At 52.6% G+C, this 70,440-nt stretch overlaps 1 protein-coding gene and 1 pseudogene across 1 annotated transcript; both read right to left on the bottom strand.

Annotated features, from left to right (window-relative positions):
• Window positions 1–10,896: 10,896 nt before the first annotated feature.
• On the bottom strand, window positions 10,897–17,336 carry LOC136303386 (class II histocompatibility antigen, B-L beta chain-like). Its single transcript, XM_066207067.1, is given in 7 exon segments — window positions 10,897–14,932; window positions 15,033–15,140; window positions 15,708–15,988; window positions 16,426–16,530; window positions 16,533–16,625; window positions 16,628–16,687; window positions 17,176–17,336. Coding segments are annotated over 7 exon segments (741 nt in total). The 5' UTR covers window positions 17,261–17,336; the 3' UTR covers window positions 10,897–14,923.
• A 1,188-nt stretch (window positions 17,337–18,524) lies between these two features.
• LOC136303327 (zinc finger protein 345-like) lies at window positions 18,525–27,933 on the bottom strand (annotated as a pseudogene).
• Window positions 27,934–70,440: the final 42,507 nt, after the last annotated feature.

Consider the following 70,440-nt stretch of genomic DNA (forward strand, 5'->3'; position numbering starts at 1 on the left):
GTAACCGTGCTTACTGCTGTCCCAAGGACAGCTTGTCTTAGCAGCACGTAGGCTGCTAGCACTTGGTGTCGGGCCATAAGGCCTCTAATGATCCGTGGCCTTGCTCTGCTAACCATTCTTCAACAATGGACCTGGGCTGTGGAGCCCATGGAGAGCGGGAGCTGCTCCCAAATCCCACCTGATCCTGCTTCATCCACCCTGTCCCAGTCCTGCTCCACCCATGCCACCTGTTCCCACTCCAGAATCCAAGCCTGATCCTGCTCCATCCATTCCACACCAATCCTGCCCCATTCATCCTGCACCAAACCTGCCTCATCTATCCATGCCCACTGATCCTGCTCCATCCAACCTGCACCAATCCTGCCTCATCCATCCCAACTGATCCCCCTCCAGCATCCAGCCCCGATCCCACTCCACAATTTCATCTGATCCTGCTCTGGACCTCTGCTCTGATTGCAATCCCCCCCTGATCCAAGTCCGTCCATCCTGCCCCAATCTCCCTCTGGAATCCCACGCTGATCCCCTTCCGTACCTAAGGTCAGGCCCTTGCTTCCCACATCTTTTCCTGCAGAAAGACAAGATCCATCAGATTCCAGCACAGATCACACACCAGGATTAATCCCAGCATCCATCCTGGGATCCACACAGAGGGGATCCAGAGCTGGATCTGCCACTGGCACTCACTGGCTGCCATGTTGTATCCATTCCTGTCCCTCTTCCCTTGGGAAACAAAGTGGGATCAGTGTCAGTGGCACAGGATTCCCGGAGCGGTGCTGGGTGGATGCCCCTTCCTGACCCCCCTGCAGTGTCTTACCAGATTGGAGCTTCCAGACTGTAAGAGACGGTCTGAAGATCCCTCATCTGCCTCACCACCATGGTCAAGGACAGAGACTGAAACCCCTCGAAGGGACTTGAAAATCTCAAGACGGGAGTTGTGGCCTGGCTGAGCTGGGATGTTGGCCAAGTGCTGCCTGCAGGTGTGTTTGATGGAAAAACCCAGCACCCACATGGGAACATCAGAACCTGAGCAGAAACAATGGGCAAGTCACGGTGAAGTGACCGCGCCTGCTGACTCGTACTGGTCGACACCGTACCTGCTGACGACCGACTTGTTCTGAGTTCTCTAAATGAACACACTGCAGTGATTTCCCCCGCCTGTTTGGCCAACTGCCTGTCGCTTCGGACAGGACTATAAAAACCCTAGAGACGCCCGCTCACTTTTGAGATCTCCCCACTGGAGAAACTCACGTCTATAGGTATCTTCAAAAGCCTCGAAGACTCCACCCTCCATGCTGGTAGCTATAATCCCCTTGCCCTCTTTTCTGTCTTTCTTGCTATTCTCTTTTCTCTCCCCACTATGGCATTTGTTGGCATGAAATCAAAGTGCATTTGTGATTGAGTAAACTGAGTTTGTCCCACGCTGTGTCTTTTGTAGTCTGAGATCCCTAAAACGAACCATCCTGAACCCCGCCTCTGGGAGCGGATCGTGACACGCTGCGGGAGCGGCTGCCCGCGGTCTCCTTCCCGCCGCTGCCTGGGCTGAGCCCATTCCCCTGCTTGCGCTGGCAGGTGCCATCAAATGCATCCCAGGATCCCATCTCCCCACCTGAAGCCTCCAGTGCCCAGCCTGTCCTGGGCTGGTGGCAGCCAGCCTGACAAAAACCAACAGCCACGGGCCACCAGCGCCCAGGGGCTCAGAAGCAGCCGAGGGACGCTTTGGTTGGCAGGAGTGGAAGGGCCGGGGCTGCTCCCCTGCCTCTCTTTGCCTTGGTTTAGGATTCAATTTTCTTGCCTCTGTCCGAGGGGATAAAGGCATGGTTTTTCTCCAACACAGGGCAGGTTTTTTCTCTAGCATGGAGCCTTCCCCATGGCCCTTCTGGCCTTCCCCAGGCCCCTTCTGCCCTCTTGCAGAACCAGTGGCATTTTCCGCCACACGCAGTTTGTAACCCAGAGTCGAGTACAGCCCAGAAGGCTCCAAGCAAGTCCTTCCAGGCTGACTCTGCAGATGCCGAGGCTGCTCTGGCCTCTGCCAGGCCTCTGCTGGGGCTCAGCTCTGGGCAAGGCTGGGCCCACTGTGGCCTCGCATTGCTCCGCGCAGCTGAGTCACAGGGGGAGAAGGATGGCACATGTCAAGGGAGTTGAGGTTGAAGGGAGTTTTTATTCCAAAAGCTGCCGTAACAAACAGGGTGTCACAACAACCAGAACAAACAGGCTGTCCTAACTACCAGAACTAACTGGCAGTGCTAACTACCAGAACTGAGTAGTTGTCCCAAGTAGAAGAGAAAGCGCTTCATGTCCTCCGCTGCTCTTTCAGTCGCTTTGCTGCAGTGATCAGAGGGGTCAGGCTGGAGAGAGGCTTGGCTGATGCTAAAAATGGGTGCTGGCCAAAGGATAAAAAAGAAAGAAGTGAAGCGTTACTTTCCAAAGTCAAGTTCCTCCCAGGCTCTGTTGCAACAGGACAAAGGGGAATGGATTTGAACTGCAGGGAGGGAAGCAGGCTCAGATTAGATGTAAGGGAGAATTTTGTTTTTTTACCAGGAGAGTGGGGAACACACTGACAGAAGGTGCCCAGAGATGTGGGAGGTGCCTCCTCCCTGGAAAGAGCCAAGCTCAGCTCAGGCAGGGCTCTGGGGCACCTGATCTGCTTGAAGATGTCTGCGCTCATTGAGGGCACCAGGTGCAGAGGACCTGGAAAGGAGCCTGCCAACCCAAACCGGGCGAGGATTCTGCTTGCTTTGCGCGTGCAAAGCAGCCAGCCTGGAGATTACGGGAGAGGGCCCCAGAAGAAAACCCCTCCCTGCCGCTGCTGTTTCCCCTGCAGCCGCTTGGCATTCACCTGCAGCAGCTCCTGGGCAGACCAGCGCCGCTCCTCGTCCCACTCCAGGCTGCACTCGAGGAAGTCCCGCAGCAGAGCCGACAGGCGCCGGGGCTCCTGCAGCCGCGGGGTCCCGTTCTGCCGGATCAGAGTGCGAGCCTGCAGGAAAAGCAAACACAGCGCTCTGCCAGCTTCCATCACACCCACAGTGCTCACATTGAGCCCAGCTTCTCAGCCCCAGCTCCAGGGGCACTTTCCTCCCTGGCAGAGATGCTGCTCATTTTTCTTTACCAACCAAAAAACCCAAAGCCTGATGCAGCCACAGCCATTGCAACATCCAAATGATCTGGCCTGGAGAGCCAATCTCATTGGCTTTCTTAGTAGGCACTTCCATCAGAAAGAGCAGATTTTGCTTCTCCAAATACCGACACCAGCGTTCCAGGCCATTTGCAAGAGTCACTGTGGTCTGACTGTTATTTCAAAGGATTCTTACATCAAACGCATCTCTGCAGGGCCACTGACACACAAGGAAATTCATTTGTGATGCCCCATCCCAGAAACTGCCAGACAAGAAACAGGTTTGTGTTGCTGAAAGCTCAGGCTTGGTGACATGGAGAAAGGAGCTTGGGCTAGGAAAGAAACGTGTTAGACTTTGGGCACGTTAAATAATCATCTTGACGTGTTAGACAACTTTCCCAGTGAGAAGAGCCGGGAGGGACTTAATCTCGCCAAACCTGTTTTACAAACTCCTTCATAGATTTCTTCTGTTTGGGGGTGGCTTTTGGGGTGCGTTTGGGGTTTTTTTGCAAGATAACATTAGCTGATACTGGCTTCACGTTTTCAGGTCATCCTCACAGATAGAAGAGCTGAACACCTTAAAGCCCAAAGCACATTGTTGCCAGAGACTGCAGAATATTGGTCTGTGTTCAGGCTCGAGTCCTCTGGGAATTCCCTTCCCCATGTCCAGAAACCTTCAGCTGCTCCTGCCAGGGCAGGGCCACGCTGTGCTCACAGGCCTCTGCAAACACTGGAGAATCTGCCTCTTACCATGGCCGCCGTTTCCTTGAAGTAAGGAGGTTCTCCTTCCACCATCTCGATGGTCACAATGCCCAAGGACCAGATGTCCACCTTGGGGCCGTAAGGAGAACTGGTGACAACTTCTGGGGCCATCCAGTGAGCAGTGCCCACCATGGAGCTGGGCTGGTCCTGCTCAGGGCTGAGCTGAGCGCAGAGGCCAAAATCAGCTGAGGACAGAAACAAACCCTGTCAAAGGCAGCTGGAATGAGGAAACCAACCCCAAAGATTCCCCACTCTCAGTGTGAGAATGCAGTCGTGAATACAACTGCAAAAGTCCTCACGGCTGGAGGCAAGGAAAGATGGAACTGGACCCTTCAAGAAACCCTCAGCTTTCATGCAGTGGCTTTTACTGATTCCCTTGAAGATTTCCATTCCAACTCCTGCCCCTCTGCAAGGGCCATAGCCAGAGCAAAGCCACTCCTGACACTCCTGCTCCTCCCCTGAGCTCTCTGCAGGGGCAGCAGGAGCGCTTGTGGCAGTGCCACCAGCAGCACTTGTGGGGCTCTGGCCGCCACTGGCAAGCAGCCCCACACCCGCAGCCCGGGAGCGCCGTGCCTGGCCAGGAACACTCACCCAGCTTGACAGAGCCGTCCATTCCCAGAAGGATGTTGGAGCTCTTCAGATCTCTGTGGATCACCTGGTTGGAATGGAGGAAATCCAGGCCCTGCAGACACTGAGAGAGAAAAAGAAACACCAGGGTAAAAATCAATGGCTGGAATATATCAGCCAAGAAAGGAGAGTTTAGAATTCTGCCAGCAGAAACTTTGCTGTGACAGGCCAGGAGTGCAGTGCACACAAGCTCCAGGCAAATGGTTCCAAGGCAAAGCTGAGAAGAGCAAATCAAACCCAAAAAAGACAGAGGACCCCAACAGCAGGAAAGGGGACAAGAACAGAAGTGCAGTGATGCTGGCAGGCCATTCATTTCAGTGGCTCTTTCCTCTCCAGCTCATAAAAACAAGACAGAAACAAAGCCCTGAGCGTGGAGCCGCTCCTCTTCTCCTGCCCTTCTGGAAGGAGCATCGTGTCCAAGCCATGGGAGGCACAAGCAGGATCCCTCACCTCCCGACTGACAGCTGCCATGTCTCCTTCAGCCATGCGTGTCTGTCTGACCACATCCTGCAAAGTTCCTCCATCCATGTATTCCATCACCAGCCAGAGATCTCCATCAACAAGGAAGCTGGAAAAGGAAAACAATGGCACAGAGATGAACGTGCAGTGCTCAATTCCCCCATGGAAAAGCCTCCAGTGGGGTTTTCTTTCCAGGTCACTTGTCAATGAGGACAGAATCCCATCTGATTTTCACAGGAGACACCTGTGAAAAAGGAGAGGCCTTAGAGGGCAAGCAAGTGAAAGATGCACTTTTAGCAACAGCCCAGATCAATGTGAAACCACACCACTTGCCCCCAGCTGCTTCAGCATCTGAACTCATCACTTCCACCATTCACTCCACAACAAGGCAACACAACTTCCGGAGCTATCCAGGGAGGGAGGCCGTGCAGCACTTGGGATAAAAGTGGTCAACTCTTTGGAAAACCTTGCAGAAAGTCTCTTCAGCAACAGGCAGGGCCATTGAAAAATGGGCAGATGAGGCCTTTCTGGAAACAAGAACCTGCTCTTCCTGGTAACTGAAGCAATGGAAAAGATTTGGGAAGAAGACACCAAGGGAAATAATTTCTGCCATGGATTATCAGCACTTGTTGTAAGACACAGAAAATAGGGTCCGCTTGAAGAGAAAACCAAAGTGGTGCAACAAAGGAACATGGAGGGAGTGAACTGCCAGGCTGTTGTTTTGGCAAGATATGGCCGGGTTAGGCTTCTCAAAACAGGCTACGGACTGCGGATGCCAGGAAAGATTAACGCAGGGCTCGTGCACGGGATGAGAGCTGAAGCACTCACCTGTCCAAAGAGTTGATAATGTTGGGGTTCTTCTTGTCCTTCAGGAGCAGGAGCTCATTCACAGCTCGTTCCCTCTTCTGCCCTCGGAGACTCATTTTCTTTATGGCCACCTGAAGGGACATTGCAGACCTTCAACTGGAGGAGTCTGTGGCAGGAGGCCACAGCAAACACGGAGCGAGTCTTTTTGGAGCGCCACAGCCAGGCTGTGCCAAACTGCCTTGGGATGGGACACCAGAGCTCAGCAAGTGCCATTCCCACAGCCCATTGCTCTGCTGGCTGGGGGCTGCTTACAGGACACATGGCCAGAGACATTTGGCCTTGTGAGCCCTGCAGAAATGGTCCCTCAGCTTCAAAGCTCTAACAACCTTCTCTGCACCTACACTCTTCTCAAATGGCCCTAGTTTACCACCACTCTTAGAATGATGATGATGATGTTCATTATCATTCAAACACATTTTGCAAGCAGGAGGTAATTCTGGTTCTGTGCAAACAGAGCAAAAGAGCTGGGAACCCTTTAGCAATTCTATGGCATTTGCTCATGATTTCAAACGCAGCTGCTCTGCTTGGGCTTGCACAACAAAGCAAACACACACATCCCATGCTCAGATGATCCCTGTCACAGGCTGGCACCCACACCAGAGCCAAAGACAACTGCAGGCTTTAGGAGAGAGCTTTGCTCTGGACATCCACCTTCTCATTGCTCTCCCTCTCTCTCTGTCAGCAGACACTCACCTCTCGTCCAGTGGCCCTGTCGAGTCCTTTACAAACGGCTCCGAAAGCCCTGCAGACAAAACAGCAGAGAGGAAAGAAGCAGTGCTTTAGACCCTGGGAGTGAAAGTCAGGCAGACAGGAGATCTTTTCTACCTGTAGCATTCAGAAAACACCTGGGCGCGTCAAGCCTTGAAAGAAGGGCGCGGCAGCCACCAGCCCTCTGCCATGCAAGGTGTGCAAGGGAAAACTGAGGCCAAACATGAAGGAAAAGTGCTGGAGCAAACCCCAAATGTCCGTGATGAATTCCTTTAGTTCAAAACCTGGGCTGGGGGCCGGCTGTCTAAAGAACTAGAAAAGAATGTATTTCATCCTTTTGCATTTCCTGCCTAAGAGCTGCAGGATCCACAAGAGCCCTGCATCAGGGCATCATGCATTTTCCCCTTGAGTGCAGCAGCTCTGTGTCTGTTACTGGATGTGTGGGGTCTACTACTTGTGCTGAAAAGAGCCCTTCTTAGTTCATCTCTGCTTTCTGTTTGGAAGCCATTCTCTTGATAATCCTGAGCGGTGAATAGTTTTGCAAGTAAAAGATTTGAAAGCAATCTTGTTGAGAACTCTTGTCTGACAGTCAGCAGATGGTGAGTTGCTCTCTTAGGCAATCCAATTGCATGGACAGAAGATCTTCCATGTCCTGCTCCTTGCTGCAGGCAGGACACTGCCAGCCTCAGGGGCTTTTGGAGGTGCCATCTGGCCACAGTTGTCAATTCTGATCAGGACTGAGAGACAGCAGCATCATCCCCCAGTGCCTGAAGGTGTCTGCAGCTCTCCTGACTTCTCACTTGATCCTGCACCAGCAAAATACCTGGGCCCTGCTTGTGTAGAAGTAACTGCCTTGCACTTACCCTTGGCCAATCTGCTCCAGTTCCAGGTATTTCTCCGCAGGCTCCCCCACGCTCACGCTGTTTCCTGAAAGAAACCACATGGAAGACACTCTCTCCCAGACAGAGACCCCACCTTGCAGCAGAGCCAGAATGCAGCCCCACTCCCTGGGGGCCCGTGTTCTCAGCTGGGGAAGGACAATCAGTCACTCTGGGACATTCAGCTGCAGAGCAACACCGGCTGCAGCTGATGCTGAGACACACACACAGCACCTGCTCTGGCACACAGGAACAGAGCAGACGTACTCAGCTGCATCAGGCACTGCTCCCCTCTTTCCTCTGCCTGCAGGGCTGTGCTGCTGCCAGAACCTTCAGCCCAGGATCCCGCAGCAGAGGGAGGTTCTCCGTCCTCTTCGCAAAACGCTGCAGCTTCTCCGTCCTCTTCCCAAAACGCTGTAGGTTGGCCATCGTCTTTCCAAGCCACGGGACGTTCAGCCTCCATTTCCCATGCTGGGAGACATTCACCCTCCTCTTCCCAAGCCACAGGATGTCCTCCGTCCTCATCCCACACCGGGAGATGTCCGTCATCCTCGTCCCACGCCATGGCAGCTTGGCCATTCTCGCCCTGTACCGAGTGACGTCCACCATCCTCGTCCCACGCTGGGAGATGTCCACTGTCCTTGTCCCACACGGCGGGAGCCTCGCCGTTGTATTCCCAATCGGCGGGATGTTCACCCTCATCTCCCAGAAGAGCGGGAAGTTCACTGTCGTCTCCCGGCACAGAGGGAAGTTCACCATTATCTCCCTGAAGAGTGGGAAGTTCACCGCTGCCTTCCTCCTCTTTGGCCTCCTCTTTGGAGGCAGAGGGAGCCGGAGGAGGTGCTGATGCTGCTTTTGTGCCCTGTGGACAGACGGTAGTGTGAGGGATGGGAAGTTCCATCTCAGTTATCACCTTATTTATCCTCAGCTACACATCCAGCTGCACTAAGCAGAAATAGGCTTCCCAGCTGTTCAAACAAACAAACAGTGGGCTAAAGTCGACATTGCCACTTATTGTTGGGAATTTGATACTCCACCATGGCTAAAGCCAGCAAGCAATCTTCTGCCTGCAAAACCACACCTGCAGCTCTTCAAAAGCATTTCAACAGAAAAGGAGAAAACTGCCAGGGATGCCTTTGCTGCTGCTGCTGCTGCTGCTGCAAAGACACTGACAGGAACTTTCCTTCAGCCTCCCAGGTTTGCACTCGGCTGCCACACGCTGAGCTCACAACTTGCTGCACAAATCATGTAGACTCCCTTAATAGCTTTGTTAATTTTTTGTTGAGTGCATTGGAGCAAACAAGGCATCATGATTCGCTTAAATGTGCAATCCCATTTTTAGAAATCTTTTCATCCATGATGTCAAATTCCATTCATCAAACAGGCTATCTAACCAAGTCCCATTGATAAAAACAGGGCAGGAGGCCTTTCCTCTTTTTTAACACCCTTATTGGAATCAGCTCGGGGTGGGGGCCCGACGGGTCGCACGCACACGGCCACTGCTCCCAGAAGCGACTCGGAAGAGGAGGTGTGCAGCTCTTCCCACTGGAGTGCAATGCAGGCAGAGCCGGGACTTCTGTCCTCACAGGAACACCCGGAGTCGCTGTTGGCTCGAAAGTCCAGGGGTGTCTCTCTGGGTCAGTCTCATGCTGGTCATGGCGGGGAGGGCAAAGCTGGGGGATGATGCCCCTCTTTCCCGACTGCAACATGTGCTCTTTGGTTTTCCATTTCAAGCATTGGCTCGTTGTCTGTCAGGGTTTTCTGTCAGGATGGTGTTGTGCCGGTGGCTGATTTGCATTCACGTCCTGTCACCATCCTGGGGAGCAGCAGGGCCTGACCGTGACTGGACGGAAAGGGAAACACTTACAGGGGGTTACCGGGGACACTGAACTGCCAACACAGAACACTGAACTGACAACCTGGAACACAGCAACATGGAATACTGAACCACAACTTCTGTCATTTCTGGGGTAGGGCTTATTTATCTCACCATCATTAACTCCAAATTTTGATACGCCTTCCTTAAGTTGTTGTATGCTTTTGCGGATAGATTCTGAGTGATCAGACAAATTCATACAACACATTCCCTCAAAACCTTCACATCCATGTCCCTGTGCTAATAAAAGAAAAATTGCAGCCCTTTTTTACAAAATTGCGTGCCTGTTACTTAATGCAAGAGAAGTAAAATTGAAATCCTTACTCAGCCAACGCCCCAATTTACACTGGGTGTTAACAGAGTAAGTTTTCCAATGCTACGTGGTCCACCTACAATATGTGCTGGGATAGCAGGCTAAGTTCTGTCATCACAAATAAAAATATTTGTCATGGCAATTGATAGGAAATGTTACTGATTGCAGACTGCACTAAAGCAGTATGATTACATCAAAAACTCTGATTTTTATATATATCATGATAGGGAGAAATATCTTTAACCAAAGCTTGATTTTTTTCCCGTGTAATTAAATTTGGCACAAAAGGTCATTTTCACGGAACCAAAGATTTCTAATTTTTAAGGTTCGAGAGATGCCTTGGGAAGGTTTGGAACCCACCAATCCCACTCATCTACTGGGGTCCAAGATCCTATATAGCTGTTTCTATATATATATACCTTGCATGGCTTCATCAATTTCTTTTGGAATTGGCCAGTTGTCCACTGGTATACCAACTAAACTGGTGGAAAATGGTTTTTCTGGGGTTGTGTAAGACAAACATAGTATCTAAACCTTAAGCATTAGCTAAAGCTACCCAAACATTTGTTCTAGGTTGACTAATGGGTAAATCTGTGCTACTAAAAGCAAGCAAAGCAAAAGAGCAAAAGCATACAATTGATCCCCACGCTGACCAACAGAAGGTTCTACATTACTACTGATTCCCACACTAAATCCCAAAGTTCACAGCCTCCAATGGCTGAAGCACACGACAGCAGGTGCAAGCTGGAGTCTCTGCACAGTTCACGTCTGTGTGCTCTCTTCTTTGCCTGCAGAGTGGTCAGTGTTTTTCTGTGCTTGATATGTCCTTCACATTCTTTGTTGGAATAATTCACCTGGGTTCTAAATCTGCAGAAATGGAAGCAAGCCCCTTTGCCCCAAGTTAATAGAGAAAGTGGACCTTCAATTTGTCCCGTCTCTGGATTTCTGAGCTAAAGGATTTTCTTTTAATTTTCCCTGTGTACCAATGTACAATTGGACTTAAAGATATATCCACTGACAGATGGATATTTTGTATTTCTCAAAAAATGAGTATTTGATAAGATTTGTTTACTATAATCACAAGCTCTTCAATCCTCATGAGTTGACTGCTCCTGTAGATACAGGGGGTTGCACCAGCTGACAGACTGCACATGTATTTATGTTTGCTTTAACTTGGTACCTGGAAATACAAACATTGCATAAGTGCATAGGTACTCTGAAAAAATGTATGACTCTTAAGAACTGATAGCAATCAGGAAAAATTCAGGTATAACAATTAAGAATATTTCAGATGAAAAGCGTAATTAATGGTTGTTAACGATAACACGTGTGAAATCGGATAATTATTAATTACTAAAATATTGCACTATCATCTCAGAGTCTGCAAACAGCTTATAGAATCTTTTTCCAGTGAGGACCAGGACACCCTTTCCCTGGCAAGGTGCTCAAGTGCACTCCAAAAATCGGTCCAGCTGTCTTACTTATAAGGTCAAATTGCCAAGTGAAAGTGACTTGAATTTATTTTTGATGCAAAAAACATCGGAGCTTGTTGGCAGAACATCCATCCAGACAAAGTGAAGGGTCTGGCCAGGACTCAAGCTCTTAACTGGAGTGATGTCCCTTAATACATTTTTTAAAACAAGGCTCTTAACAATCGACGTTATAAAATGCTTAAACAGTTAAAAATAAAAGGAAGGATCTTGAAGTTCACATGTCTTTTGGATAATTAGAAAAAGGATATTCAAGCATATTAAAAAAATCAGCTGTAAGTTAGGAAAATTAACAAATTTACATTATATAATTAATACATAAACACTAATCATCTTAGGAAGTTGAAATAACACCTTTCTAAACTATCATACTTATGACCTACAAAAAACCCCACTAAAACAGCTTACGACGTGGATTTGTGAAATTGTACCAAGCAATAAAACCTTTCATGAAACCAAGGATGTGGTAAACTGCATCTTCTTCCATCCCCAAACAGGTGTTTACCAATATTTCATCACAGCTGTTTCGGTCAAAGTGTCTTCTCTCTAAAAATAATTAAACTTTGCAAATAAGATGAGCATATTTTAACAGAGCTTCAGGTAATTCTAAAATCAAACAGTGCTTAATATGAATAAATTTTGACAGAGTTTTAAATTATATGAAAGAATTTTTAAATTATATGAGCTAATAAAAGTTACATGTAATAAAACCTTAAATTAATAGGATATAGACTTAATATCATCTAAATTCTATAAAAATTAAACTTGTCGAAACTTAAAAATAACCTGAATTTAACAGGGCCCAAACTTAACAGAACTTAAAACAACATAATTTAACTGACCAATACTTAGCCTATACTTAAACCAAACCACACAGAAATTAATCTTGACAGAATATTAAAATATAACTTAACTCAGACATAAATATACTAAGTGACTCCAAGTAAAATTTCACTCTACTTTACTCCCCATTGCGGTAAGTTTCTGTACAATGAAGGGGCGAATAGCTGCTTCAGGTCCTTTAACTGTAATCGTGCATCTACTTTGTAGACAACCGGTGACTCCCCCAGTTTCTGTAGGAGGATCTAAAGGTGTCACCAAAGTCCAGCCCCTCGGCCAGCACAAATGAGAAATCACTGTGACCTGCGCTCCTGAATCCAGGAGACCTGTAACTCTGATTGTTTTGTTAATATAGATCAGACTACAAGTTAGGTATTGTTCTGTTTGGTAGTGGCTACTTTCCCTACGACCGGACTGAAGGAGCCTGGAAGGGATGCTAGACAGAGGTTTGGAGTGGCACTGCTTGGCATGGTGTCTTTTCTTTTTACATCTTGGACAGCAAAAAGGTGGGTTTGAGTTTTGTGCTGGCTCTGTGCAAAACTTTGATATGTGTCCAGGCTTCCCACATCGGAAACACAGTCTCTTGTCATTCTGTGATGTCTTGTTGTTTTGCTGAAGTGCTGAGCTGAGAACTTCAAGGGCTTTTACTGATTTTTCACCCCTTGCTTCTGCTTGAGGTGTTACCTTTAGAGCAGCAATAGTTTTTGTAATATATGGTGAAATTTCTTTTTCTCTACAAACCTAGATCATTTGATGTATAGAAGGCTGTGGATCATGCAAGGCTCTAATTATTTGTTTACTTTCTTCACTAGTATTAACAAAGGCAAAATTTTGAAGCAGATAAAGACATGCCAGGTCATCCTTGCATTGTCTCTCTATTGCATCTATCAGGCAATCTACGAATGTAAGAAATGGCTCTGATCTCCTTGCTTTATTTCTGTATAAGTCCTTTCAGGGATTCCCACCAGCTGAGTCAACAGCAGAGCTTTGCAAACAGCATTTTCAATGTATTCATGATTCGGTGGTTTCCACCTTGATTGACACCCCCTCTGGCATCCGTAACTGGCAAAGCTAAAAGCGATCCTTCAGCCAAATTAAAGTCCTTGTCTTTGATTGCTTGGCGTCTGACTGCTGCCCAGTCTGTTAGAGACAGATGCTGAGTCCTTCTCGGAGGGTGCCTTGACTCAGGCAGAGCTGGGCGGTGTACCTGGTCAGGGGACAGTAAGTCTCTTTCCCAGTTTGAGTCCGCTATATCTGAGATAGATGAATCCGAATCATTGTCCGAAACAATATCACTGGTGCCTCCCCTCTGATCCATAACAGCCCTCTGGTGTCTTCCATCAATGCCTTGTCCTGGTGTCCCGTCATGTTCCCTCCTCATCCCCCTCCTTGTTGACACGTTATTGTTGTGGCCCATGTCCAGTGCTGGGAGGGTGGGAGCAGCCCAGGGGGTGTGAGGAGACACTTTGGGTGACGTGGAGGGTGATGACAGCCGCAGGCACAGTCAGCAGGATGGCATGGTGTCGGCAGGATGGCGCGGTGTCGGCAGCATGGCGCGGTGTCGGCAGGATGGCGTGGTGTCGGCCGGATGGCGCGGTGTCGGCAGGATGGCGCGGTGTCGGCAGCATGGCGCGGTGTCGGCAGCATGGCGCGGTGTCGGCAGCATGGCGCGGTGTCGGCAGCATGGCGCGGTGTCGGCAGCATGGCGTGGTGTCGGCAGGTGGTGTCAGCAGGATGTAGTGGTGTCGGCAGGATGGCGTGGTGTCAGCAGGATGGCGTGGTGTCGGCAGCATGGCGTGGTGTCGGCAGCATGGCGTGGTTCAGCGCTGGGGTGACGTGAATCGGATGTGCTGGGCCCCTTCCACGTTCAGGGGGATTCACGTGGCGCGACAACGGCGGCACTGACGCTGCTGGAGATGTTTTTGGCTCCGAGGCACGGTACGGGCTGGGTGGTGGGTCAGGGCGCACAGCAACTTCCGCACGGTCCCTTGTGTGCTGAGCATGGGCGGTGGCTTCCAGGGGTGTCCCCATTAACAGTGGATTTTATCCATAAACCATAAATGCATATTCATATCCTTATCTATAGGTTTTCCAATTAACTAAGAACACAAATCTAAAACATTCTTTCTACACCAGTCTAAAGCTAATTTTGAAAGTACATAAAACTACAAAAAACTGTGAAGGATGGTATCAATCCTTACACAAAAACCTACGCATATAGCATCTCTATTAATGTAAAAGGTTCTATCTCATTCACGCAAAAATTGTACCTGTTCTATCTAGTACTGTGAGTGATGTTTTTGTTATGTCTAAAGCCAAGTTACCAGGCCTTAGGGCTCTGGGCTACCTAGCAAATTCTTAAGGCACTTAGAGTCTGTTTACTTACAACTAAAGTCTAAACTTCTACTTCATATTTACATGGCTTAATATATTTTAATTTCTCTAAAGACTTTAATTCAACCCCTGTATCCTTCTGTCCCCCTGGGGAACCCTGTGGGGCATGCACTACATCTCCTCTCTAATCCCCAGGATGGAGCCGGGGTAGGTCGGGCTGAGGCAGCTCTGGGCTCTTGGCCTGGCCTGGGCGCCCCCCCCTGAAATTTCCCTGGTGGCTTAGAGGGGTCCCTGCACTTTTTGGGGATCGCTGGGTGCCGTGCTGGGGTTCAGGTGTCTCCCAGGGAGTCTGAGAGTGGGGTGACATAGGGGGGACACATGGGGCTCCCCATTCTCGATCCATCCCAGGACGGTTCTGCCTCCATCGCCAATCATGGTCCACCCACAGGGTGCCCCCAGGTCCCTCCCCACTGCCCCCCCATAACTGGGACTGGGTCTAACTGGGAAGCTTTACTGGGAACACTGGGAGCAGCCGGGCAGGGACAGAGTGACAGCGGGGCTGGGGGGACACACGACCCCCCAAAAATCAGCGCGGGGACAGAGTGGGGGGCCCGGCCGGGCCCGAGGCCACGGGGAGGGGCAGCGGCCGCCAGCGGCTCAGGAGCTCTGTGGGCAGAGAAAAGGGGGTGACACCGGGCTGGGGGCCCCGGGGGGAGCACACACGCTCCGGCCATGGGGGGCCACCAGCCCCGGGACCCCCCCTCACCTTCTTGCGCAGGTAGAAGCCCAGCCCCAGCGCCAGGAACACCGAGCCCAACATGAAGCCCCCGATCCCCGTCAGCACCTTGCTGCGGGCGACGTCCGGCGGCATCTCTGGAGGGGCTGTGGGGCTCAGCACCCCCCAAAACCTCTCACAGAAACCCCGAGTCCCTCCAAGTTCCCTCCTGCTTTCCCCCAGCCCACCCAGGAGCCCCTGAAACCTCCTCCCAATCCCTTCCCGGCCTCCCCACCACCCACCAAAGCCCCTCCTGTCCCTCTCGGCATCCCACAACCCCCTCCCACTTGCCTCCCAGGACCTCCAAACCCTCTCCCAGTCCCTTCCCAGCCCCTCCAGGACTCTCCCACACCCCTCCCAGTCTCTTCCCAGCACAACCAACCTCAGCCCGAGCCCCTCTTTCCCATCGCCCAGCTCCTCCCAGCCCCTCCAGCCTCACTCCGATCCCTCCCAGTTCCACCCAGCACCCCCAAACTCCCTCCCGGCGCCCACCAGCACCCCCACAACCCCATCCCATCCTCCCCAGCATCCTCCAAACTCCTGCCCAGCCCTTCCACAGCCCCCAGCCCCTCTCCCACTTCCCACCGGCCTCTCCCCAGCTCCCTCCCAGTCACTCCCAGCACATCCCAGTGCCTCTGCCAGCCCGGCCAGTGGCTCCCCCGTAGCCCAGTGCCGGCTCAGGGGCTGCTCCAGGCTGACCTGCTCCACCTGGCACGTGTAGGTGAGCCCGCGCCGGGGCGGCGTTTGCAGCAGCACCAGCAGCCGGTGGGTCCAGTCCCCGTTGGGGACCACGTCGGTGGCCACCACGTGTCCCGACAGCTCCTGCTGGCCCTGGAACCACCTCACCTGGATGTGGGCGGGGTAGAAATCCATCACGGAGCACAGCAGGCCTCTGGGGCCGGCCTGGGAGCTGAAGGGCAGCAGCGAGATGGAAACGCTGGGGGGCACTGAGAGAGAGCGGGGACACACTGGGATCAGCTGGGGGGAACTAGGAGAGAGAGGGGAGGGGCGGTGTGGGCTTGGGATGGACTGGGAAGGACGGAGAGGGACTGGGAATGAAGTGCGCGGCGCTGGGAGGCCGAGTCCAGCGCGGGGCACTCGGTCCTGAGAGTCTGCCTGGCAACTGGTGAGTCATCAGAGAGACGCGCTCTCATTGGCTGAGAGGCGTCATCTCCACGCGGGGCCGGGATGAACGCGCGGGGGAACACTGGGATGGACTGGGATGGACTGGGAGACCACGGGTTTCACTGGGATGGACAGGAGTCCCCGGGGAAGGTCCCAAGGAGGGCTGACGCCTCTGGGGTGATTCGCAGGGAGGTTTTGAGGAACTCCAGGGTCATTGCCAGGGCAGGGCCCCGGGGGACACGCTCTGCCCTACGCTCACCTTTGCGCTCCACGCTGAAAGGGGCACAAATCATGTAGTTCTGCCGGCAGCAACTGTCCCCAAAACCCCGTATTAATTCCATCCATTTCGGGTCGCTGTTCCATGCCGGGCCCACTTCTCCCCCCAGGGCATGTAGCCCACGAAGCGCCCCACGTCGCTGTCGAATATCGCGTTCTGCTCCCGGTTGTAGATGTGACGAACCTCACTTTCTCCGTGCCGTTAATGAAGTGACACTCGGTCTTATGCACCTCCTGGAACACCGCTGAGTGTGCAGGACACAGGTCAGGGGGTGCCCCCCCAGCACCCCCAGAGATCCGGGGGCCACCCCGGATCCCCACTCCGCACCCCTGTGCCCCACGGCCGCCATGGGACCCTCCTGCCCGCGCTGCGGCTTCCCCTTTCCCACCCTTCCCCCCACTTCCCCTTTCACACCCTCTCCCTTCCCCTCCCACCTCCAGCCACGCCGCAAATCTATTTTGGGGTCCCGTTCCGCTTATTTGCGCTTTTCCCGCCTTTCCCAACATTTTAAACACAATCCCCCCCATTTCCAGCCCCCTCCCGCTCAGTTTTCGTGTCCCACCCTCCCCTTTTCCCCACCCTCTCCCAGCCCTCCCTCACCTTCCCCCGACCCTCAGCCCATGACGCTCTTCCTTTCGGGGGTCCCCTACTCCTCCTCCCCCGGCTCCATTCCGGGCTCCCCCCTTTGCCCCCTTCTCCCCCCCGCCCCACCGCCTCCCGTCCCCCGCTCACCCGACAGCCCCGCGCCCGCAGCCGGGGGCGCTCCCAGCACCACCAGTGCCACCAGTCCGGCCCCAGCTGCCGCCACTCGCCCCATGGCCAGCGCCGGCCAGGGGCCGCCAGCCCCAAAGCAGCCGCGCTGCCCGGGGAGCACCGGCCCGGACACAGCGCGGGCCCAGCAGCAGCAAAGCCGCGCGCTCTGATTGGCCGAGAGCACTTTTGGGAGCCGATTTTCCCCAGGCTCTACCCGGCCAGTGATGAGGCCCAAAAACACCAACTCGCGCTCTCATTGGCTGCAGCGCGCCCCGCCCGTGTTGGGATTGGCTGAGCGGGTTCCGGGCTGCCGCAGCCCCACCCCGGGGTTTTTTGGGTGGTTTTGGGGGTTTTTGGGCACGGCGGAACCTCGGGCTGCGGAGCAGGTGGGAGCTCAGGTGTGGCCAGAAATGTGTCGGCAGGTGCGGCGCGGGATGTGGGCGGTGCCCGTGGCCAGGGCTGAGGCCGGCCCGGTGCCGGGCACCCACCAAAGCCGCTCTGTCCCTGCCCCCGCAGCCGCGCGGGGCACAGCAAATGGCACCCCGCATCACCGAGGGCCCTGACACCGCCCGTGTCACAAAGGGCCACACCCGGCCCCCAACAGCAGAGGGACAGACTGGAAGCGCCCGGAGCAGCCCCGGCCTTGTGGCCTTGTAGCCCGTGCCGTGCCCAGAGCCCCGGGAGGCTTTGGCCACGGTGCCCCCGACAGCCCCAGCCCCGCCCCGCAGAGCCCTGGGGCTGCAGCCCGGGCTGACCCTGCGGGCCCCCAGAGATGCCGCCGGACGCTGCCCACAGCAAGGTGCTGACGGGGATCGGGGCCTTCGGGTTGGGCTTGGTCTTCCCGGCACTGGGGCTGGGCTTCTACCTGTGCAAGAAGGTGAGGGGGGCTCCTTGGGGTCGTGTCCACCCTCCCCCGCAGCGTGTGTGCTCCCCCCGGGGCCCCCAGCCCGGTGTCACCCCCTTTTCTCTGCCCACAGAGCTCCTGAGCCGCCGGCGGCCGCTGCCCCTCCCCGTGGCCTCGGGCCCGGCCGGGCCCCCCTGCTCCGTCCCCGCGCTGATTTGGGGGGATCATGTGTCCCTCCAAGCCCTGCTGTCACTCTGGTCCCCACCCAGACGATCTCAGTGCTCCCAATAAAGCTTCCCAGTTCGCCGCAGTCCCAGGGAGCAGCTGGAGCAGCTGCTCCAGAACCTCCACCAGGGTCTCCCAGCGCAGCCGGAGCCGCTGGGCCTGGGGTCCCCAAAGCCCTCAGCAAGCCCCAAGGCCCTCCCAGGAACCCTCAACTCCCTCAAACCCAGCATCCCCCACAGCCCCTGCAAGTTCCCCCCATGGCACCAGCCATGGCCATGTCCCCACATGTCACTGGCCACGTCTCACTCTTGTATTTTGTGTCCAACATCCCCCTAAACAGGGTTTTTTTCCTTTTCAAAGTTCTGTGCCAGGGTTCAAAAGAAAAGCAGAACTTGCAGCTCGGCCTTAGAAGCTGTTGATTCATTTCTTACCTTAAAGTTCAGTGTGCCACCTTACACCAGGCTTAACGCGCTGAAAGACATCACTGCCAAGAACACAAGACCTGCTGTCCAAGGTCTCTTAAAGATTTCTAATCCAATTAACTCTTAAAATGTACTATATGTACAATTTTGTACCAATAATTGCTACCAATTCTAGACACGCAATTTTCTACATCACCTACATTCTACCAATGTCTTTGTGCCACCAGAACAGCAGAAGATGGAGCAGAAGAACTAAAGACACCATCCAAAATTCTCCATCTTGCTTCTATCTACTTCCATTCTAAAAACCCAAAACTACAAATTTTCACCCTGTGACAAACTAAACTACTATCTAATTTATTTTATGTTGTTTTCATTTCATCCATAAGTGTTGGCAGTTTTTCCCATGGACTAAGGTCAAAGGCAAGGGTCCCAGACACCCCAGGGCAGTTTGAGGGGTTTTCCCCGTGCCCTGGACTCCAACATCCCACCATGTCCTCACCCATGGCTGTCACCCCAACATGTTTCCATCCCTGTCATTGTCCCCCACGTCTCCATCTGTGCCTATGTCTCCTCAAGTCTCCATGAATGGCCACATCCCCACCACGTCCACGTGTCCCCATGTCGCTCTCCATGTCCATGTCCCCCCATCACCCGCCAGATGTCTTAGTTCAATATCTTTTTTACCCCAGTTGGATATTTTAAAGGGATGAAGAGAAACGAAAAGCAAATCAAGGCCAGAAGAAAAGGATTTCCCTGGTCCATGCCAGCTGAGGATCCACGTGCTTGAGTGGGAGGGAAGAACCTTTTTTGAAGGGATTTCCACCCCACTGTCTCCAAAATCTTGGTCTTGGCCCAATTCAACATTTGGCTGCAGAAGACACCCTTGGGCAATAGAAAATCAAAATTCTGGAATCCCTGAGGTTAGAAAAGACCTCCAAGACCATCCAGTATTCCTTGATGCCACCAGAAGATAGGATTGAACTTCTGGGGTTGAAAGTCAACAAATCTGCTCTCCCCAAGGAATTCCCAGTGTCGGTCTGTGTCACAATGGATGTTCCTGCCCCTGCATTCACCCAGGTACCCACAGGGAGACAGGAAGATGTGGATCCCCCGCAGCCAGGTGTCTTCCCAACAGTGATCACCAGGACCACAGGTGACCAGGGCTCTGCCCAACACGGGTCACTGGGGATCATCCAACGCCGATCCTCCCATGGGGGATGGAGCTGGAGCAGCGCACGAAGCTCTTCCCGCACTCGGGGCACTCGCAGGGCTCCCCTTCTGGTGCCTCTGTTGGTGTTTGGTCAAGTGAGAGCTCCTGGAGAATCTCTTCCCACACTCAGGACACTCGTAAAGCCTCTCCCCGGTGTGGATGCGCCGGTGGACAGTGAGGTGTGAGTTTTGCTTGAAACCCTTCCCGCAGTCGGGGCAGCGGAAGGGCCTCTCCTCCGTGTGAATCCACTGATGTACGAGGAGAGTGGAGCTGGTCTGAAACCTCTTCCCACACTCAAGACACTCGAAGGGCCTCTCTCCAATGTGGATACGTCGGTGCTTGATGAGGTGTGAGTTTTGCTTGAAGCCCTTCCCGCAGTTGGGGCAGCGGAAGGGCCTCTCCTCTCGGTGAATCCGCTGATGTACGAGGAGATCAGAGCTGGTCTGAAACCTCTTCCCACACTCAGGACACTCGTAGGGCCTCTCCCCTGTGTGGATGCGCTGGTGTTTTTTCAGGATGGACTTCCATCCAAAGCTCTTCCCACATTCCAAGCAGGTGTAGGGCCCTTCCCCAGTGTGGATCACCTGGTGCTGGATCAGGGCCGAACTTTCTCTGAAGCTCTTCCCACATTCCGCACACTTGTAGGGCTTTTCCCCAGTATGGATCATCTGGTGTTTCCTCAGGCCAGAGCTGTGCCTGAAGCTGTTCCCACACTCCCAACAGTTAAAGGTCCGTTCCCCAGTGTGGACCCTCTTGTGCCGGATCAGGCTGGAGCTGTGGCTGAAGCTCTTCCCACATTCCCCACACTCGTAGGGCCGTTCGCCAGTGTGGATCACCTGGTGCTGGATCAGGGCAGAGCTGTAGCTGAAACCCTTCCCACATTCCAGGCACTTGTGGGGCTTCTCCCCTCCATGAGGCTTCTCCACCAGCTCTGAGCTCCGGCTGGATCTCCGGCCGCCCTCCTGGCACAGGGCGGGTCTCTCCTCCTCGCAGCTCCCTGGGCTGGGTTTGCAGCCCCTCCTCCTGCGGGATCTCCGGGGCTTTTCCTCCTTCTCCATATGGACACTCCTTGGGAATGACAAATCCTGGTTTGGGGAGAAAACAAGAGGAGAGTGCTTTAGGCTGGGGGTTTCTCCTTGCCCAAGTTCATCTCAGGAAGTCATTGCTACCTCGTGTCTGTAAGAACCTCCAAAACACCAAGATTCAGCGCACAAGTCCTCCAAATGTCAAGATACAGATCAAAAACTCCACAAATACTGTACTTTACACCAAACTTTCTCCAAAATATAAAGATGCAGCCCCATGCAATAAACCAAGATACCAACATTTAGGCCCAATAATAATCAGAAAAACCAAGATTCACTCCCACGAAAATGATGAAGACCCGTAAACGGGGAACCCCCATGAAAGGAAGAAAGGAAAGTGTCTTTACAAACAGATGCTGCGAATCTGCTTGGGGATAGGGCCAGGCACTTGGACATAAGGAAGGGACAGAAGAAACCATCACTTCCACAAAATGTTACTAACTGACCACACAGACTGCTGCTCAGCCAAGGTCCTGCTAAATCCATGAACATTGAGAAGAAGAACAAGGACTTAATAGAGATATGAACATCGTTACCTATACAGAAGTGGGGTGCATATTAAGGGGGGGTATGTAGTAGGTGGATTGGGAAGTCTGTACCTCCCAATACTTCAGCCAGTGGGGAAAAGGAAAGGGAGATGCAGCCAGGAAAATTAGGATGGAAAGGAGACTGTGTGCTCCAACAGCTGGAGAGATCCCATGGGAAATGTCCCATAGCTTCTCCCTTTTTCTATAAATGAAATTACTTTTACAAGACTCCTCTGTCTACTTTGTGGACACAAACCCCTGGTGATGTCAATTTTTCCACACACCTTGGGGCTCCTCTGGAATTCCTTCCACCGTCCGGGGCGGCGGGCAGTGAGTGGAGCTGAAGGTGCCTCACCCAGTTTGGGTGATCGGCTCCCTGGGGTGGCGGCGGCACCGGGGGTTTGACTGGGGACCCGAGAGTGTCCAGGAGACAGATCAGCAGTGACACATCAGGGGGGTCTGTGAAGAGTCGGCAGGGAGAGAGCACTGAAAATCTCATCAGTGAGGACACTGGGATCTTCAGGGAGTGAACATGGCAGGGCATCCATGGAGGGTGGAAAAGGGAAAGCCAGGAAGGCGTCCTGGCAAAAGGGATGATGATCCCGAAATATCTCTGAAGGGTCCCTTTGGAGAATGTTGAGGCAGTCTGCACATTCTCATTAATTACTCCTACAGGTAATTAAGGACATGGACACCCAGCAGGGCAATAAAGGAAGTCCAGAAGGGATTTAGACAAGTGGGGATGGATGGCGTTGGTGTGCTGGGAAGGCACTGGGTGATGGGGAGTGTGCAGGAATATGGTTAATGCTAGAAGCAGCAGGAGGAATCTCTGCAGTAAAAATAAGGATGATGGAAAAGAGGAGGAAGAGAAAAATACTGAGGACTGGGACATTTTTCAGCAGGGTCTTATCCTCTAAATTTGCCAGCTGCTGCAGATCCTTTGAACCCCCGGTTTCCAGGAGAGGAAAACAAGGAGGTCAGGATCCCAGGGGGGTTCTCCGTGCTGGGGAGCGGCAGCAGTGGGCGCAGAGGTGCGGCACCGGGAGCACGGGCTGGGGGCCTGTGGGGAGCTGTGGGGCAGCCGGGGCTCAGCAGGAAGGAAGGAACAGCTGGGAAATGTGGATTACTCCGGGAAGGATCGAGATTCTCCTTTAAGGATTATGTTTGGGTCGCTGGAGAAAGGAATGACTCTGCAGAAAGCTCAGCAGCGGTCAGAGGAGGAGCACCCACAGGCACTCAGGGGGGGCTGCAGGAGTGGCACAAGAAGCCCCTGGAGCACTTGGGCACAAAGGCACAGCAGGTGAAGGCAAGAAGGGAGGAGGAAAAGGCCAAGCTGAAGGCAAAGGCCATGGCAGAGTTTCTACAGCCCCTGAGGGATGAACCCCAGCGCCCAAGGGGGCCCCAGCACCGAGGGGACGGGCTCGGCCACAAGCACCTGGCACAGGCATTGCCCTCCTCGGCGGGGGAGAGCCCACCCAAACAGCCCCTGGCAAGGAAGCAGGGTTCCATCGGCAGGCCACAAGGACACTGCAGGCACACACGGCAGCACCCTCAGCAGGAGCAAGTCCACCCCTGCATGGACATGGATTCCTGGGGCTGCCAGAGCTCCCATTCCACCAGGGACCCACCACACTGCAGCCCTTGACAACATTCAGGCTGGGGCTGCATCCACACGAGGCCTTTCCTCATACACACAGGGGCCTCTCCATCCACTCTGGATCTTAGACCTAAGGGGGGAAAATCCCAAAAATGTCTTTGATTATTCAGGAGACAAGTGGGAAAGGTGAGCAGATGTGTTTTAGTCAACCACTATCGGCAGATGTTGAGGATGGGTACGAAGTGGAGGAATTTTTATTTGCTCCTAATTGTGATTGTAATTTACTGGGAAGGCATTTGATGGCTAAACTGGAAATGCAAATTAATACTGTAAAAGGTGATACAGAGGCCAGTTCTGTGGTACCTTTGTGTCAAATGTCTGGCAAGGCCTGTGCTGAAGTGAACCCACAAGTGTGGGCAGCCCCAGGGAAAAAGGGAAAATCAGATACCCAGCCTCTCCAAACGACTCTGCAGCAACCAGGACAAGTGGTGTCTAAAAGCAATCCCCTATTCCAGGGAGGGAAGGAAGGGCGTACAGCCTGTTATCCAGCCCCTGTTCAAGGCAGGGCTTTGGGAGCCAGGCATCTCTCCCTATAATGCTCCTCCTATGCTGCCAATCAAGAAATCAGATGGAATCCATAGAATGGTGCAGGACCTAAGAAGAAGAAATGAGATGATCAAACCCAGGCACCTCACAGTCTCAGATCCTTACACCAGCTGGAACCAGGTTCCCTCCTCACACTGCTGCCATTCAGGACTTGATGTCAAAGATGATTTCTGGGGATGCCCACTGACACAGGATGCTGAACAGGATTTGGCCTTTGAGTGGGAACAAGAGGGAGAAGGGGAAATGGGAAAGACATGGACGGTCCTTCTGCAGGGATGCACAGAAGCACCAGCCTTATTTGGGCAAGACTTGCAGAAAATATCAAAAGAATTTACCTCACCCCCAGGGACTGGGGTAATGCAGGATGAGGATGACTTGCTCCAGTCAGGAGGACAAGAAGTGGCAGAAGAAGCCTCTGTGGAACAGCTCAAATTTCAGGCTAAAAAGCATCTTTGGTATTGGCAAAACAAGTGCTAATGGTGGAGAAAGAAGTTAAATATTTGGGGTCAAAGATACTTTCTGGGGATGCCAACTGAAACAGGATGCTGAACAGGATTTGGTCTTTGAGCGGGAACAAGAGGGAGAAGGGAAAATGGTAGACATGGAAGAAGTGGTAGAAGAAGCCTCTGTGAATTGGCTCAATTTTCAGGCTAAAATCATCTTGGAGTATTTGAAAAAAATAAGTGCAAATGGTGGAGAAAAAAGGTGAAATATTTGGGACATATTTTGACTGAAGGTTTGTGCTGAACTGACCCAGAGAGGGTCCAGGGAATCTCAGAAGTAACGTTTTCCAGGAATAAAAATGAGCTGCAAAAATTCTGATGATTAATGGGGAATTGCAGGACCTGGATTGAGGATTCTCTATTGTGTCCAGAACATTGTGTGACTTTTTAACACCAGACAGCCACAATGTTGCGGTATGGACATGAGAAAGAGAATAAAACATGAGAAAATGAAAAAATCCCCAAATGATTGATGCCCCAGCCATGGCTCTCCCAGACTCCCAAAAGGAATTGGAATTGTCTGTGGATGTTAAACAGGCCACGACTGACCCCGCACTGAAGGCACCGGAGCAGCAGCCAGGGCTCCACAGCGGGGGAAGCCCCTGTGCCTGCCCACAGATCCTCTGCTGGAATCGTCTGCCTGGGCACCTCCTGGGGCATCTCCACACACTGGGGGCCAAGCCTTGCTGCCACTGCTGGAGCTTCAGTGGTTTCTGTGCCTGCACTCGCCACAGGGCTGGGGAAGACAACGGGAGAATTCCACTCTGGCTCTCAATCACACTCACACACTGGGCTGGATGGGATTACATTGTGGGAAAATATACCGGCTTTAAATTTAGGGGATTTTTCTCTACTCAGGCTTGGTCTGCCTTTGCCCTGGCGAAAGGAATTTTAGAAGATTTTGTTTTAAAAGGGATGTTACACCACTCAACAGAGATGAGTTTACCATCTCAACAGACTGGGAATTGCCCAAAAGACACCCACAGAGATAACGACCAGCAACAAAACATCAACAACCATCAGCAAACAGCAACCAACATCTACCCCAGACCCTGCCCCTGGAATAGCTGGAGACACCTGGTCTGGAAAAGGCTGATAAGGAAATCCAGGAGTGCCGACCTAATTAACATCAGAGGCAAAGAAATTCGGGTTCAATAGGAAACCAAATACTGAGAACTTCCCAACTTAGGAGCAATGAACATCAAACCAATGGATTTCTATGGGTTCAGACTGTATAAAGTTTAGAAAAAATCTAATAAAACTCAGATGTGAGAGAATGATTTTCTCTGCACACCTGAGCTATGTGTGGATCAAATGATTTCTGTTGCACATCCTTGGCTATGATCAAGTAATGCCTTGACTCTCTAACCCTGAAGATATTGCTGGAGAATTTTTGTATTTCCCGCAGTTTCAGTGACAAGATTACATTATTGGAAAAATCTTCCATAATAACCATACTTTTATATTGTCAGTTAGGAATGGGCCAGGGGTGTGAGAATCAATTTTTACTCCTAGCAAAAGAAGTAGAAAAAACTTGATAGCTTTGCAATGTTTTTGTGTGTGTCTCTGTGTGACTTAATGATGGAAAAATTTTGGTAGGGGTTTTTCAATGTTCACCTTAAGGTTGCATTATGCAAAACTAGAAAAGCTTTAAAGGTGACCCTTTGATGCAGAAACCGCTAATAAAATATCGCAAAAAACAACAACAACAAAAAAACTCCAACAACAACAAAAAACACCCAAAAAACCAAAAAACCCCACCATACTGTGGAGGGGCCACATGTGAGTCATCCAAAGGCTGCTCTGGAAGAGAAGTTTCCTTCCAGGCAGCCAGGAGAGGAGCTTTAGAAATGCAAATTAACACTGCTGGGGAAAAGTGTGGACAATGCACCAGGCTCTTCTTGCCCGGGGGAGGAATTGGGCTCATTCCCTCTGTCCCTCACCCCAAGCTCTGCCTGCTGGCACAGATGGAATTGGCACAGCCAAAGGCAGAGCCCACAGTGAGATCTGACTCTGCAACACAAATTGCTTCAGCTGCAAAGGGAAACAGCAAATGGAGAATGTTGTGAAAACTTCACTAAAAGAAGTGGGGGGGAATCATCCCTCTCCCCACTCCAACATGTGCTCTCACTGTCTGTGTCACACAGGGAGCATTAGACCACTGGGGTGTTTGTGCTACCACAAGTTCAGAGAAATCACTTGGGAATCCAAGTATTCAATGATTTAATTAGAGAAAAGAGATCAATTGTTGCAGCCCTGGCTGGAGGGAGCACCCAAAAATGGGAAAAGATGAACGGCCACCAGAACAAATCCTGCAACACCACGGACCAGCCCCAGGGAACCCGAACCAATTCAGATCAGGGGCCAGAGAACCCACTGATCATTTCAATGGCAGAATTGAATTACAAGACGTCCACAAAATAATAACCAACCAGACAGATCCAGCTCCTCAGCCTGGCCCACCAATCCACTCAAACGAAGAATGCAACATTTCACCGTGGGATGGGATGAGATTATGTATTAGCAGAAGGAGGAGGACAGGGTGGAAAATTAAATGACTCAAGATGCTGTTGGCAAATAGATGACAACAGAAAAGTGGTGAAACAGATAACTAAGGAAATAAGAAAGCAGCTCATGTGCCGGTCCAAACGTGGAAAGGATGGGAATGGGACACGGTTTCGTGGTTCCCTGGCACACCATGGGTTAAACGAATGCTCCTTCTCCTCTGTTGTGCTCCAGCAACTCTCATCTTTGGACCGTGCAGGACACCTCGCTGAGGGCAGCTCATTCAGCAGCTGAGCAAGGGGATGCAGGTGGCAGCCAGGCCTCCTGATCCACACACGGCTACAAAAGGACAGGGAATGAGGGCACTGACAATAATCCCAAAGTCAAAGAGGACCCAGCAAGGAAAAACAGAGTCAACGAGTGAATCTGCTTGGACATAGGGACAGGGACTTGGAGAAAGGAAGGAATGCGAAAAACCATCAGTTTCAGAAAACGTTACTCATTGACATGGACTGATGCTCAGCCAAGATCCTGTGAAATTCCTGAACAGCAAAAAGAAGAAAAAAGACGGAACAGAGCCATGAATATCGGATGTTATACAAAAGGGGGGGCATATTAACGAGGACATGCAGGCGGCGGATCGGGAAGTCGGAACTTTCCAAGGACTTTCGCCACTGGGCAAAGGGACAGGGAGATGCACAAGGGAAAATCAGGATAAAAAGGAGGCCGCGGACGACAACAACTGGAGAGATCCCACGGCAAATGCCGCACGGCCTCTCCCTTTGTTCAGGAATAAAGTCACTTTTACAGGACTCCTCGGTCTCCTCCGGGGACACAAACCTCTGGCCACGGGAATTTTCCCGCACAGCCCCGGGGACAGGGCGGCCACCTCCGTCCTACCCGCAGGAAGCGGGACGAGGCAGCGCTGCTCCGGCACCGGCTCCTGCCGAGGCAGCGGCGGGAAGGAGACCGCGGGCAGCCGCTCCCGCAGCGCCCTCCGGCCACGGGGAACACGGCGCCGACACGGCACAAGGAACCCGCCAGAGCCCCCTGCCGCCCCCTCCGCCCGCAGCCGGCCCCGAGCCCCGGCAGAACCGAGCGCGGCTCCCACCCGCGCTGGGGCCGCCTCCGAGCTCCGCCGCCGCCTCACCGGGCTCCGGCCGCTGCCGCCGCTCCCGGGCCCGCACACACGCTCCGCCAATGGCGCCTCTGCCGGTCAACGGCAGCCCGGGGGGCGGCCCCGGGGCCGGGCTTGGCCCCGCTCGGCCCAATCAGCGCGCGAGATTCTGGAGTGACGGCACAATTCGCCAATGGAAGCGAGACAGGGGCGGGCTCTGCACACGGCCCACACCCGCCCCGCGCTCTCAGGCCCCGCCCCCGGGCTGTGTGAGGGGAAAGCCGCAGATGAGGAACAGCGCTGGGACGGGCCCGGGCCCGAGTCGGGATTGAGCTGGAAACACAAACAAACTTCTCCGCACCTCCCGGCCCGCCTTTCCCAGCCCCGCGTGTTCGCCGGTACCGGCTCCGAGGAAAGCCGTCACTTCTCCTGGCCATAATTATGAGAATGAGGTGCACGGCTTTGATTTCGCCAAAAAAAGAGGGAAAACCCCCAGGCCCTTGGGCTGAGTGGAGGAGGGGAGAGATTTCTGGCAGAAACTTCCAAAAATCTTTTTTCCTGAGGCTGGGAAGAGCAAACCAAACCCAAGCGAGGTGGGTCCCACCCCTCGGCGTCGCCCCCCTGCCGTCCCAGCTGAAGCCCTCGCCGGCTGCTCCGGGCTGGATGGGCAGACTGGGAGCGCTGGGAAGGGGCCCCGGCTCAGGGCGCAGCCCCCGGGGCAGCCCCACGGCCCCCACGGCAGCTCCAAGGCTCCGCCAGCCGGGACGGGACGTGGGAGGGGGAGCAGGGCAGGGACGGGGCTGCCGGCGCCGGGGGAACACGAGGGACACCGGGGGCACTTCGCAAGCATTTAATGCAAAAGATAAAATTGATGAGGGAGACAAAAGCAACAGCAACAGTGGCACCATAGCACGGGGGCACACAGGGACGTGTCCCATTGTAGTGGGGTGGTGCTGTCCGATGCCAGGCACCCACCAAAGCTGCTCTGTCAGTGCCCTCCACAGCAGGACAGGGGAGAGAAAATTTAACCAAGGGTTCATGAGTTAAGGAGCAAGAGAGTTCCCTCATCAAACATCGTCACGGGCAAAACAGGCTCCAAACTGGAGGTATGAATTGAATTTATTGCTAACAAACTCAGAGTAGGATAACGAGAGGAAAAAACCCTTCAAAACACCATCCCCAGCCCTCCCTCCTTCCACCTCTACCTCCTACCCCGGTAGTGCAGGGACACAGGGAATGGGGGGCTACGCTCAGTTCATGCCCCTCAGTTCAGGCTTCTTCCTCTGCTAAGGGACAGGAGCCATTCTTCTGCTGCACCCTGGGGAACTCCCACTGGACAGTTCTCCGGAACTTCTCCAACCTCAGTCCATCCCATAGGCAACAGCCCCCCTCAAACTGCTGCAGCATGGGTCCCCTGCCACGGGGTCAGTCCTTCAGAGACAGGCTGCTCCAGCGGGGGCCCCTCTGTCCACAGGGTCACAGCCTCCTGTCAGGCATCCCCCTGCTCCAGCGTTGCTCCTCCAGGGGCTGCGGGGAGATCTCTGCATCCCCATGGATCTCCAGAGGCTGCAGGGGGGTCTCTGCATCTGGCACCGCTGTCTTTGGAGGCACCAGGAATAGGCTGAGCTCCGCCTGAAGCTCATCTCACATTCCCCGTTCTTGTAGGGCCCAATCCCCAGTGTGGATGTTCTGATGTCTCCTCAGCTCGAAGCTCCACCTGGAGCCCTTTCCACATTCCAAGCACCCGTGGGGCTTCGCACTGGCCTGAGCCTTCTCCACCAGCTCCAAGATCTGGCTGTATCTCCAGCCACCTCCCCAGCACAGGGGTGGGGGTCTTTCCTCCTCACAGCTCCTTGGGCTTGGTCTGCAGCCCCTCCTTGTGTGGGTGCTCTTGGGCTTTTCCTCACCACTGGATTTCTGTGCCAGGGAGCCGCTCAAAACAGCCTCTTCCACAAGATTCCGTGGCGGGGATTTCTTCTCCCTGGTCTCTGTCTGCAGCTCAGTGCCTGGAGTAAGGAAAGACAAGGAGAGGAAGGAATGAGGGAGGAAGCAGGACAGAATGACGAGAGGAAGGAAGGAGAGGATAGGATTTGCCTCTGTCAGAGGGAAGGGGAAGGAGATCCCCCCAGCCTACCCCTGGCAGGACAGCGTCGGCAGTGGGGTTATCCTGCAGCCGGGGGTGAGGCTGGGCTGGGAGATGGAGCAGAGGAGAGGGGGAAAGGGGCAACGACTTCCTCCTCACCTGCCTCAGTATCCCAGGCATCTTCTTTTTTCCTCGCAGCCTCCTTTACCTCCATCTAGACACAGTCTGAGATTGACAAATCCTGGCTTGGGGGAAAAGGCAGGGGTGAGCACCTTGGGTTAGCTGGTCCCACTGCCCAAGTCTCGCTCAAGAAGTCACCACCTGTTCACCACGGGGTGGGCCGAGACCCTGCTCACCTCTATCCTCCCCCACCCTGCCAGGCTGCTGAGGAACCCTAGCTTCGGGATCTCCCCATGCTGCTCTCCCCACTCCTCGCGAGTCCCAAAACCGATGTCACCCCCCCACGTCCTCCGGTACTGGGCAATCACCATGTGGATCCTCCATGATTCTCCCAAGGGACATTTGTGGCTCAGCTTTCAGGTCCTGTGAGATCCAAACATCCCAGCCGTTGCAAAAGGCCCTCCAGGACACCCTCTGAGAGATGTGGGGCGAGCTTCCCCTCCCTGTTCACCTGCTGGGGCCGGGGAATCTGCGGACTCAGCAGGAGGGTGGGGGAACCACGTGGTTCTACTGCTGCTCCTTCTCTTTCTGCTCCTGTTCCTGCTCCTCCTTTTCCCCCTCCTTGTCCTCCCTCCTTCCTCTTCCTCCTGCTCCTCCTAACCACCAAACCCAGACCCCCCCTTTCCCACCCCCTTGCCCCATGGCCGCTGAAGCACTGGATGCTGTGTGGGAAACCCCCTATGAGCTCCCCAGGGATGAGCAGGGGGCTTGGGGACCCCTCCAGTGCAGATCCATCCTGCCTCCCCACCCCGAGACCCAGGGAATCACTCCAGGGATGGAATGACGGGGACAAGAAAGGACCCATATGAAACCCCTTTTCATGTCCCAGCCCCACCTTTCCCTTCCCTCCCCCATTGTTTCTCCAACCCAAAGACCCCTCCCAACTCAGTTTGGGGGTCCCACACCTCTCTCACTCTCTTTGGGGTTCCCAGACCTCTCTTTCTCCCCCTCTTCTCTGCCTTCCTCATCATCCCCCCAGTCCCCACCACCCTTCTCCCCTGTGCTTGGTTTGGGGGATTCCAGGCCCCTACTGCTCAGACTGCAGGTACCATCCCCCTTGCCCTCAATTCAGGCAGCTCCTGGCAGCTTTTTTCTGGAAGGATCCCTGAGTTTTGGGATTTTTGGGATGCAGTTTTGGAGGGGGACAGCTCTGTCTGGCTTTCCCCTTCCCTGTTGTGGCCTCTCAGCTGCCCCTGACACCCCGAGGCTGCTGGGATTTCCCTCCTGGGGACAAGGATGTTCATTCCCTCCCAGGAGCCCAATGCCCGGCTGGGGGTCCAGGTCAGGGGCTCCTTGAGCAGCTGCCCCAGAACCTCCACCAGGGTCTCCCAGTGCAGCTGGAGCTGCTCGGTCTGGGGTCCCCAAAGCCCTCAGCAAGCCCCAAGGCCCTCCCAGGAACCCTCAGCTCCCTCAAACCCAGCATCCCCCACAGCCCCTGCAAGTTCCCCCCATGGCACCGGCCATGGCCATGTCCCCACATGCCACTGGCCATGTCCCACCATGTCCTCACCCATTGGCTGTTTCCCCACCACATTCCCATCCCTGTCATTGTCCCCCATACCTCTGTCCATGCTCGTGTCCTCTCACATCCCCCCGAACGGCCATGTCCCCATCCATGTCCACGTGTCCCCATGTCACTCTCCATGTCAGTGTTCCACCATGTCTATATCCTTCCATGTCCCCACCCCCGTCTCAGTTCAATGTCTTTATTTTTACTCCCATTTCAGATGTTTTGAAAGAATGAAAAGAAATGAAAAGCAAATCAAGGCCAAAAGAAAAGGATTTCCATGTCTGCTGGGTGAGGATCCATGTGCTTCAGTGGAAGGCAAGAAGCTTTTTCAGAAGGGTTTCCACCCCGCTGTCTCCAAAATCTTGGTCTTTGCCCAATCCATCACCATTTGGCTGCAGAAGAAGCCTTTGGGCCATAGAAAATCAGAATGGAATCACTGAGGTTGGAAAAGACCTCAAGACCTCAAGTGTTGTTGATGCCACCAGAAGATATGACTGAACTCAAAAGATTTTTTGGGGGTTGAAAGACAACAAATCCACTCTCCCCAGTGAATTCCTGATGTTGGTTTGCATCCCTATGGATCTTGCTGCCCCTGCATTCACCCAGGTTACCACGGGGAGCCAGGAACCGGTGGAGCCCCCCAGCCAGGTGTCTTCCCAACACGGATCACCAGGACCATAAATCACCAGGGCTCTGCCCAACGCGGGTCACTGGGGATCATCCAACGCCGATCCTCCCCTGGGGGACGGAGCTGGAGCAGCGCACGTAGCTCTTCCCACACTCGAGGCACTCGCAGGGCTTCCCTTATGGTGCCTCCGTTGGTGTTGGGTCAAGTGGGAGGTCTGGGTGAAGCTCATCCCACACTCAGGAATTCGTAGGACCTCTCAACAATGTGGATGTTCTGGTGTTCCCTCAAGTGGGAGCTGTAGATAAAGCTCTTCTCACATTCCAAGCATTTGTGGGACTTTTCTTCCTGCTCCATTTAGCTTTGGCTTGGGAATGACAAATCCTTGTTTGGGGGAAAAACAGGGAGCCTCCTTGGGCTGAGGCCTCCTTGGGCTGCTGCCCAAATCCATCTCTAGAACACAGCAGGCATTTTGCATCCATGAAAGTCTCCAAATTATCAAGATTCAGCCCAAAAAACCCTCCCCTGTGTTCCCCATCTCTGATCTCTACACTTTGGGGCTCCAGAGGTTTCTCTTCCCTGGGGGTCCCATGGCTCCAGGTATTCCCTTCTCTCCGAGGTCCTGCAAAGGGATGATCCAGGGGCTTTTGGTGGGGGCCCATGGGGTCCCGTCTCCCCTGATGCTCTAGTTTGAGATCCCAGGGATCCCTCCTCGACAGGCTCATCCCTTTCCAGCCTGCCAGGGGTCCCCCAGCTCTGGGATCATCCCTCTCTGCTCTCCCCACCCTGAGGGTCCAAGGGTTTTCCCTCCTCTGCTCTCCCAGGGGTCCCCAGGACCAATGTCCTCCCTCCACAGATACCGAACGACGGCCACATGGACCCCCAAAAATCCCCCCAAGGGGCTCAGCTTTGGGATCCTGCAAGATCCACACCTACACACACCAATGGGTAACTCCCAGGGATGGCAGATGATATCTGGGACTCAATTCTGGAACCTGCGAGCTCCAAACACACCCCAATAAAATAACTCACAGGGAAGCCCCGGTAGATTTAGGACAAAGTTCCCCTCCCTGCTCACTCACCACGGGACACTGTGGGGGTGATTGTCCCCTGGCTGGGGTGCTGCGGACACAGGGGGCACTGGAACCTCCTGTTTCTCCTTCTTTTGTCACCCATGCTCCTTGCCTTCCTGCTCCTCCTTTTCCTGTCTCCCTCCTAGTCCTGCTCCTCCTCGTTCCTAATCCCACCTCCACCCCAGTTCCTGCCTTCTGTATATTTAGAGTGGAGAATCTTGTTTGTTTTTAGAACTAGAACAAAGATGCCAGATGGAAGGAGGCTTGCTGGTTTCACTCAGAAGCATCAGTGAGCAAAGGTCACGTTTCCTTTGGTTTTCTCCCATCCTTGTTCCTCCTCAGTGTTCAGGCTGGGCTATCAGGTGTCCTTAGGGCTGCATTTTCACAGTTCCTCTTGCATCCTTTGGGCAATAGCCTGTGCCCTGGGAGGATTCTTTCTGCTCCTTGGTGACACAGGAGAACCTTCCAGGCGGTTTTTGCATGAGCTGCTGCTGTGATGTCACAGGAGCATTGCCACGTCCCCGTGGTGTTGCTCTTGCTGTGGGACACAGAGGCCGCAGTGTCCAGAGCGGCTCTGGGCGCCTGCTCCTTGCAGGAGGATCCTCCTGCCCGAGGCATTCCCAGCGGTCAGCCCACACCCTGACGGCTGTCCTTCTGTGCTTGCAGGGCTACAGTCTGCAGACGTGTGCAGCGCAGCCAAAATGTTCCAGAATTTGGTTGCTGCAGTTTGCAGCCTGTACTCTGTGGCTTATTCGGTGTATTTCTTGACCCACTTGGCACGTAAGTCAAGCTTTTCCCTCAGTGCAGATTCTGTGGCCTTGAGCTTGCTGTGTGCTTTCTGTTCTTCCTCTGGAAGTGGGTTGACTTTGTAACCAAATTGCCATGAAGACACCATTGGTTTGGGAGAGCTGCTGCCAGCAGCTGCAGCTGAAAAAAGGGGGTGTCTGCAGCCAGCAGGGTGTGCACAGCATTTGCAGGGGAGAGTTGCTGGGGGAGTTCCGTACTCTCAAGGGGAGAGTGTGTGGCAGCCGAGCCTGGAACTCCCTCCGTTTGCTGGTCGGGCCCAGAACTGACACAGCCCAGTATTTGGTGCTGTTCTCTTGCTTGCTGTGTGAAGGGACTGTGGCTCCTGGAGGGATGCTGTGAAAGCAAAATGCTCTCTTGGGCTTGCCTTGCTCTGTGGCATTTCCCACCACAGGCATTTCTTTTCCTGACAGCATCTGGTTCATGTTCCTTCTCCCATTGCAGGGCACCTGACAGGTGGATCTCGAGCAGCTCCTCCTTTGGTGAGTTCAAAGGGAACCTTTGGTGTTTGGAATTGTGCAGCAAGTTGTGAGCTCAGCGTGTGGCAGCCGAGTGCAAACCTGGGAGGCTGAAGGAAAGTTCCTGTCAGTGTCTTTGCAGCAGCAGCAGCAGCAGCAGCAGCAAAGGCATCCCTGGCAGTTTTCTCCTTTTCTGTTGAAATGCTTTTGAAGAGCTGCAGGTGTGGTTTTGCAGGCAGAAGATTGCTTGCTGGCTTTAGCCATGGTGGAGTATCAAATTCCCAACAATAAGTGGCAATGTCGACTTTAGCCCATTGTTTGTTTGTTTGAACAGCTGGGAACCCTATTTCTGCTTAGTGCAGCTGGATGTGTAGCTGAGGATAAATAAGGTGATAACTGAGATGGAACTTCCCGTCCCTCACACTACCGTCTGTCCACAGGGCACAAAAGCAGCATCAGCACCTCCTCCGGCTCCCTCTGCCTCCAAAGAGGAGGCCAAAGAGGAGGAAGGCAGCGGTGAACTTCCCACTCTTCAGGGAGATAATGGTGAACTTCCCTCTGTGCCGGGAGACGACAGTGAGCTTCCCGCTCTTCTGGGAGATGAGGGTGAACATCCCGCCGATTGGGAATACAACGGCGAGGCTCCCGCCGTGTGGGACAAGGACAGTGGACATCTCCCAGTGTGGGACGAGGATGGTGGACGTCACTCGGCACAGGGCGAGAATGGCCAAGCTGCCATGGCGTGGGACGAGGATGACGGACATCTCCCGGTGTGGGATGAGGACGGAGGACATCCTGTGGCTTGGGAAGAGGAGGGTGAATGTCTCCCAGCATGGGAAGTGGAGGGTGAACGTCCCATGGCTTGGAAAGACGATGGCCAACCTGCAGCATTTTGGGAAGAGGACGGAGAAGCTGCAGCGTTTTGCGAAGAGGACGGAGAACCTCCCTCTGCTGCGGGATCCTGGGCTGAAGGTTCTGGCAGCAGCACAGCCCTGCAGGCAGAGGAAAGAGGGGAGCAGTGCCTGATGCAGCTGAGTACGTCTGCTCTGTTCCTGTGTGCCAGAGCAGGTGCTGTGTGTGTGTCTCAGCATCAGCTGCAGCCGGTGTTGCTCTGCAGCTGAATGTCCCAGAGTGACTGATTGTCCTTCCCCAGCTGAGAACAAGGGCCCCCAGGGAGTGGGGCTGCATTCTGGCTCTGCTGCAAGGTGGGGTCTCTGTCTGGGAGAGAGTGTCTTCCATGTGGTTTCTTTCAGGAAACAGCGTGAGCGTGGGGGAGCCTGCGGAGAAATACCTGGAACTGGAGCAGATTGGCCAAGGGTGAGTGCAAGGCAGTTACTTCTACACGAGCAGGGCCCAGGTATTTTGCTGGTGCAGGATCAAGTGAGAAGTCAGGAGAGCTGCAGACACCTTCAGGCACTGGGGGATGATGCTGCTGTCTCTCAGTCCTGATCAGAATTGACAACTGTGGTCAGATAGCACCTCCAAAGGCCCCTGAGGCTGGCAGTGTCCTGCCTGCAGCAAGGAGCAGGACATGGAAGATCTTCTGTCCATGCAATTGGATTGCCTAAGAGAGCAACTCACCATCTGCTGACTGTCAGAGAAGAGTTCTCAACAAGATTGCTTTCAAATCTTTTACTTGCAAAACTATTCACCGCTCAGGATTATCAAGAGAATGGCTTCCAAACAGAAAGCAGAGATGAACTAAGAAGGGCTCTTTTCAGCACAAGTAGTAGACCCCACACATCCAGTAACAGACACAGAGCTGCTGCACTCAAGGGGAAAATGCATGATGCCCTGATGCAGGGCTCTTGTGGATCCTGCAGCTCTTAGGCAGGAAGTGCAAAAGGATGAAATACATTCTTTTCTAGTTCTTTAGACAGCCGGCCCCCAGCCCAGGTTTTGAACTAAAGGAATTCATCACGGACATTTGGGGTTTGCTCCAGCACTTTTCCTTCATGTTTGGCCTCAGTTTTCCCTTGCACACCTTGCATGGCAGAGGGCTGGTGGCTGCCGCGCCCTTCTTTCAAGGCTTGACGCGCCCAGGTGTTTTCTGAATGCTACAGGTAGAAAAGATCTCCTGTCTGCCTGACTTTCACTCCCAGGGTCTAAAGCACTGCTTCTTTCCTCTCTGCTGTTTTGTCTGCAGGGCTTTCGGAGCCGTTTGTAAAGGACTCGACAGGGCCACTGGACGAGAGGTGAGTGTCTGCTGACAGAGAGAGAGGGAGAGCAATGAGAAGATGGATGTCCAGAGCAAAGCTCTCTCCTAAAGCCTGCAGTTGTCTTTGGCTCTGGTGTGGCTGCCAGCCTGTGACAGGGATTATCTGAGCATGGGATGTGTGTGTTTGCTTTGTTGTGCAAGCCCAAGCAGAGCAGCTGCGTTTGAAATCATGAGCAAATGCCATAGAATTGCTAAAGGGTTCCCAGCTCTTTTGCTCTGTTTGCACAGAACCAGAATTACCTCCTGCTTGCAAAATGTGTTTGAATAATAATGAACATCATCATCATCATTCTAAGAGTGGTGGTAAACTAGGGCCATTTGAGAAGAGTGTAGGTGCAGAGAAGGTTGTTAGAGCTTTGAAGCTGAGGGACCATTTCTGCAGAGCTCACAAGGCCAAATGTCTCTGGCCACGTGTCCTGTAAGCAGCCCCCAGCCAGCAGAGCAATGGGCTGTGGGAATGGCACTTGCTGAGCTCTGGTGTCCCATCCCAAGGCAGTTTGGCACAGCCTGGCTGCGTCGCTCCAAAAAGACTCGCTCCGTGTTTGCTGTGGCCTCCTGCCACAGACTCCTCCAGTTGAAGGTCTGCAATGTCCCTTCAGGTGGCCATAAAGAAAATGAGTCTCCGAGGGCAGAAGAGGGAACGAGCTGTGAATGAGCTCCTGCTCCTGAAGGACAAGAAGAACCCCAACATTATCAACTCTTTGGACAGGTGAGTGCTTCAGCTCTCATCCCGTGCACGAGCCCTGTGTTAATCTTTCCTGGCATCCGCAGTCCGTAGCCTGTTTTGAGAAGCCTGACCCGGCCATATCTTCCTAAAACAACAGCCTGGCAGTTCACTCCCTCCATGTTCCTTTGTTGCACCACTTTGGTTTTCTCTTCAAGCGGACCCTATTTTCTGTGTCTTACAACAAGTGCTGATAATCCATGGCAGAAATTTTTTCCCTTGGTGTCTTCTTCCCAAATCTTTTCCATTGCTTCAGTTACCAGGAAGAGCAGGTTCTTGTTTCCAGAAAGGCCTCATCTGCCCATTTTTCAATGGCCCTGCCTGTTGCTGAAGAGACTTTCTGCAAGGTTTTCCAAGCAGTTGACCACTTTTATCCCAAGTGCTGCACGGCCTCCCTCCCTGGATAGCTCCGGAAGTTGTGTTGCCTTGTTGTGGAGTGATTGGTGGAAGTGATGAGTTCAGATGCTGAAGCAGCTGGGGGCAAGTGTTGTGGTTTCACATTGATCTGGGCTGTTGCTAAAAGTGCATTTTTCACTTGCTTGCCATCTAAGGCCTCTCCTTTTTCACAGGTGTCTCCTGTGAAAATCAGATGGGATTCTGTCCTCATTGACAAGTGACCTGGAAAGAAAACCCCACTGGAGGCTTTGCCATGGGGGAATTGAGCACTGCACATTCATCTCTGTGCCATTGTTTTCCTTTTCCAGCTTCCTTGTTGATGGAGATCTCTGGCTGGTGATGGAATACATGGATGGAGGAACTTTGCAGGATGTGGTCAGACAGACACGCATGGCTGAAGGAGACATGGCAGCTGTCAGTCGGGAGGTGAGGGATCCTGCTTGTGCCTCCCATGGCTTGGACACGATGCTCCTTCCAGAAGGGCAGGAGAAGAGGAGCGGCTCCACGCTCAGGGCTTTGTTTCTGTCTTGTTTTTATGAGCTGGAGAGGAAAGAGCCACTGAAATGAATGGCCTGCCAGCATCACTGCACTTCTGTTCTTGTCCCCTTTCCTGCTGTTGGGGTCCTCTGTCTTTTTTGGGTTTGATTTGCTCTTCTCAGCTTTGCCTTGGAACCATTTGCCTGGAGCTTGTGTGCACTGCACTCCTGGCCTGTCACAGCAAAGTTTCTGCTGGCAGAATTCTAAACTCTCCTTTCTTGGCTGATATATTCCAGCCATTGATTTTTACCCTGGTGTTTCTTTTTCTCTCTCAGTGTCTGCAGGGCCTGGATTTCCTCCATTCCAACCAGGTGATCCACAGGGATCTGAAGAGCTCCAACATCCTTCTGGGAATGGACGGCTCTGTCAAGCTGGGTGAGTGTTCCTGGCCAGGCACGGCGCTCCCGGGCTGCGGGTGTGGGGCTGCTTGCCAGTGGCGGCCAGAGCCCCACAAGTGCTGCTGGTGGCACTGCCACAAGCGCTCCTGCTGCCCCTGCAGAGAGCTCAGGGGAGGAGCAGGAGTGTCAGGAGTGGCTTTGCTCTGGCTATGGCCCTTGCAGAGGGGCAGGAGTTGGAATGGAAATCTTCAAGGGAATCAGTAAAAGCCACTGCATGAAAGCTGAGGGTTTCTTGAAGGGTCCAGTTCCATCTTTCCTTGCCTCCAGCCGTGAGGACTTTTGCAGCTGTATTCACGACTGCATTCTCACACTGAGAGTGGGGAATCTTTGGGGTTGGTTTCCTCATTCCAGCTGCCTTTGACAGGGTTTGTTTCTGTCCTCAGCTGATTTTGGCCTCTGCGCTCAGCTCAGCCCTGAGCAGGACCAGCCCAGCTCCATGGTGGGCACTGCTCACTGGATGGCCCCAGAAGTTGTCACCAGTTCTCCTTACGGCCCCAAGGTGGACATCTGGTCCTTGGGCATTGTGACCATCGAGATGGTGGAAGGAGAACCTCCTTACTTCAAGGAAACGGCGGCCATGGTAAGAGGCAGATTCTCCAGTGTTTGCAGAGGCCTGTGAGCACAGCGTGGCCCTGCCCTGGCAGGAGCAGATGAAGGTTTCTGGACATGGGGAAGGGAATTCCCAGAGGACTCGAGCCTGAACACAGAACAATATTCTGCAGTCTCTGGCAACAATGTGCTTTGGGCTTTAAGGTGTTCAGCTCTTCTATCTGTGAGGATGACCTGAAAACGTGAAGCCAGTATCAGCTCCAATGTTATCTTGCAAAAAAACCCCAAACGCACCCCAAAAGCCACCCCCAAACACAAGAAATCTATGAAGGAGTTTGTAAAACAGGTTTGGCGAGATTAAGTCCCTCCCGGCTCTTCTCACTGGGAAAGTTGTCTAACACCTCAAGATGATTATTTAACATGCCCAAAGTCTAACACGTTTCTTTCCTAGCCCAAGCTCCTTTCTCCATGTCACCAAGCCTGAGCTTTCAGCAGCACAAACCTGTTTCTTGTCTGGCAGTTTCTGGGATGGGGCATCACAAATGAATTTCCTTGAGTGTCAGTGGCCCTGCAGAGATGCGTTTGATGTAAGAATCCTTTGAAATAACAGTCAGACCACAGTGACTCTTGCAAATGGCCTGGAACGCTGGTGTCGGTATTTGGAGAAGCAAAATCTGCTCTTTCTGATGGAAGTGCCTACTAAGAAAGCCAATGAGATTGGCTCTCCAGGCCAGATCATTTGGATGTTGCAATGGCTGTGGCTGCATCAGGCTTTGGGTTTTTTGGTTGGTAAAGAAAAATGAGCAGCATCTCTGCCAGGGAGGAAAGTGCCCCTGGAGCTGGGGCTGAGAAGCTGGGCTCAATGTGAGCACTGTGGGTGTGATGGAAGCTGGCAGAGCGCTGTGTTTGCTTTTCCTGCAGGCTCGCACTCTGATCCGGCAGAACGGGACCCCGCGGCTGCAGGAGCCCCGGCGCCTGTCGGCTCTGCTGCGGGACTTCCTCGAGTGCAGCCTGGAGTGGGACGAGGAGCGGCGCTGGTCTGCCCAGGAGCTGCTGCAGGTGAATGCCAAGCGGCTGCAGGGGAAACAGCAGCGGCAGGGAGGGGTTTTCTTCTGGGGCCCTCTCCCGTAATCTCCAGGCTGGCTGCTTTGCACGCGCAAAGCAAGCAGAATCCTCGCCCGGTTTAGGTTGGCAGGCTCCTTTCCAGGTCCTCTGCACCTGGTGCCCTCAATGGGCGCAGACATCTTCAAGCAGATCAGGTGCCCCAGAGCCCTGCCTGAGCTGAGCTTGGCTCTTTCCAGGGAGGAGGCACCTCCCACATCTCTGGGCACCTTCTGTCAGTGTGTTCCCCACTCTCCTGGTAAAAAACCAAAATTCTCCCTTACATCTAATCTGAGCCTGCTTCCCTCCCTGCAGTTCAAATCCATTCCCCTTTGTCCTGCTGCAACAGAGCCTGGGAGGAACTTGACTTTGGAAAGTAACGCTTCACTTCTTTCTTTTTTATCCTTTGGCCAGCACCCATTTTTAGAATCAGCCAAGCCTCTCTCCAGCCTGACCCCTCTGATCACTGCAGCAAAGCAACTGAAAGAGCAGCGGAGGACATGAAGCGCTTTCTCTTCTACTTGGGACAACTACTTAGTTCTGGTAGTTAGCACTGCCAGTTAGTTCTGGTAGTTAGGACAGCCTGTTTGTTCTGGTTGTTGTGACACCCTGTTTGTTATGGCAGCTTTTAGAATAAAAACTCCCTTCAACCTCAACTCCCTTGACATGTGCCATCCTTCTCCCCCTGTGACTCAGCTGCGCAGAGCAATGCGAGGCCACAGTGGGCCCAGCCTTGCCCAGAGCTGAGCCCCAGCAGAGGCCTGGCAGAGGCCAGAGCAGCCTCGGCATCTGCAGAGTCAGCCTGGAAGGACTTGCTTGGAGCCTTCTCGGATGCACTCGACTCTGGGTTACAAACTGCGTGTGGCGGAAAATGCCACTGGTTCTGCAAGAGGGCAGAAGGGGCCTGGGGAAGGCCAGAAGGGCCATGGGGAAGGCTCCATGCTAGAGAAAAAACCTGCCCTGTGTTGGAGAAAAACCATGCCTTTATCCCCTTGGACAGAGGCAAGAAAATTGAATCCTAACCCAAGGCAAAGAGAGGCAGGGGAGCAGCCCCGGCCCTTCCGCTCCTGCCAACCAAAGCGTCCCTCGCCTGCTTCTGAGCCCCTGGGCGCTGGTGGCCCGTGGCTGTTGGTTTTTGTCAGGCTGGCTGCCACCAGCCCAGGACAGGCTGGGCACTGGAGGCTTCAGGTGGGGAGATGGGATCCTGGGATGCATTTGATGGCACCTGCCAGCGCAAGCAGGGGAATGGGCTCAGCCCAGGCAGCGGCGGGAAGGAGACCGCGGGCAGCCGCTCCCGCAGCGTGTCACGATCCGCTCCCAGAGGCGGGGTTCAGGATGGTTCGTTTTAGGGATCTCAGACTACAAAAGACACAGCGGGGGACAAACTCAGTTTACTCAATCACAAATGCACTTTGATTTCATGCCAACAAATGCCATAGTGGGGAGAGAAAAGAGAATAGCAAGAAAGACAGAAAAGAGGGCAAGGGGATTCTAGCTACCAGCATGGAGGGTGGAGTCTTCGAGGCTTTTGAAGATACCTATAGACGTGAGTTTCTCCAGTGGGGAGATCTCAAAAGTGAGCGGGCGTCTCTAGGGTTTTTATAGTCCTCTCCGAAGCGACAGGCAGTTGGCCAAACAGGTGGGGGAAATCATTGCAGTGCGTTCATTTAGAGAACTCAGAACAAGTCGGTCGTCAGCAGGTCTGGTGTCGACCAGTACGAGTCAGCAGGCGCGGTCACTTCACCGTGACTTGCCCATTGTTTCTGCTCAGGTTCTGATGTTCCCATGTGGGTGCTGGGTTTTTCCATCAAACACACCTGCAGGCAGCACTTGGCCAACATCCCAGCTCAGCCAGGCCACAACTCCCGTCTTGAGATTTTCAAGTCCCTTCGAGGGGTTTCAGTCTCTGTCCTTGACCATGGTGGTGAGGCAGATGAGGGATCTTCAGACCGTCTCTTACAGTCTGGAAGCTCCAATCTGGTAAGACACTGCATGGGGGTCAGGAAGGGGCATCCACCCAGCACCGCTCCGGGAATCCTGTGCCACTGACACTGATCCCACTTTGTTTCCCAAGGGAAGAGGGACAGGAATGGATACAACATGGCAGCCAGTGAGTGCCAGTGGCAGATCCAGCTCTGGATCCCCTCTGTGTGGATCCCAGGATGGATGCTGGGATTAATCCTGGTGTGTGATCTGTGCTGGAATCTGATGGATCTTGTCTTTCTGCAGGAAAAGATGTGGGAAGCAAGGGCCTGACCTTAGGTACGGAAGGGGATCAGCGTGGGATTCCAGAGGGAGATTGGGGCAGGATGGACGGACTTGGATCAGGGGGGGATTCCAATCAGAGCAGGGGTCCAGAGCAGGATCAGATGAAATTGTGGAGTGGGATCGGGGCTGGATGCTGGAGGGGGATCAGTTGGGATGGATGAGGCAGGATTGGTGCAGGTTGGATGGAGCAGGATCAGTGGGCATGGATAGATGAGGCAGGTTTGGTGCAGGATGAATGGGGCAGGATTGGTGTGGAATGGATGGAGCAGGATCAGGCTTGGATTCTAGAGTGGGAACAGGTGGCATGGGTGGAGCAGGACTGGGACAGGGTGGATGAAGCAGGATCAGGTGGGATTTGGGAGCAGCTCCCGCTCTCCATGGGCTCCACAGCCCAGGTCCATTGTTGAAGAATGGTTAGCAGAGCAAGGCCACGGATCATTAGAGGCCTTATGGCCCGATACCAAGTGCTAGCAGCCTACGTGCTGCTAAGACAAGCTGTCCTTGGGACAGCAGTAAGCACGGTTACAGGCCAAAGATAAAAGAACTTGTGGTTAATAGAGCGTAGCAGTAAGCACGTATCCAAAGTTTTCAGCATGCCAAGGGGAAGAACCTTCTCACGCTTGATATAGCCAATCAAGTACAGATGAGTAGTGGATGCTAACCAATTATAATTTGACAAGTACGCTGAACGCTTCGGGCAAAAGTATAATAACGGATGTTATGAGCAATAAAGTTGAACAATGCTTTACCAATCATAATGATTGATTGCATTCTTCCCTCGCCGAAATCCTCCGTGGTCCATCTTGTGCACCTGGGACAAGATAACACCACGACCCGCTCTCATCCCTGCAGGAATCGCCGCCTGTGCAGTCCTGCGCAAGGAGCTGCATCCAGCCCCTTTCCTCTTCCCAGGGAAAGCCAAGAGCTCCCGCAAGAGCTCATCCCGCTGCTCCCACCCACCCGGCCCCGCCACCTCTCTTCCCCATGGATCAACTTCCCATTTTCCCCTGTTTCAAGCCAAGAATTAGTTTTTAGAACTAGAACAAAGATGCCAGATGGAAGGAGCCTTGCTGGTTTCACTCAGAAGCATCAGTGAGCAAAGGTCACGTTTCATTTGGTTTTCTCCCATCCTTGTTCCTCCTCAGTGTTCAGGCTGGGCTATCAGGCGTCCTTAGGGCTGCATTTTCACAGTTCCTCTTGCATCCTTTGGGCAATAGCCTGTGCCCTGGGAGGATTCTTTCTGCTCCTTGGTGACACAGGAGAACCTTCCAGGCGGTTTTTGCATGAGCTGCTGCTGTGATGTCACAGGAGCATTGCCACGTCCCCGTGGTGTTGCTCTTGCTGTGGGACACAGAGGCCGCAGTGTCCAGAGCGACTCTGGGCGCCTGCTCCTTGCAGGAGGATCCTCCTGCCCGAGGCATTCCCAGCGGTCAGCCCACACCCTGACGGCTGTCCTTCTGTGCTTGCAGGGCTACAGTCTGCAGACGTGTGCAGCACAGCCAAAATGTTCCAGAATTTGGTTGCTGCAGTTTGCAGCCTGTACTCTGTGGCTTATTCGGTGTATTTCTTGACCCACTTGGCACGTAAGTCAAGCTTTTCCCTCAGTGCAGCATCTGTGGCTTTCAACTTGCTGTGTGCTTTCTGTTCTTCCTCGGGAACTGGGTTGACTTTGTAACCAAATTGCCATGAAGACACCATTGGTTTGGGAGAGCTGCTGCCAGCAGCTGCAGCTGAAAAAAGGGGGTGTCTGCAGCCAGCAGGGTGTGCACAGCATTTGCAGGGGAGAGTTGCTGGGGGAGTTCCGTACTCTCAAGGGGAGAGTGTGTGGCAGCCGAGCCTGGAACTCCCTCCGTTTGCTGGTCGGGCCCAGAACTGACACAGCCCAGTATTTGGTGCTGTTCTCTTGCTTGCTGTGTGAAGGGACTGTGGCTCCTGGAGGGATGCTGTGAGAGCAAAATGCTCTCTTGGGGTTGCTTTGCTCTGTGGCATTTCCCACCACAGGCATTTCTTTTCCTGACAGCATCTGGTTCATGTTCCTTCTCCCATTGCAGGGCACCTGACAGGTGGATCTCGAGCAGCTCCTCCTTTGGTGAGTTCAAAGGGAACCTTTGGTGTTTGGAATTGTGCAGCAAGTTGTGAGCTCAGCGTGTGGCAGCCGAGTGCAAGCCTGGGAGGCTGAAGGAAAGTTCCTGTCAGTGTCTTTGCAGCAGCAGCAGCAGCAGCAGCAGCAGCAGCAGCAGCAGCAGCAGCAGCAGCAAAGGCATCCCTGGCAGTTTTCTCCTTTTCTGTTGAAATGCTTTTGAAGAGCTGCAGGTGTGGTTTTGCAGGCAGAAGATTGCTTGCTGGCTTTAGCCATGGTGGAGTATCAAATTCCCAACAATAAGTGGCAATGTCGACTTTAGCCCATTGTTTGTTTGTTTGAACAGCTGGGAAGCCTATTTCTGCTTAGTGCAGCTGGATGTGTAGCTGAGGATAAATAAGGTGATAACTGAGATGGAACTTCCCGTCCCTCACACTACCGTCTGTCCACAGGGCACAAAAGCAGCATCAGCACCTCCTCCGGCTCCCTCTGCTTCCAAAGAGGAGGCCAAAGAGGAGGAAGGCAGCGGTGAACTTCCCACTCTTCAGGGAGATAATGGTGAACTTCCCTCTGTGCCGGGAGACGACAGTGAGCTTCCCGCTCTTCTGGGAGATGAGGGTGAACATCCCGCCGATTGGGAATACAACGGCGAGGCTCCCGCCGTGTGGGACAAGGACAGTGGACATCTCCCAGTGTGGGACGAGGATGGTGGACGTCACTCGGCACAGGGCGAGAATGGCCAAGCTGCCATGGCGTGGGACGAGGATGACGGACATCTCCCGGTGTGGGATGAGGACGGAGGACATCCTGTGGCTTGGGAAGAGGAGGGTGAATGTCTCCCAGCATGGGAAGTGGAGGGTGAACGTCCCATGGCTTGGAAAGACGATGGCCAACCTGCAGCATTTTGGGAAGAGGACGGAGAAGCTGCAGCGTTTTGCGAAGAGGACGGAGAACCTCCCTCTGCTGCGGGATCCTGGGCTGAAGGTTCTGGCAGCAGCACAGCCCTGCAGGCAGAGGAAAGAGGGGAGCAGTGCCTGATGCAGCTGAGTACGTCTGCTCTGTTCCTGTGTGCCAGAGCAGGTGCTGTGTGTGTGTCTCAGCATCAGCTGCAGCCGGTGTTGCTCTGCAGCTGAATGTCCCAGAGTGACTGATTGTCCTTCCCCAGCTGAGAACAAGGGCCCCCAGGGAGTGGGGCTGCATTCTGGCTCTGCTGCAAGGTGGGGTCTCTGTCTGGGAGAGAGTGTCTTCCATGTGGTTTCTTTCAGGAAACAGCGTGAGCGTGGGGGAGCCTGCGGAGAAATACCTGGAACTGGAGCAGATTGGCCAAGGGTGAGTGCAAGGCAGTTACTTCTACACGAGCAGGGCCCAGGTATTTTGCTGGTGCAGGATCAAGTGAGAAGTCAGGAGAGCTGCAGACACCTTCAGGCACTGGGGGATGATGCTGCTGTCTCTCAGTCCTGATCAGAATTGACAACTGTGGTCAGATAGCACCTCCAAAGGCCCCTGAGGCTGGCAGTGTCCTGCCTGCAGCAAGGAGCAGGACATGGAAGATCTTCTGTCCATGCAATTGGATTGCCTAAGAGAGCAACTCACCATCTGCTGACTGTCAGAGAAGAGTTCTCAACAAGATTGCTTTCAAATCTTTTACTTGCAAAACTATTCACCGCTCAGGATTATCAAGAGAATGGCTTCCAAACAGAAAGCAGAGATGAACTAAGAAGGGCTCTTTTCAGCACAAGTAGTAGACCCCACACATCCAGTAACAGACACAGAGCTGCTGCACTCAAGGGGAAAATGCATGATGCCCTGATGCAGGGCTCTTGTGGATCCTGCAGCTCTTAGGCAGGAAGTGCAAAAGGATGAAATACATTCTTTTCTAGTTCTTTAGACAGCCGGCCCCCAGCCCAGGTTTTGAACTAAAGGAATTCATCACGGACATTTGGGGTTTGCTCCAGCACTTTTCCTTCATGTTTGGCCTCAGTTTTCCCTTGCACACCTTGCATGGCAGAGGGCTGGTGGCTGCCGCGCCCTTCTTTCAAGGCTTGACGCGCCCAGGTGTTTTCTGAATGCTACAGGTAGAAAAGATCTCCTGTCTGCCTGACTTTCACTCCCAGGGTCTAAAGCACTGCTTCTTTCCTCTCTGCTGTTTTGTCTGCAGGGCTTTCGGAGCCGTTTGTAAAGGACTCGACAGGGCCACTGGACGAGAGGTGAGTGTCTGCTGACAGAGAGAGAGGGAGAGCAATGAGAAGATGGATGTCCAGAGCAAAGCTCTCTCCTAAAGCCTGCAGTTGTCTTTGGCTCTGGTGTGGCTGCCAGCCTGTGACAGGGATTATCTGAGCATGGGATGTGTGTGTTTGCTTTGTTGTGCAAGCCCAAGCAGAGCAGCTGCGTTTGAAATCATGAGCAAATGCCATAGAATTGCTAAAGGGTTCCCAGCTCTTTTGCTCTGTTTGCACAGAACCAGAATTACCTCCTGCTTGCAAAATGTGTTTGAATAATAATGAACATCATCATCATCATTCTAAGAGTGGTGGTAAACTAGGGCCATTTGAGAAGAGTGTAGGTGCAGAGAAGGTTGTTAGAGCTTTGAAGCTGAGGGACCATTTCTGCAGAGCTCACAAGGCCAAATGTCTCTGGCCACGTGTCCTGTAAGCAGCCCCCAGCCAGCAGAGCAATGGGCTGTGGGAATGGCACTTGCTGAGCTCTGGTGTCCCATCCCAAGGCAGTTTGGCACAGCCTGGCTGCGTCGCTCCAAAAAGACTCGCTCCGTGTTTGCTGTGGCCTCCTGCCACAGACTCCTCCAGTTGAAGGTCTGCAATGTCCCTTCAGGTGGCCATAAAGAAAATGAGTCTCCGAGGGCAGAAGAGGGAACGAGCTGTGAATGAGCTCCTGCTCCTGAAGGACAAGAAGAACCCCAACATTATCAACTCTTTGGACAGGTGAGTGCTTCAGGTCTCATCCCGTGCACGAGCCCTGCGTTAATCTTTCCTGGCATCCGCAGTCCGTAGCCTGTTTTGAGAAGCCTGACCCGGCCATATCTTGCCAAAACAACAGCCTGGCAGTTCACTCCCTCCATGTTCCTTTGTTGCACCACTTTGGTTTTCTCTTCAAGCGGACCCTATTTTCTGTGTCTTACAACAAGTGCTGATAATCCATGGCAGAAATTATTTCCCTTGGTGTCTTCTTCCCAAATCTTTTCCATTGCTTCAGTTACCAGGAAGAGCAGGTTCTCGTTTCAAGAAAGGCCTCATCTGCCCATTTTTCAATGGCCCTGCCTGTTGCTGAAGAGACTTTCTGCAAGGTTTTCCAAAGAGTTGACCACTTTTATCCCAAGTGCTGCACGGCCTCCCTCCCTGGATAGCTGCGGAAGTTGTGTTGCCTTGTGGTGGAGTGAATGGTGGAAGTGATGAGTTCAGATGCTGAAGCAGCTGGGGGCAAGTGGTGTGGTTTCAGATTGATCTGGGCTGTTGCTAAAAGTGCATATTTCACTTGTTTGCCATCTAAGGCCTCTCCTTTTTCACAGGTGTCTCCTGTGAAAATCAGATGGGATTCTGTCCTCATTGACAAGTGACCTGGAAAGAAAACCCCACTGGAGGCTTTGCCATGGGGGAATTGAGCACTGCACATTCATCTCTGTGCCATTGTTTTCCTTTTCCAGCTTCCTTGTTGATGGAGATCTCTGGCTGGTGATGGAATACATGGATGGAGGAACTTTGCAGGATGTGGTCAGACAGACACGCATGGCTGAAGGAGACATGGCAGCTGTCAGTCGGGAGGTGAGGGATCCTGCTTGTGCCTCCCATGGCTTGGACACGATGCTCCTTCCAGAAGGGCAGGAGAAGAGGAGCGGCTCCATGCTCAGGGCTTTGTTTCTGCCTTGTTTTTATGAGCTGGAGAGGAAAGAGCCACTGAAATGAATGGCCTGCCAGCATCACTGCACTCCTGTTCTTGTCCCCTTTCCTGCTGTTGGGGTACTCTGTCTTTTTTGGGTTTGATTTGCTCTTCTCAGCTTTGCCTTGGAACCATTTGCCTGGAGCTTGTGTGCACTGCACTCCTGGCCTGTCACAGCAAAGTTTCTGCTGGCAGAATTCTAAACTCTCCTTTCTTGGCTGATATATTCCAGCCATTGATTTTTACCCTGGTGTTTCTTTTTCTCTCTCAGTGTCTTCAGGGCCTGGATTTCCTCCATTCCAACCAGGTGATCCACAGAGATCTGAAGAGCTCCAACATCCTTCTGGGAATGGACGGCTCTGTCAAGCTGGGTGAGTGTTCCTGGCCAGGCACGGCGCTCCCGGGCTGCGGGTGTGGGGCTGCTTGCCAGTGGCGGCCAGAGCCCCACAAGTGCTGCTGGTGGCACTGCCACAAGCGCTCCTGCTGCCCCTGCAGAGAGCTCAGGGGAGGAGCAGGAGTGTCAGGAGTGGCTTTGCTCTGGCTATGGCCCTTGCAGAGGGGCAGGAGTTGGAATGGAAATCTTCAAGGGAATCAGTAAAAGCCACTGCATGAAAGCTGAGGGTTTCTTGAAGGGGCCAGTTCCATCTTTCCTTGCCTCCAGCCGTGAGGACTTTTGCAGCTGTATTCACGACTGCATTCTCACACTGAGAGTGGGGAATCTTTGGGGTTGGTTTCCTCATTCCAGCTGCCTTTGACAGGGTTTGTTTCTGTCCTCAGCTGATTTTGGCCTCTGCGCTCAGCTCAGCCCTGAGCAGGACCAGCCCAGCTCCATGGTGGGCACTGCTCACTGGATGGCCCCAGAAGTTGTCACCAGTTCTCCTTACGGCCCCAAGGTGGACATCTGGTCCTTGGGCATTGTGACCATCGAGATGGTGGAAGGAGAACCTCCTTACTTCAAGGAAACGGCGGCCATGGTAAGAGGCAGATTCTCCAGTGTTTGCAGAGGCCTGTGAGCACAGCGTGGCCCTGCCCTGGCAGGAGCAGCTGAAGGTTTCTGGACATGGGGAAGGGAATTCCCAGAGGACTCGAGCCTGAACACAGAACAATATTCTGCAGTCTCTGGCAACAATGTGCTTTGGGCTTTAAGGTGTTCAGCTCTTCTATCTGTGAGGATGACCTGAAAACGTGAAGCCAGTATCAGCTCCAATGTTATCTTGCAAAAAAGCCCCAAACGCACCCCAAAAGCCACCCCCAAACACAAGAAATCTATGAAGGAGTTTGTAAAACAGGTTTGGCGAGATTAAGTCCCTCCCGGCTCTTCTCACTGGGAAAGTTGTCTAACACGTCAAGATGATTATTTAACATGCCCAAAGTCTAACACGTTTCTTTCCTAGCCCAAGCTCCTTTCTCCATGTCACCAAGCCTGAGCTTTCAGCAACACAAACCTGTTTCTTGTCTGGCAGTTTCTGGGATGGGGCATCACAAATGAATTTCCTTGAGTGTCAGTGGCCCTGCAGAGATGCGTTTGATGTAAGAATCCTTTGAAATAACAGTCAGACCACAGTGACTCTTGCAAATGGCCTGGAACGCTGGTGTCGGTATTTGGAGAAGCAAAATCTGCTCTTTCTGATGGAAGTGCCTACTAAGAAAGCCAATGAGATTGGCTCTCCAGGCCAGATCATTTGGATGTTGCAGTGGCTGTGGCTGAATCAGGCTTTGGGTTTTTTGGTTGGTAAAGAAAAATGAGCAGCATCTCTGCCAGGGAGGAAAGTGCCCCTGGAGCTGGGGCTGAGAAGCTGGGCTCAATGTGAGCACTGTGGGTGTGATGGAAGCTGGCAGAGCGCTGTGTTTGCTTTTCCTGCAGGCTCGCACTCTGATCCGGCAGAACGGGACCCCGCGGCTGCAGGAGCCCCGGCGCCTGTCGGCTCTGCTGCGGGACTTCCTCGAGTGCAGCCTGGAGTGGGACGAGGAGCGGCGCTGGTCTGCCCAGGAGCTGCTGCAGGTGAATGCCAAGCGGCTGCAGGGGAAACAGCAGCGGCAGGGAGGGGTTTTCTTCTGGGGCCCTCTCCCGTAATCTCCAGGCTGGCTGCTTTGCACGCGCAAAGCAAGCAGAATCCTCGCCCGGTTTAGGTTGGCAGGCTCCTTTCCAGGTCCTCTGCACCTGGTGCCCTCAATGGGCGCAGACATCTTCAAGCAGATCAGGTGCCCCAGAGCCCTGCCTGAGCTGAGCTTGGCTCTTTCCAGGGAGGAGGCACCTCCCACATCTCTGGGCACCTTCTGTCAGTGTGTTCCCCACTCTCCTGGTAAAAAACCAAAATTCTCCCTTACATCTAATCTGAGCCTGCTTCCCTCCCTGCAGTTCAAATCCATTCCCCTTTGTCCTGCTGCAACAGAGCCTGGGAGGAACTTGACTTTGGAAAGTAACGCTTCACTTCTTTCTTTTTTATCCTTTGGCCAGCACCCATTTTTAGCATCAGCCAAGCCTCTCTCCAGCCTGACCCCTCTGATCACTGCAGCAAAGCAACTGAAAGAGCAGCGGAGGACATGAAGCGCTTTCTCTTCTCCTTGGGACAACTACTTAGTTCTGGTAGTTAGCACTGCCAGTTAGTTCTGGTAGTTAGGACAGCCTGTTTGTTCTGGTTGTTGTGACACCCTGTTTGGTACGGCAGCTTTTGGAATAAAAACTCCCTTCAACCTCAACTCCCTTGACATGTGCCATCCTTCTCCCCCTGTGACTCAGCTGCGCGGAGCAATGCGAGGCCACAGTGGGCCCAGCCTTGCCCAGAGCTGAGCCCCAGCAGAGTCCCGGCAGAGGCCAGAGCAGCCTCGGCATCTGCAGAGTCAGCCTGGAAGGACTTGCTTGGAGCCTTCTGGGCTGCACTCGACTCTGGGTTACAAACTGCGTGTGGCGGAAAATGCCACTGGTTCTGCAAGAGGGCAGAAGGGGCCTGGGGAAGGCCAGAAGGGCCATGGGGAAGGCTCCATGCTAGAGAAAAAACCTGCCCTGTGTTGGAGAAAAACCATGCCTTTATCCCCTCGGACAGAGGCAAGAAAATTGAATCCTAACCCAAGGCAAAGAGAGGCAGGGGAGCAGCCCCGGCCCTTCCGCTCCTGCCAACCAAAGCGTCCCTCACCTGCTTCTGAGCCCCCGGGCGCTGGTGGCCCGTGGCTGTTGGTTTTTGTCAGGCTGGCTGCCACCAGCCCAGGACAGGCTGGGCACTGGAGGCTTCAGGTGGGGAGATGGGATCCTGGGATGCATTTGATGGCACCTGCCAGCGCAAGCAGGGGAATGGGCTCAGCCGAGGCAGCGGCGGGAAGGAGACCGCGGGCAGCCGCTCCCGCAGCGTGTCACGATCCGCTCCCAGAGGCGGGGTTCAGGATGGTTCGTTTTAGGGATCTCAGACTACAAAAGACACAGCGGGGGACAAACTCAGTTTACTCAATCACAAATGCACTTTGATTTCGTGCCAACAAATGCCATAGTGGGGAGAGAAAAGAGAATAGCAAGAAAGACAGAAAAGAGGGCAAGGGGATTATAGCTACCAGCATGGAGGGTGGAGTCCTCGAGGCTTTTGAAGATACCTATAGACGTGAGTTTCTCCAGTGGGGAGATCTCAAAAGTGAGCAGGAGTCTCTAGGGTTTTTATAGTCCTCTCCGAAGCGACAGGCAGTTGGCCAAACAGGTGGGGGAAATCATTGCAGTGCGTTCATTTAGAGAACTCAGAACAAGTCGGTCGTCAGCAGGTACGGTGTCGACCAGTACGAGTCAGCAGGCGCGGTCACTTCACCGTGACTTGCCCATTGTTTCTGCTCAGGTCCTGATGTTCCCATGTGGGTGCTGGGTTTTTCCACCAAACACACCTGCAGGCAGCACTTGGCCAACATCCCAGCTCAGCCAGGCCACAACTCCCGTCTTGAGATTTTCAAGTCCCTTCGAGGGGTTTCAGTCTCCGTCCTTGACCATGGTGGTGAGGCAGATGAGGGATCTTCAGACCGTCTCTTACACCAGCCCGGGACTCACGATTGTCGTCAAGAGAGCTCCTTCAGCAGGCTTCCGTAGTCTTGTGAAGTCTTCAGGACTCGTCCATGTTAGTAGCATATCCTGGAAAAAACAGAGACAGTAGAGAGTGTGTGTGAAAGAAAGAGAGAGAAAGAGGAAAATATAGAAAAATGAAATAGAAACAAAACAAAATCAACCAATATTGATTAAAACAATTTCTTCAAAATATTCAAAACAAATCATCAAATTTCTTCAAGTTATAACAAGTTTCAAACAAAAGCTTAATTTTGATGACAACCTAACATCATTCAAAGAAACAACAATAATCAAAACAAGCAACCACAATTTCAAATGAATCCGCTGTTGCAGGTCTAATTTCCGCTGTTTGGGTAGTACGTCTGGTGTCAATAACTTTGGGAGTGTCTCTTGCAAAAGGGGTCTTGACTAAACTGTGTGCTTCCATGATAGATGCCAAGTGTGTCAACTTCTTCATCATTTTCCAATTGAGGATGTATAAAACGACTGATAAGACAAAACCAATCTACACCAAAATCAAAAGAACAACAATGGGATGACACACTTTGTTCCGGATACCTGTGGCAGTAGGTGACCACCCAAAAAGGGTATCCCACCACCTGTATTCAGCATCCTTTTGGACCCTTTCTAAAACACCATGTATTTCTTTCACATCATGATAGACTGTCACTAAAGTTTTCTGTCCATTTTTCTTGATCTTTTCTAAAATTCCTTCTAAGTCTCGGTGAAGCAACAATTGTTTAATTCAAGTCAGATTCATTCCTATGAGGACAGGCGTTATCTGGTGAAACATGGTAAAATTTGATTGGAAAAGGTGGTAGGATGCAACTGCGGCTGAGCAAGAAAAGTCACATCCGGGAATTGTGGTAAAATTGCAGACACAAAAATTGGAGTGATTTTTAGTATCCACCACTACATTTTCTACAACTACAACATCACAAGCAGTCCTTCCACAAGCACATCCATTGCCTATATACACAAGCACTGTTTCAGGAGTTTCCTTAGGGTGTACTTCAAAGCGACAAATCTTTTTGCTCTGTGTCCAAACAAATGTCTTGAGCTATGATTGCATGAACAATATCAAGTGCACTAAGGCATTACATACGGTTCTTACAAAAGCTGTAACTGTGTTGGTATTGGGGTTAGAGGTAAAGTTGACCAATTTCCACCAGGATTGGAATTCCTTTTCAAAATCATTTGCATTGTCCCAAATTATTTTCCGAATTTCAGGAGGAAAAGTGCCTTCTTCTCCTTCCCTTATGATTGAGGCTACAACTGTCTGCATCCAAAGCTGTGTCTGGATGCAGCTAAGAGCCAAAGAAACATTGTTTTGTGTAGCACCAAGTGCATCAATTATCATTTTGTGATCCTTCACATCTACTTTTCCCAATTTGCTAATATGTTTGATAGCAACCACTGATGTGTCCCCAAAGGCAATAAGGATAACTGCAATGCTTGTTCTAATTTGGTCAAATCCCTAGTTGTAACAGCCAATTTGTTCATTAATACTACTGAATCAATCCTGTTTAGAATTCCCAATTTAAGATATTTATCATGGTTTCCATGGCCTTCACGTCCCTCGGAGTTCTCCTGTAAAAAGTAAGCCCAACAGAATCTGCCACCAGAAGGCAGAAAGTTAGAATGATGGACATTCTTCCCTGTGCATTTATTCCATACTCTTTCCCTAGAGCATCAAAGGTTAGCCATGGGTATTTCTTCAGAGGGGGTCTTAGCACTAGTGGTACCTCTCCCAGCGTGGGGAGGTCCAGCAAAACAGGTTGTCCAGGGTAACGTGCTGGATTCTTGGAATCCCTTGGTCCCCGTAGTGAGGGAACTATGCTTGGAGCTGTTGGGCCAAAAGGAAAAGCATCAGTAAAGCAAGGATTTGCTGACTGTTTGGGGGAAAAGGGAGGGGTAAGAACTGAGGCAGGTTTGTCTTGGATGCTCCCCAAGTTTTCTGCTTCTTGTACTGCCAGTTTTTCCACAGCTCCTTCAGTTCTTGAGAAGATGTTACAATAATGATACAAGGATGTTCTAATAATGTTACAATCTGAGCACAGCACTTTCTTCCTGAGGCTGTCTGGGCCACCCCGTCAGCTGGGGGAGTCCCAGCAGTGACTGACTCAAAAACTTGGAAAGGCCCTCTCCAAACAACTGGTGGTTGTTGTACAATTTTCTCTACTTCTAGGAGAGCTGGGCTAACCACAAAGAAGCCTTTTTCCCAGGCAATATACCTCTTTTCAGCATCTCTGAAACCACGGGAATAAAAACCAGCAGGCCATGTCGGACCCTCAGGACCCCACTGCCATATGTGTACTGACAACCGTGAGGAAGCAAATCCCCATTCTACCTGAAAAGGATCTGTTGGCTGGATAGGGCTTAGGGCCTGATGAGCTGTGGCTCCAAAAATCAACAATTGTACCGCTTCTTCCTGAGATGGGCTCCAGTCCCATTTTACTCCCTTTCTCAACAAATCATAAAGAGGCCTGGCAAAAATGGAAAAATCTGGAATGTCTTTTCCCCAAAACACTACTAATCCCAAGGCATGCTCTAGATCTTTCCTGGACTCAGGCACTTGAATTTGATCTGAGGAGGTTAGGGTGTCAGCTGGGATACATGTCATACCTCCTTTCCACCAGATATCCCAAAATTTTACTTCTTGAGAAAGTTTTTGTATTTTCTCTCAGGGGATCTGCAAAGCAAGGCTTTCTAAGTGGGAAATTCTTTTCCATTGATGAACACCCCCCACTTGCTGTGTCTCATAGTTTACAACTTGTGTAAGGGAATGTTGTGGCTTGTTGCCCAAGGCTTGTGGAAGAGGAGGTGCACTGGGTTGTTGGTTGGACGATTCCAACACAATAGGTTTGGGACAGGGCCAATTAGAAATTATTTTAGCCAATTTATCATCAGGCAATTGATCCGTTATTTCTGGCGGCACTCCCCTTTTCAGTCCTAGCGACCACAGTTGCTGCCGCTTGGAAATTTGTTTTCCCTTTGCTGATTTTTCATTAGAAGAGGCAATGTGCCTGACTCCTCTGGGTTTTTCTGGTTTGTCCTCGGGCTACTTCAATGGTCCATATTTTCTACTGTAACTTATTAACTCCTCTGCTACCTGACTCCATGTCCAAAGTTTAGAACTGCTGTTAGATTGTGTGCTAGGAGTTGTAAAAGGTGAGGAGTCAGTGGAGTCGGTGGAAGCAGTTTGATCTCTTGTCTGTCCAAGAAATCTTCCAAGTCTATCTAGCGGAGAGATAGATGCTATTGTTTTTTGAAGAAGAATTGCTGTTGGTTTAAAAGACTCTGGCAAACCTCGAATTAGAGGGGTCATAATCTCAGGTTTGACAGGCATTGAGCATTGGTGACTCACAGCCAGAGATTCATTTTCTTTCATGTATCATTTGCAAGCATGCAGCTTTGTCTATGTTTTCTAGGAGTCGGTCTGAGGTGCCGACTATTGCCAGAGGGTCGCCCCTCTCAAGGGGGTTTAACCCCCCTGCCCAGTAAGCTGCACGCTGTCTCAGGGACCATGGAGCACGCCTATTTCCTGCTGTTAAGAAAACTCCATGTCCCCAATACTTGCTTCTTGTTCACTTCATTTAATTTGGTCGCCTCCTGTAAGGGAGATTCGAAAAACATCCTCCGTCTCTGGTTCACTAGGGAGGCGGGAGTATTCTTTCTTTAATTGAGCTAATTCAGTGGCTGTGTATGGTATTTCTTTGGGAGTTCTGTGGGGATCACCATCCTCTTCATTTATAGAATTCTATTCTGTTTGAATGAGAGGTCTCAAGTTGGAGCAACAGTGTTCCCCACAATTTTGCATGTGTACTAATTCCTTCTGAGGGTATATTTGTTTAATGCTGGATGTCTCCTTTCCTTCTATTTCTGTGGGTGAATTTGCAGGTTTAAAGGTTTTACTTTGCCCTTCTGCAAGGGAAATCTGCAGCAAATAATTCTGATTTCTTTCCTCTTCTAATTGTTTTTGCAAAGCTTCTACCAAATTTGGCAGGGATTCTAGGACTGCTTGTTCTTCACTTACCCCTTCAAAATGGGTTTCTATGGCTGCCGAAAGACAGGCCCCCAAAACTGAGAAAAGGAGGCTTTTATTTCTGCCCAGTTTTCATCTAGCATCATCTTGCAAAGAATATATTCTATCTACAATGTTTTCAAAGTGAAACCAATTATTCTGTGCCCACCTTGCTCCGTCTGGAGAAGGTCTAGCACCATGTTTTGCACGCAAAGCATAAAATGCATTCTCATCTTTTTCATTCATTTTCGGAAGGGACCAAAACCACTCTCAGGGAGGTACTCTTCAAGTTACACCAAAGGCACAGCTAAAACTCTGTTTCCCTTTGCTTCCCTGGAATGGGCCAGGAGACCAAAACTGCCTGGGAGGTTCACCTTAGTTACAAATAGTTGTCTCCTCAACTACGCCAAGCAGCCCAAAACACACACATACACAAAAAACTCACCACGGTCCCATCTTTTGCACAATGAGATCTTGTTGTGAAATCCTGACGACAGGAAGTGCTATTCGCCTGGGTGCGTACAGTCTGCGGGAATTTTCCCTCGCCCCCCTTGCGTTCTAACAGTGCTCACCCAAGTGGCGTGCTAGGTGCGGCTGAGACGAGGCTCCTTCCCCTGTTACAAACTATGTAAAACCCGCAACCCCTCTGTCCATCCAGATCCTGTCCGTGATGCCAATTTAATGTCACGATCCGCTCCCACAAGCGGGCTTGGTGATGGTTCATTTTAGGGATCTCAGAGCACAAAAGACACGGCGGGGGACAAACTCAGTTTACTCAATCACAAATGCACCTTGATTTCGTGCCAACAAATGCCATAGTGGGGAGAGAAAAGAGAATAGCAAGAAAGACAGAAAAGAGGGCAAGGGGATTATAGATACCAACATAGAGGCTCGCGTCCTCGAGGCTTTTAAAGATGCCTATAGACGCGAGTTTCTCCAGTGGGGTGATCACAAAGTCTGTGCTTAACTCAGGGGTTCTTAGAGTCCTCTCCGAAGCGACAGGCAGTTGGCCAAACAGGTGGGGGAAATCATTGCAGTGTGTTCATTTAGAGAACTCAGAACAAGTCGGTCGTCAGCAGGTACGGTGTCGGCCAGTACGAGTCAGCAGGCGCGGTCACTTCACCGTGACTTGCCCATTGTTTCTGCTCAGGTTCTGATGTTCCCATGTGGGTGCTGGGTTTTTCCATCAAACACACCTGCAGGCAGCACTTGGCCAACATCCCAGCTCAGCCAGGCCACAACTCCCGTCTTGAGATTTTCAAGTCCCTTCGAGGGGTTTCAGTCTCTGTCCTTGACCATGGTGGTGAGGCAGATGAGGGATCTTCAGACCGTCTCTTACAGTCTGGAAGCTCCAATCTGGTAAGACACTGCATGGGGGTCAGGAAGGGGCATCCACCCAGCACCGCTCCGGGAATCCTGTGCCACTGACACTGATCCCACTTTGTTTCCCAAGGGAAGAGGGACAGGAATGGATACAACATGGCAGCCAGTGAGTGCCAGTGGCAGATCCAGCTCTGAATCCCCTCTGTGTGGATCCCAGGATGGATGCTGGGATTAATCCTGGTGTGTGATCTGTGCTGGAATCTGATGGATCTTGTCTTTCTGCAGGAAAAGATGTGGGAAGCAAGGGCCTGACCTTAGGTACGGAAGGGGATCAGCGTGGGATTCCAGAGGGAGATTGGGGCAGGATGGACGGACTTGGATCAGGGGGGGATTGCAATCAGAGCAGGGGTCCAGAGCAGGATCAGATGAAATTGTGGAGTGGGATCGGGGCTGGATGCTGGAGGGGGATCAGTTGGGATGGATGAGGCAGGATTGGTGCAGGTTGGATGGAGCAGGATCAGTGGGCATGGATAGATGAGGCAGGTTTGGTGCAGGATGAATGGGGCAGGATTGGTGTGGAATGGATGGAGCAGGATCAGGCTTGGATTCTGGAGTGGGAACAGGTGGCATGGGTGGAGCAGGACTGGGACAGGGTGGATGAAGCAGGATCAGGTGGGATTTGGGAGCAGCTCCCGCTCTCCATGGGCTCCACAGCCCAGGTCCATTGTTGAAGAATGGTTAGCAGAGCAAGGCCACGGATCATTAGAGGCCTTATGGCCCGATACCAAGTGCTAGCAGCCTACGTGCTGCTAAGACAAGCTGTCCTTGGGACAGCAGTAAGCACGGTTACAGGCCAAAGAGAAAAGAACTTGTGGTTAATAGAGCGTAGCAGTAAGCACGTCTCCAAAGTTTTCAGCATGCCAAGGGGAAGAACCTTCTCACGCTTGATATAGCCAATCAAGTATAGATGAGTAGTGGATGCTAACCAATTATAATTTGACAAGTACACTGAACGCTTCGGGCAAAAGTATAATAACGGATGTTATGAGCAATAAAGTTGAACAATGCTTTACCAATCATAATGATTGATTGCATTCTTCCCTCGCCGAAATCCTCCGCGGTCCATCTTGTGCACCTGGGACAAGATAACACCACGACCCGCTCTCATCCCTGCAGGAATCACCGCCTGTGCAGTCCTGCGCAAGGAGCTGCATCCAGCCCCTTTCCTCTTCCCAGGGAAAGCCAAGAGCTCCCGCAAGAGCTCATCCCGCTGCTCCCACCCACCCGGCCCCGCCACCTCTCTTCCCCATGGATCAACTTCCCATTTTCCCCTGTTTCAAGCCAAGAATTAGTTTTTAGAACTAGAACAAAGATGCCAGATGGAAGGAGCCTTGCTGGTTTCACTCAGAAGCATCAGTGACCAAAGGTCACGTTTCCTTTGGTTTTCTCCCATCCTTGTTCCTCCTCAGTGTTCAGGCTGGGCTATCAGGCGTCCTTAGGGCTGCATTTTCACAGTTCCTCTTGCATCCTTTGGGCAATAGCCTGTGCCCTGGGAGGATTCTTTCTGCTCCTTGGTGACACAGGAGAACCTTCCAGGCAGTTTTTGCATGAGCTGCTGCTGTGATGTCACAGGAGCATTTCCACGTCCCCGTGGTGTTGCTCTTGCTGTGGGACACAGAGGCCGCAGTGTCCAGAGCGACTCTGGGCGCCTGCTCCTTGCAGGAGGATCCTCCTGCCCGAGGCATTCCCAGCGGTCAGCCCACACCCTGACGGCTGTCCTTCTGTGCTTGCAGGGCTACAGTCTGCAGACGTGTGCAGCGCAGCCAAAATGTTCCAGAATTTGGTTGCTGCAGTTTGCAGCCTGTACTCTGTGGCTTATTCGGTGTATTTCTTGACCCACTTGGCACGTAAGTCAAGCTTTTCCCTCAGTGCAGATTCTGTGGCCTTGAGCTTGCTGTGTGCTTTCTGTTCTTCCTCTGGAAGTGGGTTGACTTTGTAACCAAATTGTCATGAAGACACCATTGGTTTGGGAGAGCTGCTGCCAGCAGCTGCAGCTGAAAAAAGGGGGTGTCTGCAGCCAGCAGGGTGTGCACAGCATTTGCAGTGAGGCCTGGGGGAGTTCCGTACTCTCAAGGGGAGAGTGTGTGGCAGCCGAGCCTGGAACTCCCTCCGTTTGCTGCTCTGGCCCAGAACTGACACAGCCCAGTATTTGGTGCTGTTCTCTTGCTTGCTGTGTGAAGGGACTGTGGCTCCTGGAGGGATGCTGTGAAAGCAAAATGCTCTCTTGGGCTTGCCTTGCTCTGTGGCATTTCCCACCACAGGCATTTCTTTTCCTGACAGCATCTGGTTCATGTTCCTTCTCCCATTGCAGGGCACCTGACAGGTGGATCTCGAGCAGCTCCTCCTTTGGTGAGTTCAAAGGGAACCTTTGGTGTTTGGAATTGTGCAGCAAGTTGTGAGCTGAGCGTGTGGCAGCCGAGTGCAAGCCTGGGAGGCTGAAGGAAAGTTCCTGTCAGTGTCTTTGCAGCAGCAGCAGCAGCAGCAGCAAAGGCATCCCTGGCAGTTTTCTCCTTTTCTGTTGAAATGCTTTTGAAGAGCTGCAGGTGTGGTTTTGCAGGCAGAAGATTGCTTGCTGGCTTTAGCCATGGTGGAGTATCAAATTCCCAACAATAGGTGGCAATGTCGACTTTAGCCCATTGTTTGTTTGTTTGAGCAGCTGGGAACCCTATTTCTGCTTAGTGCAGCTGGATGTGTAGCTGAGGATACATAAGGTGATAACTGAGATGGAACTTCCCGTCCCTCACACTACCGCCTGTCCACAGGGCACAAAAGCAGCATCAGCACCTCCTCCGGCTCCCTCTGCCTCCAAAGAGGAGGCCAAAGAGGAGGAAGGCAGCGGTGAACTTCCCACTCTTCAGGGAGATAATGGTGAACTTCCCTCTGTGCCGGGAGACGACAGTGAACTTCCCGCTCTTCTGGGAGATGAGGGTGAACATCCCGCCGATTGGGAATACAACGGCGAGGCTCCCGCCGTGTGGGACAAGGACAGTGGACATCTCCCAGCGTGGGACGAGGATGGTGGACGTCACTCGGTACAGGACGAGAATGGCCAAGCTGCCATGGCGTGGGACGAGGATGACGGACATCTCCCGGTGTGGGATGAGGACGGAGGACATCCTGTGGCTTGGGAAGAGGAGGGTGAATGTCTCCCAGCATGGGTAGTGGAGGGTGAACGTCCCATGGCTTGGAAAGACGATGGCCAACCTGCAGCATTTTGGGAAGAGGACGGAGAACCTGCAGCGTTTTGCGAAGAGGACGGAGAACCTCCCTCTGCTGCGGGATCCTGGGCTGAAGGTTCTGGCAGCAGCACAGCCCTGCAGGCAGAGGAAAGAGGGGAGCAGTGCCTGATGCAGCTGAGTACGTCTGCTCTGTTCCTGTGTGCCAGAGCAGGTGCTGTGTGTGTGTCTCAGCATCAGCTGCAGCCGGTGTTGCTCTGCAGCTGAATGTCCCAGAGTGACTGATTGTCCTTCCCCAGCTGAGAACAAGGGCCCCCAGGGAGTGGGGCTGCATTCTGGCTCTGCTGCAACGTGGGGTCTCTGTCTGGGAGAGAGTGTCTTCCATGTGGTTTCTTTCAGGAAACAGCGTGAGCGTGGGGGAGCCTGCGGAGAAATACCTGGAACTGGAGCAGATTGGCCAAGGGTAAGTGCAAGGCAGTTACTTCTACACGAGCAGGGCCCAGGTATTTTGCTGGTGCAGTATCAAGTGAGAAGTCAGGAGAGCTGCAGACACCTTCAGGCACTGGGGGATGATGCTGCTGTCTCTCAGTCCTGATCAGAATTGACAACTGTGGCCAGATGGCACCTCCAAAAGCCCCTGAGGCTGGAAGTGTCCTGCCTGCAGCAAGGAGCAGGACATGGAAGATCTTCTGTCCATGCAATTGGATTGCCTAAGAGAGCAACTCACCATCTGCTGACTGTCAGACAAGAGTTCTCAACAAGATTGCTTTCAAATCTTTTACTTGCAAAACTATTCACCGCTCAGGATTATCAAGAGAATGGCTTCCAAACAGAAAGCAGAGATGAACTAAGAAGGGCTCTTTTCAGCACAAGTAGTAGACCCCACACATCCAGTAACAGACACAGAGCTGCTGCACTCAAGGGGAAAATGCATGATGCCCTGATGCAGGGCTCTTGTGGATCCTGCAGCTCTTAGGCAGGAAGTGCAAAAGGATGAAATACATTCTTTTCTAGTTCTTTAGACAGCCGGCCCCCAGCCCAGGTTTTGAACTAAAGAAATTCATCACGGACATTTGGGGTTTGCTCCAGCACTTTTCCTTCATGTTTGGCCTCAGTTTTCCCTTGCACACCTTGCATGGCAGAGGGCTGGTGGCTGCCGCGCCCTTCTTTCAAGGCTTGACGCGCCCAGGTGTTTTCTGAATGCTACAGGTAGAAAAGATCTCCTGTCTGCCTGACTTTCACTCCCAGAGTCTAAAGCACTGCTTCTTTCCTCTCTGCTGTTTTGTCTGCAGGGCTTTCGGAGCCGTTTGTAAAGGACTCGACAGGGCCACTGGACGAGAGGTGAGTGTCTGCTGACAGAGAGAGAGGGAGAGCAATGAGAAGATGGATGTCCAGAGCAAAGCTCTCTCCTAAAGCCTGCAGTTGTCTTTGGCTCTGGTGTGGGTGCCGGCCTGTGACAGGGATCATCTGAGCATGGGATGTGTGTGTTTGCTTTGTTGTGCAAGCCCAAGCAGAGCAGCTGCGTTTGAAATCATGAGCAAATGCCATAGAATTGCTAAAGGGTTCCCAGCTCTTTTGCTCTGTTTGCACAGAACCAGAATTACCTCCTGCTTGCAAAATGTGTTTGAATAATAATGAACATCATCATCATCATCATTCTAAGAGTGGTGGTAAACTAGGGCCATTTGAGAAGAGTGTAGGTGCAGAGAAGGTTGTTAGAGCTTTGAAGCTGAGGGACCATTTCTGCAGAGCTCACAAGGCCAAATGTCTCTGGCCACGTGTCCTGTAAGCAGCCCCCAGCCAGCAGAGCAATGGGCTGTGGGAATGGCACTTGCTGAGCTCTGGTGTCCCATCCCAAGGCAGTTTGGCACAGCCTGGCTGTGGCGCTCCAAAAAGACTCGCTCCGTGTTTGCTGTGGCCTCCTGCCACAGACTCCTCCAGTTGAAGGTCTGCAATGTCCCTTCAGGTGGCCATAAAGAAAATGAGTCTCCGAGGGCAGAAGAGGGAACGAGCTGTGAATGAGCTCCTGCTCCTGAAGGACAAGAAGAACCCCAACATTATCAACTCTTTGGGCAGGTGAGTGCTTCAGCTCTCATCCCGTGCACGAGCCCTGCGTTAATCTTTCCTGGCATCCGCAGTCCGTAGCCTGTTTTGAGAAGCCTGACCCGGCCATATCTTCCTAAAACAACAGCCTGGCAGTTCACTCCCTCCATGTTCCTTTGTTGCACCACTTTGGTTTTCTCTTCAAGCGGACCCTATTTTCTGTGTCTTACAACAAGTGCTGATAATCCATGGCAGAAATTATTTCCCTTGGTGTCTTCTTCCCAAATCTTTTCCATTGCTTCAGTTACCAGGAAGAGCAGGTTCTTGTTTCCAGAAAGGCCTCATCTGCCCATTTTTCAATGGCCCTGCCTGTTGCTGAAGAGACTTTCTGCAAGGTTTTCCAAAGAGTAGACCACTTTTATCCCAAGTGCTGCACGGCCTCCCTCCCTGGATAGCTCCGGAAGTTGTGTTGCCTTGTTGTGGAGTGAATGGTGGAAGTGATGAGTTCAGATGCTGAAGCAGCTGGGGGCAAGTGTTGTGGTTTCACATTGATCTGGGCTGTTGCTAAAAGTGCATTTTTCACTTGCTTGCCATCTAAGGCCTCTCCTTTTTCACAGGTGTCTCCTGTGAAAATCAGATGGGATTCTGTCCTCATTGACAAGTGAGCTGGAAAGAAAACCCCACTGGAGGCTTTGCCATGGGGGAATTGAGCACTGCACATTCATCTCTGTGCCATTGTTTTCCTTTTCCAGCTTCCTTGTTGATGGAGATCTCTGGCTGGTGATGGAATACATGGATGGAGGAACTTTGCAGGATGTGGTCAGACAGACACGCATGGCTGAAGGAGACATGGCAGCTGTCAGTCGGGAGGTGAGGGATCCTGCTTGTGCCTCCCATGGCTTGGACACGATGCTCCTTCCAGAAGGGCAGGAGAAGAGGAGCGGCTCCACGCTCAGGGCTTTGTTTCTGTCTTGTTTTTATGAGCTGGAGAGGAAAGAGCCACTGAAATGAATGGCCTGCCAGCATCACTGCACTTCTGTTCTTGTCCCCTTTCCTGCTGTTGGGGTCCTCTGTCTTTTTTGGGTTTGATTTGCTCTTCTCAGCTTTGCCTTGGAACCATTTGCCTGGAGCTTGTGTGCACTGCACTCCTGGCCTGTCACAGCAAAGTTTCTGCTGGCAGAATTCTAAACTCTCCTTTCTTGGCTGATATATTCCAGCCATTGATTTTTACCCTGGTGTTTCTTTTTCTCTCTCAGTGTCTGCAGGGCCTGGATTTCCTCCATTCCAACCAGGTGATCCACAGAGATCTGAAGAGCTCCAACATCCTTCTGGGAATGGACGGCTCTGTCAAGCTGGGTGAGTGTTCCTGGCCAGGCACGGCGCTCCCGGGCTGCGGGTGTGGGGCTGCTTGCCAGTGGCGGCCAGAGCCCCACAAGTGCTGCTGGTGGCACTGCCACAAGCGCTCCTGCTGCCCCTGCAGAGAGCTCAGGGGAGGAGCAGGAGTGTCAGGAGTGGCTTTGCTCTGGCTATGGCCCTTGCAGAGGGGCAGGAGTTGGAATGGAAATCTTCAAGGGAATCAGTAAAAGCCACTGCATGAAAGCTGAGGGTTTCTTGAAGGGTCCAGTTCCATCTTTCCTTGCCTCCAGCCGTGAGGACTTTTGCAGCTGTATTCACGACTGCATTCTCACACTGAGAGTGGGGAATCTTTGGGGTTGGTTTCCTCATTCCAGCTGCCTTTGACAGGGTTTGTTTCTGTCCTCAGCTGATTTTGGCCTCTGCGCTCAGCTCAGCCCTGAGCAGGACCAGCCCAGCTCCATGGTGGGCACTGCTCACTGGATGGCCCCAGAAGTTGTCACCAGTTCTCCTTACGGCCCCAAGGTGGACATCTGGTCCTTGGGCATTGTGACCATCGAGATGGTGGAAGGAGAACCTCCTTACTTCAAGGAAACGGTGGCCATGGTAAGAGGCAGATTCTCCAGTGTTGGCAGAGGCCTGTGAGCACAGCGTGGCCCTGCCCTGGCAGGAGCAGCTGAAGGTTTCTGGACATGGGGAAGGGAATTCCCAGAGGACTCGAGCCTGAACACAGACCAATATTCTGCAGTCTCTGGCAACAATGTGCTTTGGGCTTTAAGGTGTTCAGCTCTTCTATCTGTGAGGATGACCTGAAAACGTCAAGCCAGTATCAGCTCCAATGTTATCTTGCAAAAAAACCCCAAACGCACCCCAAAAGCCACCCCCAAACACAAGAAATCTATGAAGGAGTTTGTAAAACAGGTTTGGCGAGATTAAGTCCCTCCCGGCTCTTCTCACTGGGAAAGTTGTCTAACACGTCAAGATGATTATTTAACATGCCCAAAGTCTAACACGTTTCTTTCCTAGCCCAAGCTCCTTTCTCCATGTCACCAAGCCTGAGCTTTCAGCAACACAAACCTGTTTCTTTTCTGGCAGTTTCTGGGATGGGGCATCACAAATGAATTTCCTTGAGTGTCAGTGTCCCTGCAGAGATGCGTTTGATGTAAGAATCCTTTGAAATAACAGTCAGACCACAGTGACTCTTGCAAATGGCCTGGAACGCTGGTGTCGGTATTTGGAGAAGCAAAATCTGCTCTTTCTGATGGAAGTGCCTACTAAGAAAGCCAATGAGATTGGCTCTCCAGGCCAGATCATTTGGATGTTGCAATGGCTGTGGCTGCATCAGGCTTTGGGTTTTTTGGTTGGTAAAGAAAAATGAGCAGCATCTCTGCCAGGGAGGAAAGTGCCCCTGGAGCTGGGGCTGAGAAGCTGGGCTCGATGTGAGCACTGTGGGTGTGACGGAAGCTGGCAGAGCGCTGTGTTTGCTTTTCCTGCAGGCTCGCACTCTGATCCGGCAGAACGGGACCCCGCGGCTGCAGGAGCCCCGGCGCCTGTCGGCTCTGCTGCGGGACTTCCTCGAGTGCAGCCTGGAGTGGGACGAGGAGCGGCGCTGGTCTGCCCAGGAGCTGCTGCAGGTGAATGCCAAGCGGCTGCAGGGGAAAGAGCAGCGGCAGGGAGGGGTTTTCTTCTGGGGCCCTCTCCCGTAATCTCCAGGCTGGCTGCTTTGCACGCGCAAAGCAAGCAGAATCCTCACCCGGTTTGGCTTGGCAGGCTCCTTTCCAGGTCCTCTGCACCTGGTGCCCTCAATGGGCGCAGACATCTTCAAGCAGATCATGTGCCCCAGAGCCCTGCCTGAGCTGAGCTTGGCTCTTTCCAGGGAGGAGGCACCTCCCACATCTCTGGGCACCTTCTGTCAGTGTGTTCCCCACTCTCCTGGTGAAAAACCAAAATTCTCCCTTACATCTAATCTGAGCCTGCTTCCCTCCCTGCAGTTCAAATCCATTCCCCTTTTTCCTGTTGCAACAGAGCCTGGGAGGAACTTGACTTTGGAAAGTAACGCTTCACTTCTTTCTTTTTTATCCTTTGGCCAGCACCCATTTTTAGCATCAGCCAAGCCTCTCTCCAGCCTGACCCCTCTGATCACTGCAGCAAAGCGACTGAAAGAGCAGCGGAGGACATGAAGCGCTTTCTCTTCTCCTTGGGACAACTACTTAGTTCTGGTAGTTAGCACTGCCAGTTAGTTCTGGTAGTTAGGACAGCCTGTTTGTTCTGGTTGTTGTGACACCCTGTTTGTTACGGCAGCTTTTGGAATAAAAACTCCCTTCAACCTCAACTCCCTTGAGTTGTGCCATGTGCCATCCTTCTCCCCCTGTGACTCAGCTGCGCGGAGCAATGCGAGGCCACAGTGGGCCCAGCCTTGCCCAGAGCTGAGCCCCAGCAGAGGCCTGGCAGAGGCCAGAGCAGCCTCGGCATCTGCAGAGTCAGCCTGGAAGGACTTGCTTGGAGCCTTCTGGGCTGCACTCGACTCTGGGTTACAAACTGTGTGTGGCGGAAAATGCCACTGGTTCTGCAAGAGGGCAGAAGGGGCCTGGGGAAGGCCAGAAGGGCCATGGGGAAGGCTCCATGCTAGAGAAAAAACCTGCCCTGTGTTGGAGAAAAACCATGCCTTTATCCCCTCGGACAGAGGCAAGAAAATTGAATCCTAAACCAAGGCAAAGAGAGGCAGGGGAGCAGCCCCGGCCCTTCCGCTCCTGCCAACCAAAGCGTCCCTCGCCTGCTTCTGAGCCCCCGGGCGCTGGTGGCCCGTGGCTGTTGGTTTTTGTCAGGCTGGCTGCCACCAGCCCCGGACAGGCTGGGCACTGGAGGCTTCAGGTGGGGAGATGGGATCCTGGGATGCATTTGATGGCACCTGCCAGCGCAAGCAGGGGAATGGGCTCAGCCGAGGCAGCGGCGGGAAGGAGACCGCGGGCAGCCGCTCCCGCAGCGTGTCACGATCCGCTCCCAGAGGCGGGGTTCAGGATGGTTCGTTTTAGGGATCTCAGACTACAAAAGACACAGCAGGGGACAAACTCAGTTTACTCAATCACAAATGCACTTTGATTTCGTGCCAACAAATGCCATAGTGGGGAGAGAAAAGAGAATAGCAAGAAAGACAGAAAAGAGGGCAAGGGGATTATAGCTACCAGCATGGAGGGTGGAGTCTTCGAGGCTTTTTAAGATACCTATAGACGTGAGTTTCTCCAGTGGGGAGATCTCAAAAGTGAGCGGGGGTCTCTAGGGTTTTTATAGTCCTCTCCGAAGCGACAGGCAGTTGGCCAAACAGGTGGGGGAAATCATTGAAGTGCGTTCATTTAGAGAACTCAGAACAAGTCGGTCGTCAGCAGGTACGGTGTCGACCAGTACGAGCCAGCAGGCGCGGTCACTTCACCGTGACTTGCCCATTGTTTCTGCTCAGGTCCTGATGTTCCCATGTGGGTGCTGGGTTTTTCCATCAAACACACCTGCAGGCAGCACTTGGCCAACATCCCAGCTCAGCCAGGCCACAACTCCCGTCTTGAGATTTTCAAGTCCCTTCGAGGGGTTTCAGTCTCTGTCCTTGACCATGGTGGTGAGGCAGATGAGGGATCTTCAGACCGTCTCTTACAGTCTGGAAGCTCCAATCTGGTAAGACACTGCATGGGGGTCAGGAAGGGGCATCCACCCAGCACCGCTCCGGGAATCCTGTGCCACTGACACTGATCCCACTTTGTTTCCCAAGGGAAGAGGGACAGGAATGGATACAACATGGCAGCCAGTGAGTGCCAGTGGCAGATCCAGCTCTGAATCCCCTCTGTGTGGATCCCAGGATGGATGCTGGGATTGATCCTGGTGTGTGATCTGTGCTGGAATCTGATGGATCTTGTCTTTCTGCAGGAAAAGATGTGGGAAGCAAGGGCCTGACCTTAGGTACGGAAGGGGATCAGCGTGGGATTCCAGAGGGAGATTGGGGCAGGATGGACGGACTTGGATCAGGGGGGGATTGCAATCAGAGCAGGGGTCCAGAGCAGGATCAGATGAAATTGTGGAGTGGGATCGGGGCTGGATGCTGGAGGGGGATCAGTTGGGATGGATGAGGCAGGATTGGTGCAGGTTGGATGGAGCAGGATCAGTGGGCATGGATAGATGAGGCAGGTTTGGTGCAGGATGAATGGGACAGGATTGGTGTGGAATGGATGGAGCAGGATCAGGCTTGGATTCTGGAGTGGGAACAGGTGGCATGGGTGGAGCAGGACTGGGACAGGGTGGATGAAGCAGGATCAGGTGGGATTTGGGAGCAGCTCCCGCTCTCCATGGGCTCCACAGCCCAGGTCCATTGTTGAAGAATGGTTAGCAGAGCAAGGCCACTGATCATTAGAGGCCTTATGGCCCGATACCAAGTGCTAGCAGCCTACGTGCTGCTAAGACAAGCTGTCCTTGGGACAGCAGTAAGCACGGTTACAGGCCAAAGATAAAAGAACTTGTGGTTAATAGAGCGTAGCAGTAAGCACGTCTCCAAAGTTTTCAGCATGCCAAGGGGAAGAACCTTCTCACGCTTGATATAGCCAATCAAGTATAGATGAGTAGTGGATGCTAACCAATTATAATTTGACAAGTACACTGAACGCTTCGGGCAAAAGTATAATAACGGATGTTATGAGCAATAAAGTTGAACAATGCTTTACCAATCATAATGATTGATTGCATTCTTCCCTCGCCGAAATGCTCCGCGGTCCATCTTGTGCACCTGGGACAAGATAACACCACGACCCGCTCTCATCCCTGCAGGAATCACCGCCTGTGCAGTCCTGCGCAAGGAGCTGCATCCAGCCCCTTTCCTCTTCCCAGGGAAAGCCAAGAGCTCCCGCAAGAGCTCATCCCGCTGCTCCCACCCACCCGGCCCCGCCACCTCTCTTCCCCATGGATCAACTTCCCATTTTCCCCTGTTTCAAGCCAAGAATTAGTTTTTAGAACTAGAACAAAGATGCCAGATGGAAGGAGCCTTGCTGGTTTCACTCAGAAGCATCAGTGACCAAAGGTCACGTTTCCTTTGGTTTTCTTCCATCCTTGTTCCTCCTCAGTGTTCAGGCTGGGCTATCAGGCGTCCTTAGGGCTGCATTTTCACAGTTCCTCTTGCATCCTTTGGGCAATAGCCTGTGCCCTGGGAGGATTCTTTCTGCTCCTTGGTGACACAGGAGAACCTTCCAGGCAGTTTTTGCATGAGCTGCTGCTGTGATGTCACAGGAGCATTTCCACGTCCCCGTGGTGTTGCTCTTGCTGTGGGACACAGAGGCCGCAGTGTCCAGAGCGACTCTGGGCGCCTGCTCCTTGCAGGAGGATCCTCCTGCCCGAGGCATTCCCAGCGGTCAGCCCACACCCTGACGGCTGTCCTTCTGTGCTTGCAGGGCTACAGTCTGCAGACGTGTGCAGCGCAGCCAAAATGTTCCAGAATTTGGTTGCTGCAGTTTGCAGCCTGTACTCTGTGGCTTATTCGGTGTATTTCTTGACCCACTTGGCACGTAAGTCAAGCTTTTCCCTCAGTGCAGATTCTGTGGCCTTGAGCTTGCTGTGTGCTTTCTGTTCTTCCTCTGGAAGTGGGTTGACTTTGTAACCAAATTGTCATGAAGACACCATTGGTTTGGGAGAGCTGCTGCCAGCAGCTGCAGCTGAAAAAA

The sequence above is a fragment of the Chamaea fasciata genome, unplaced genomic scaffold (assembly GCF_029207755.1).
Source record: "Chamaea fasciata isolate MVZ Bird 193981 ecotype frontalis unplaced genomic scaffold, bChaFas1.0.hap1 SCAF_32, whole genome shotgun sequence".
Lineage (NCBI taxonomy): Eukaryota > Metazoa > Chordata > Aves > Passeriformes > Sylviidae > Chamaea > Chamaea fasciata.